A 72089-nucleotide genomic window follows, 5' to 3' on the forward strand; every position below is an offset into this window, starting at 1 on the left:
CTGGGAGACTTGACACTCTCTTCTGGCTTCCACAGGCACCAAGCATGCAGGTGGTACACGGACATATATGCAGGCAAAACACCAATACACATTTTAAAAATATTGTATTCTCTTTTTATTATTATTAATTAGATTTATCATCTATTTTACATCTTGACTGTAGTTTCCTCTCCCTCTTCTCCTCCCATCCCCTCCTGCTACCTCTCCCACATCCATTCCTCCTCTGTTTCTGTTCAGAAAGGGACAGGCCTCCCATGGGTGTCAACAAAGCATGGCACATCTAGTTAAGGTAGGACTAAGCTCCTCCCCTTGCATTAAGGCTGGGCAAGGCAACCCAGTAGGAGGAATAGGTTCCTGGAAGCCAGACAGAGCGTTAGAGAGAGACCCTGCTCCCACAGCTAGGGTCCCACGAGTAGATCAAGCTTCACAACTGTCATACAAGCAGAGGGCCTAGGTCAGTCCCATGTAGGTTCCCTAGGTGTTAATCCAGAGCCTCTGAGCTCCTATGAGCCTGGATTAGTTGTATCTGTGGGTTCCCTTGTGATGACCTTGACCTTCTTGGCTTGTAAATCTTTCCTCCCCTCTCTTCAACAGGATTCCCCAAGCTCTGCCCAGTGCTTGGCTGTGGATCTCTGCATCTGTTTCCATCAGTCACTGGATGAAGGCTCTCTGATGACAATTTGGGGTAGTTACCAATCTGATTACAGGAGAGGGCCAGTTCAGGCACACTCTCCACTATTGCTAGGAGTCTTAGCTGGGGTCATCCTTGTAGATTCATGGGAGTTTCTCTTACACCAGGTTTTCACCTGACCCCAAAATACCCTCCCCACCAAGATATCTCTTTCATTACTCTCTCCCTCCATCCACTCCCGCAACCCAATCCCTCATGTTCCCATCCCTGCATGGCCCCCAATCTACCCTGGGAATCTCTTCTATTTCCCCTTTCTAGGGAACTCCCTAAGTTTCCATCCCCGATTTGGGCCCTCCTGGTTACCTAGCCTCTCTGGGTCTGTGGATTGTAGCATGATTATTTTAAAAATCAAACTATTTTGCTTGCATTCAGCAGTTCCAGCAAGCTGTACTTGTGAAACTACTCTTTGAATAAAGAGTCTCATTTCCTTTTCTTTGACCAACTACCGCCCCAGGTGATTTTTACACAATAGGCTCTCCCCACCCCTCCACCCCACCCCCACCCTCCCACCTCATCTCCACCCCACACAGTCATAGAATAGCAGAATACCAAGTGAGGCTCCAGGATCTCAAAAGTCCTTCGACTGTACTCTCCCATAGGACCCCTCTCTGTGGGATTTCAGAGCAGGAGGTAACAGAATGGCGGGAGCTCAAAGACATCGGTCCTGTTACAAGCCATAATTTTAAGACTGCATAAATGAGGTCACATTCTTAGACTGTGGTTTTCCAAATGAAGGGATGAGTGTAAGATTCCCAAGCACAAAACTTTGTTCTTTGTAGCTGTGGTGGTCCTGGGGACACCGTTTAGAGACACGCGGGTCAGGGGAGGTGTCTGGGAGGCTGAGTACAGGCTCCACCGTGCCTCCTCCTCAACCAAAGGATCAGCCACTTTTACCTGAGTGTGTCAGTCTTCTGGGTGAGCCTTGGTTGGAAAGGGTAGTTCTCCACCTTGATACGTTTTGAGAGCTGTTTTGATTGCTTGCTTAGCATCCCCTACATGCCTGCATTCACATTTCAACAGTTCATTTGAGTAGCTGGATAAGACAATGAAATTTTCATCAAAAACTTTCTTTAAAAAAAAACCCTAAAAATGTTTTCCTTCAGTACAATATTCTTCTTTAACTCTGCACTATTCATTGAACCTCACAAACCTACTGCACCGGGAAGAAAACAAGCAAGCAGAACACTGTAAATCTATAGCCTGGGTCCTTAGGTCAGGAGATGATACTGTACATCTGCCAGCAGCTCGTTGTTCACAGTCCAGCGCCCAGTGTACATTCAGGGGGTCAGAAACACTTATTAAGGCTCTACCTTGTTCCAGACTCTGTTCTAAACTTTAGAGCTAGCGTGAGGGCTGGAGATAGCTCAGCAGTTAACAGTACTAACTGCCTTTGCAGAAGACCTGGTTCAGCTCTAGGTGATTTGACACCCTCTTCTAAGGACACCTGCATACCCGTGGTGCATATAAACTCATGTAGACGCACACATCCACACGTAAATAAAATGTTTTTACTTGTTAGGAAAAAAACACTTGAAATACCTCCCATCAAGTCTTTACCAGTTAAGGTAGGGTCAGGGTGATTAATAAAAAAAAAATAAAACGTTATGTAATGATTAAAAACAAAGATCTATGTCATGCTCCAGTGTTTGATGCTACACTATTGATATCTGACCAGCATAAATTGGATTCAGTGAGTTTTTTTTTTTAACAAAAAAAAAAAGCATGAAGTTGAGGAGGGGTCGGTGGATCGGGCAGGAGATGGGGCTGAATATGATCAGAACACATGTATTCATGTATGAATTAATAAAAATAGTACCATATCAAAGTATATTGTGGACTAGTGTGATAGAGTGTTTTGTGGCATTGATTAACGAGCTAGAGCAATGTTTAGGAAAAGATTTCAAGTAGTCTGGAGAAGAGGCAACCATTAGAGAAATGGCAAAGAGAGACCCGCGAGAAGGAAGCCCCCCCCCCCAAACCTAACTTTCGTAGAAACTGCACAGGCTACTGGGGGAGTTTGTCACGAGTAGTTCTACTTGACCGAAGACTCTCTTTGCCACACTCTCAACCCGCCAGATATGAACTGTCTTCTGGTGCCATCGTGGCATGACTCTTATGGGCACCACAAACAGCTCACCCAGACCTGTTCCCCAGGAGGAACTTCTGATGCGGGGAGCCAAGGCAAAGACCTATGGCTAGGGAGAGCAGAGGCCTCCGTGAAGAGGAACAAAGAGGCTCTGTGGCATCCTCTCAATCTACTTCATCTTCAGGGTCCTAACTGGAGGTTTAAGTTTTAAACAGAGGGCAGAAAGCCAAGCAGTCCCAATCGAGGTAAGGTTCCATCCATCATTATTTGGCTTCAGTGTCTCTTACAAGTGGCCTGATCAGTTGTCAGAACTGAGGGATATATTTTAATAGAAGACACTGTCTTCTTCTGGATGGCACCACCTTTCCTTATCCCAGCCTAAGGTTTCTGGAAAACTCCAATTTCTTGGGAACATCTGTTCCAATAGTCTTATAGCTAAAAGGAGAGGCACAAGAATCTCTTTGAAATGCCTGCATTTCTGCCAGGATCCTTCCAAAGTCATTTTCTAAAATGCTGTTCGTACCTGTAGATTGCTAGTGCCATTAGCCTGCAGCAGCAGCAGAGGGAAACCTCACCTCTGGAGAGGGTGCTGGTTACTGCAGACACTCACCCAATCACACTGGTTGTGACTGGTGACTGTTAATGTGGCCCACCACTCAGTCGTAAATGGAAGAAAATAATCAGAAATCTACATCACCACTTCCGAGACCTAAGAAACATTGCAGGAGAAGAATGGACTAGAGTCACTGGGCCTGGAGGTCCTTCTGCCAAACCCCTGTAGCAGGACAAACTGGAAGACAGAGATCAATGGGGAGGGTGGTTTCATTCAAGTTCGACTGAGCCAACAAGGTAGAAAATATCTGCCTTCCAGAACAGATTCAAGACTGCTGCCTGAGATGATCAAGCCTCACAGGATACTCCAGTCACGACTTGATCATAATTTAAATTTTCTTTAGGTCCCCATAAGATTATCAGTGCCTCAAATCATCAGGAAGTAGCCTGGAAAACTACACCCACATTCCAAAAAAATGGATTATGGATGTTTGCCTTTGTTTAGAATGTTGACTACAAGTTGTTATGGATAACAATCAGGAGGAAAGCTAAACAAAGGAGAGTTGATTCAGAGTTCTTGTTTAAAAATAAAAGGGGAGGAATGCTATGAGACAAGGGTCTGTGTCCTGTCAATTATATTTTAATAAAATGCTGATTGGCCAGTAGCCAGACAGGAAGTAGAGGCAGAGCAACAAGAGTTCTGGGAAGAGGGACGTTTGAGTTTGCAGTCATGACCCTGCCGCAGAGGAATCAAGTTGTGACTCCCTCCCTGAAAAAGGTACCAAGCCACGTGGCTAACACAGACAAGAATTATGGGCTAATATAAGTTATAATTAGTTAATAAGAAGCCTGTGCTAATGGGCCAGTTTATAATTAATGTTTAAAAAAGAAAAAGAAATTATCTGCCTTGCAGAAAAGTGTTTCCTGTTTTCAAAAAGGGACATCACCTCAGGAGGATTAAAGGGATGGTGGGAGGGAGACTCCTGCACTTGGAGAAGTTGAGTCCTTGCTTTGAGAAGTTCTTTTTCTCTTTAATTTTTTAAGATTATAATTGTATTGTTTCTCCCTTCCTTTCCTCCCTCCAGGCCCGCCCATATATCCCTTTTTCAAATTCAAGGCTTTACTTTCCATTGGGTGCTATTATATTCCTAAACATAACTTGCTTAGTCTGTACAATATTATATATTGTATATTTCAAAACAGTCTATATCAGTGTTGCATGTGCATATTTTCAGGACTGACCATTTGGTATTGGATAACCAATTGGCTGGTCTTCCCTGAAGACGACCATTTTTTCCACTCCCAGCATTTTTTAGTGGCTTAGGTTTCTTTCTGTAGGATTGAGGGCTCATGGACTCAACATGCCACCCACTGTGTCATGTCCATCGGTGTCCTTCCTTGCTCAGTTCATATTTGGACAGCTATGTTGATAAGATTTTACGAGTGTAACTTTTGACATTACTAGGAGACACGATCTCAGAGTGGACTCCCTGATCCTCTGGCTCTCACAATCTCTCTAAATATTTCCCCCTTCTAGAATGTTCACTGAGCCATAGTTAGGGGGAGCTGTGTTGTATATGTATTCCCTGGGACTGGGCTCCACAATTCTGCGTTTTGATTCGTTGTGGATTTCTGTAATTGTCTCCATCTGTTGCACAGAGAAGTTTCCTTGATGCGGAGTGAAGACCACCCTTAACCTGTGTGGGTGAGGACAAGCGTTTACAGATTGTTGTTAGGGGTGATGCTGGTTAGTAAAGTAGTGGTTGTAGGTTCTCCTCCGAGAGCCATGACTTCACCGGCACCGAGTAATTGGCTAGGTTCCCAGTACCAGGCATGGCTTCCTTCTTGTTGAGTGGGGTCTTCCAACCAGTTAGAGTTGTTTGTTGCTGCCAAGGTATGTGAGCCGCTACTGTACCCTGAGGGTTACAGTGCCAGCCTGGTTGTTGTCGTGGTTCATGGACATCAATGGGGCAGGACCATTAGTTGTTTCCATCCTTTGGAAGCTGGCAAAGCTTCTTCTGGGACTAGAAAAGCTAGTCTTCGAGGAGGTCAGTCCCAGCTCAAGGGCCTCTGGGCCTGTTTCTGAAATGCATGGTGTCTTCAGCAGTGGGGATTTATCTTCTTCCTCTAGGGAGTAACCAAGGGCAACAGCAGTAGAGTGTGTGTTTTAGGAGTCTCTTCAACAGTCCTTGCCAACAACTCAAAAGAGAGCTCCTCATGTCTGGTTTTGGGGTTTTTGTTAGGTGGTCTTTGGCTCTTGGAGGGAGCATTGTCAGTCAAAATGAGAAAACTTAATTTCAACTATGTATGTATATTTATATACAAAATTACATGTATTACAGGGTTTTTTAAGATAGATAGTTAATAGTATGGTTTCTTATGACTTGCTCAGATCTCTGTATTATTACTTCACTTCTCCCTCCTTCTTTCGTTGGAGTACAGATGTTTACTACGCAAGCAGTTCATTACTCAAGCACCAATTCTGACCTAGCTAGGGCACAGTGACAGGAAAAAAAAGCAAACAAAAAACAATGGACAGCACTAAAGTTCAGAGGAATGCCCTTGGGACAAAACCAAGCCACTAAGGCAGCAAACTGCAGAAGGAAGAACTCAGGAAAGAGGGTTAAAGGTACAGCTTGCTCAAGTTCTGTTGGTAGTGCTCTCCCTGGTAGCTGCCAAAGCGATAAGCAGCAATGGAAAAAATAAAAGCTATTCATTCTTCAAGCGAACCCGGAATCTTGTGTCTCTGTCTACTATTGCCTTCCTTTCTAGGTGCCTGTGGTGCCCAAGGCTGCACTGGCCAGGGAATTTTTCCCTCTACCCCTTCCCTAAAGTCCTCCCCACCCCGTTTTCCATTTCTTGGATCAGATTCGTCCAGCAGTCCTTTGAATGATACACAGGACAGGAATTTTGGTTGAAATTCTCCTTCAAGCCAGACCTTCTCCGTGTCTCTGTGGGGACTGGGAGTAGGTTAGACCCTCACCAGGCTGTCAGGATGAAGACCAAGATCTCTATAGGCTTCACTGCTGAGGTGACAGCTTGCTGCTTGGTGACAAGTGCTGCCAGTTAGCATGTGACTTCTTTTTGTCCATAGACTGGAGAATTAAAAGAGTTCAGAGCAAGCAAAAGTTAACTTCAGAGGCCCTTTGTCAGCGAGCCACTTGGCCAGCAAGGAGACCTGACTGTCTACCAGAAGATCCATCATTTTTGGGGGTGAGTGCCTGAACTGCGGCAGCCGCCCAGAGAGGGACCACCGACATTCTCCAACACCCCCCCACACACACACACACACTTCCTGCTCTTCCTGCAGGGGTTATTCTCCCCGGATACTGCCTCTCTCTTCCTGTCCCTTGCCAGCTTGGACCCAGACACCCCCCCCCCGCTTCATCCTCCCATCTTTGAGGCCACAAAATCCCACAGCTCCGCCTGTTTGGGAGCCGGGGACCTGGAATTGAGTGCACCCAGGCCAGTGGGAGGTCCCCTGTTTCAATAGCCTGCCTGCAGCAAGGTAGGCCCTTTGTCAGCGAGCCACTTGGCCAGCAAGGAGACCTGACTGTCTACCAGAAAATCCATCATTCTTTGGGGTGAGTGAATTGAATTCATTGGGGTGAATTGAACTTCTAAAAGAAGACCCAAAGGGGATTATTCAGAGGAAGAAATGGGCAGGTGCCAATGCAAGAATTCCTCCAACAATTTGAAAAACAACATGAACGCACCAGAACCCAGCGAACTTACAACAGAGGACTTGAACACACCAATCAAGAAGAAGTAGAAAAAATTGACTTTATGAAAGTAATAGAGTCCCTTAAACAAGAGGTGAAAAACTCCCTTAAAGAAATGGACGAGAAGAATAACAAAAAGTTTGAAGAACTGAGTAAATCCGTAAATGATATCCTAGGAAACCAAGAAAAAACAATCAAACAGATAATGGAAACAGTGCAAGACTTGAAAACTGAAATGGAGGCAAGGAAGAAAACACAACCCGAGGGCCAACTGGATATGGAAAATCTATGAAAACAAACAGAGACTACAGAAACAAACATAACCAACAGAATACAAGAGATAGAAGAAAGAATCTCAGATTCTAAAGATACCATAGAGAAAATAAATGCACTGATGAAAGAAAACAGCAAATCCAACAAATTCTCATCACAAAACATTCAGGAAATCTGGGACACAATAAAAAGACCAAATCTAAGAATAATAGGCGTAGAAGAAGGAGAAGAATTACAGCTCAATGGTCCAGAAAATATATTTAATAAAATTATAGAAGAAAACTTCCCAAACCTAAAGCAAGATATTCCTATTAAGGTTCAAGAAGCTTACAGAACACCAAATAGACTGGACCAAAAAAAAAAAAAAATCATCCCCTCGCCATATTATAATCAAAACACAAAACATACAGAATAAATAAAGAATATTAAGAGCTGCAAAGGAAAAAGGTCAAGTAACTTATAAAGGTAAACCTATCAGACAAACACCTGACTTCTCTATGGAAACCATGAAAGCCAAAAGGTCCTGGATAGATGTTTTGCAGAAACTAAGAGACCATGGATGCAAGCCCAGATTACTATACCCAACCACGCTTTCGTTCACTATAAATGGAGAAAACAAAATATTCCAAGATAAAAACAAATTTAAACAATACATAGCCACAAATCCAGCCTTATAGAAAGTAATAGAAGGAAATTCACAAACAAAGGAGTCCAGCATTGCCCAAAATAACTCAGACATCTAGCGACCCTTCACCAGCACATCTCAAAGAAATTCCTTTGAATTTCTACTCTACTCACACAATCTCTACTACCAAATAAAAAATGACAATTGGAGTTAACAACCACTGGTCATTAATATCACTTAATATCAATGGACTCAATTCACCTATAAAAAGGCACAGGCTAAGAGATTGGATACGAAAACAGGATCCAACATTCTGCTGTTTACAAGAAACACACCTCAACCACAAAGACAAATATCTACTCAGAATAAAGGGTTGGGAAAAGGTTTATCAAGCAAATGGACCTAAGAAACAAGCGGGTGTGGCCATACTAATTTCTAACAAAGTTGACTTCAAACTAAAATCAATCAGAAGAGATGGAAAGGGACACTTTACACTCATTACAGGAAAAATCCATCACAATGATATCTCAATCCTGAATATCTATGCCCCAATATAAAAGCACCCACTTATGTAAAAGAAACATTACTAGAACTCAAGGCAGGAATCAAACCAAACACACTGATAGTGGGAGACTTCAACACTCCTCTCTCACCAATGGACAGGTCAATCCGACAGAAACCTAACAGAGAATTAAGAGACTTAATGGAGGTAATGAACCAAATGGACTTAACAGACATCTATAGAACATTCCACTGAAATAGGAAAGAATATACCTTCTTCTCTGTGGCTCATGGAACCTTTTCGAAAATTGACCACATAATCGGTAACAAAGCAAACTTCCACAGTTACAAAAACATATTAATAACCACCTGCATCCTATCGGATCACCATGGATTAAAATTAGAATTCAACAACAATGCTACCGCCAGAAAGCCTACAAACTCATGGAAACTGAACAGTCAACTACTGAACCACACCTGGGTCAAGGAAGAAATAAAGAAAGAAATTAAAGTCTTTCTTGAATTTAATGAAAATAAAGACACAACATACTCAAACCTATGGGACACTATGAAAGCAGTGCTAAGAGGAAAAATTCATAGCACTAAGTGCCCACTTAAAAAAAACGGAGAAAGCACACATTGGAGACTTAACAGCACACCTGAAAGCTCTAGAAAAGAAAGAAGCAGACTCACCTAGGAGGAGTAGAAGACTGGAAATTATCAAACTGAGGGCAGAAATCAACAAAATAGAAACACATAAAACAATCCAAAGAATCAATGAAACAAAAAGCTGGTTCTTGGAGAAAATCAACAAGATTGACAAACCCCTAGCCAAACTAATCAAATGGCAGAGAGAGAACAAACAAATTAATAAGATTAGAAATGAAAAGGGGGACATAACCACAGACACAGATGAAATTCAGAGAATCATTAGATCTTACTACAAAAGCCTGTATGCCACAAAATTGGAAAATGTAAAAAAAATGGACACTTTTTTAGATAAGTACCATATACCAAAGTTAAACCAGGACCAGGTGAACAATCTAAATAGTTCTGCTAGTCGCGAAGAATTAGAAACTGTTATCAGAAACCTCCCTATCAAAAAAAGCCCAGGACCAGATGGTTTCAATGCAGAATTCTACCAGAACTTCCAAGAAGACCTAATACCTATACTCCTTAATGTATTTCATAATATAGAAACAGAACAGTCATTGCCAAATTCCTTTTATGAAGCTACAATTACCCTGATACCTAAACCACACAAAGACTCAACCAAGAAAGAGAATTACAGGCCAATCTTACTCATGAACATTGATGCAAAAATTCTCAATAAAATACTGGCAAACAGAATCCAAGAGCACATTAGAAAAATTATCCACTATGATCAAGTAGGCTTCATCCCAGAGATGCAGGGCTGGTTCAAATTATGAAAATCTATCAATGTAATCCTTCATATAAATAAACTGAAGGATAAAAACCATATGATCATCTCATTAGATGCAGAAAAAGCATTTGACAAAATTCTGCACCCCTTTATGATAAAGGTCTTGGAGAGATTAGGGATACAAGGGTCATTCCTAAATATAATAAAGGCTATTTACAGCAAGCCGACAGCTAACATCAAATTAAATGGAGAGAAACTCAAGGCCATCCCACTAAATTCAGGAACACGATAAGGCTGTCCACTCTCTCCTTATCTCTTCAATAGAGTGCTTGAAGTTCTAGCAATAGCAATAAGACAACACAAAGGGATCAAGGGGATTCAAATTGGAAAGGAAGAAGTTAAACTTTTGTTATTTGCAGATGATATGATAGTGTACATAAGCGACCCGAAAAACTCCACCAAAGAACTCCTACAGCTGATAAACTCCTTTAGTAATGTGGCCGGATACAAGATCAACTCCAAAAAATCAGTTGCCCTCCTATATACAAAGGATAAGGAAGCAGAGAAGGAAATCAGAGAAGCGTCACCTTTCACAATAGCCACAAATAGCATAAAATATCTTGGGGTAACTCTAACCAAGGAAGTGAAAGATCTATTTGACAAGAACTTTAAGTCTTTGAAGAAAGAAATTGAAGAGGATACCAGAAAATGGAAAGATCTCCCTTGCTCTTGAATTGGGAAGATCAACATAGTAAAAATGGCAATACTACCAAAGGCAATCTATAGATTTAATGCAATCCCCTTAAAGAGCCCATCAAAATTCTTCACAGATCTTGAGAGGACAATAATCAACTTTATATGGAAGAACAAGAAACCCAGGATAGCCAAAACAATCTTATACAATAAAGGAACTTCTGGAGGCATTACCATCCCTGACTTCAAGCTCTATTACCGAGCTACAGTATTGAAAACAGCTTGGTACTGGCATAAAAACAGAGAAGTCGACCAATGGAATCGAATAGAAGACCCGATCTTAACCCACAAACCCATGAACACCCGATTTTCGATAAAGGAGCTAAAAGTACACAATGGAAGAAAGAAATCATCTTCAACAAATGGTGCTGGCATAACTGGATGTCAACCTGTAGAAGAATGAAAGTAGATCCATATCTATCACCATACACAAAACTCAAGTCCAAATGGATTAAAGACCTCAATATCAATCTGAACACACTGAACCTGTTAGAGGAGAAAGTGGGAAGTACTCTACAACATTTGGGCACAGGAGACTGCTTCCTACGTATAGCCCCAGCAGCACAGACATTAAGGGCAACATTGAATAAATGGGACCTCCTGAAGCTGAGCAGCTTCTGTAAAGCAAAGGACACTGTCACTAAGACACAAAGGCAGCCTACTGACTGGGAAAAGATCTTCACCAACCCCACAACAGACAAAGGTCTGATCTCTAAAATATATAAGGAACTCAAGAGACTAGACGGTAAAATGCCAATTAACCCAATTAAAAAATGGGGCGCTGAACTGAACAGAGAATTCTCAACAGAAGAAGTTCGAATGGCCAAAAGACACTTAAGGGCATGCTCAACCTCCTTAGCAATCAGGGAAATGCAAATCAAAACAACGTTGAGATACCATCTTATACCTGTCAGATTGGCTAAAATCAAAAACACCAATGATAGCCTTTGCTGGAGAGGTTGTGGAGTAAGTACACTCATCCATTGCTGGTGGGAATGCAAACTTGTGCAACCGCTTTGGAAAGCAGTGTGGCGGTTTCTCAGGAAATTCGGGATCAACCTACCCCAGGACCCAGCAATCCCACTCTTGGGAATTTACCCAAGAGATGCCCAATCATATTACAAAAGCAATTGTTCAACTATGTTTATAGCAGCATTATTTGTAATAGCCAGAACCTGGAAACAACCTAGATGCCCTTCAATGGAAGAATGGATGAAGGAAGTGTGGAATATATACATATTAGAGTACTACTCGGCGGTAAAAAACAATGACATCTTGAATTTTGCATGCAAATGGATGGAAATAGAAAACACCATCTTGAGTGAGGCAACCCAGGCCCAAAAAGATGAACATGGGATGTACTCACTCATAATTGGTTTCTAGCCATAAATAAAGGACATCGAGCCTATAATTTGTGATCCTAGATAAGCTAAATAAGAAGGTTAATCCAAAGAAAAACATATAGTTATCCTCCTGGATATTGGAAGTAGACAAGATTGCCGGACAAAAAATGGTAACTTGGGGGTGGGGTGGGATGGGGGTATGGGGGGATGGGGAGAGAAAAGTGTGAAGTGGAGGATGGGGAGAGCTTGGGGGAACAGGATGGTTGGGATATAGAAAGGGTGGATATGGGAACAAGGAATTATATATCTTAATTAAGGGAGCCATTCTAGGGTTGGCAGAGACTTGACTCTAGAGGGGTTCCCAGGTGTCCAGGAAGATGTCCCCAGTTATTTCCTTTGGCAGCTGAGGAGAGGGAGCCAGAAATGTCCAGATCCTATCGCCATACTCATGAATATCTTGCATATCACCATAGAACCTTCACGTGGCGATGGATGGAGATAGAAACAGAGCCCCACATTGGAGCGTCGGACTGAGCTCCCAAGGTCCTGATGAGGAGCAAAAGGAGAGAGATCATGAGCAAGGAAGTCAGGACCGTGAGGGGTGCATTCACCCATTGAGACAGTGGGACAGAACTAACGGGAGACCACCAAGTCCAGTTGGAATGGGACTGATGGAACAGGCGACCAAACTGGACTCTCTGAATGTGGCTGACGGTGGAGGAGGACTGAGAAACCAAGGACAACGGCGATGGGCTTGGACTCTTCAGCATGGACGGGCTCACTGTGAGCCTTGTCAGTTTGGTTGCTCACCTTCCTGGACTTAGGGGGAGTTGGGAGGACCTTGGACTTAACATAGTGAAGGGAACCCTGATGGCTCTTTGGCCTGGAGAGGGAGGGAGTGGGGGTATGGGTGGAAGGGAGGGGAGGGGGAGGAGAAGGGGAGGAGATGGAAATCTTTAATTAAAAAATGAGAAAAAAAACAAAAACAAAAACAAAAAAAAGTTAACTTCATTACAAGCATTATAGACACCACCCCAATCCCAAGGGAGAGGAAGGACTGCAGAGCTAGAAGACTCTCAGAGACAGGGCTGAGTTTTTATGTTTATTTAGTACCGCCCCCCAGTTTGGTAGCCCTTCCTACTGTCATTCATACTGAACTTAAGGCATTCTAGGGTCACTTTTGGTGTAGCTATTAGGTTCCTTGCTTCTGTCCACAAACATTGCTAGCATCTGTCACCAAATCAAGATGACCTCTAGCCCCCTCCCCCATCTTGAGTGTTGCAATGACTTGAGAAAAAAGAACCTTAAAAAGGAAAGACGAACTTAATACAGAGAAAGGGAAATGGTGAGTCATCTCCTTCCTGCCTTTCTTTCCCTCGGCTCTTATGTGCTCTGGTCTTGCTCTGCTCCCTTGTCTGTGCTCTCGTGCTCTCTCCTCTTCCCTCTCCCCCTCCCTCTTTCCCTCTCTCTCCCCTTCTTCTCTTTCTCTCTCTCCCCCCTCCCTCTCCCTTTTCTCCCCCTCCCTTGCTCTTCTTTCCCCTTTGTTCAATAAGCTTTTGCCACATTGCACAAATACAAAGCTCTCATTGTTAACTACATTAATTTTTGAAAGTTCAAACAGGACAAAGAAGAAGGGAATACCACACATCTCCGCCAGGACAACTAATCATTAAGTGGGAAAGGAAACAGCTGTTACAGATAGATGCAAAGGAAGGTGAGTTTGACATCTTCGTTTGTAGTTTGCCAGCTTCGTTCGTAGTTTGACAGCTTCGTTCGTACTGCGCAACCAAAGAATGGCTGCTTCCTCCACATGTTTTATTTTCACTTTATTTTTTCTATAATATTTGGGTTGTTCTGCTACAAAGTGTCGTGCATCTATTTCCTTCACATTAAAACCTTTCTTCCTAGAAGGGAGTTCCAAGGACTCGGGACCAGAATCTTAAAATGTTCTAGAACCTCAGAAAAGCTGCAAGACTGCAAGGCTCCTCCCAAAAGTTATAAAAAGCAATAAACAACTGATGGCCCAGTGGAACTGCCTGCAGGTTGGGTCAGAGAGCTCCTGGGACACACTGTAAGCGAGTCATCACGCATGCTGCAGTGGGCTTCCCGGTGACACGGCTGTCTTTGAGCCACCCATGTTCTTTCCTGTAAGTAACCCACTTAGGATACGGGTTCACTTAGAGTTGGGAGGGGCTGTGTCTTTGACTGCTCTCCATGCGGTATCTGGCATGAGCAGATGTTTATCACATCTACCCAGGGAAAAGTCCCACGATAAATATCAGTACTATTTCTCTGCGGTTGGTCATACGGCTTAGTTCGGTTTTTCTCCAGTAACATCATCCTGATGGGGTATATGTGAGTGCGCCATGGGACCTTGGGATGTGAGAAAGCTCAGTGTGGTCTCAGATCGTTCTGAGAAACTTTCTAAAGGGAGGGAGTCGTCTTGCTGGACTAGAAGGTTGTCTTCTTGAGTCAGAAAAGCAGCGGCATCTTTTTAAAAGTTGTCTTTGGATGTTTTGCTTTGTGAGTGTGTTTAATACACACGAAGAATTGTGGGGAAGATTTACCGTGCTGCTACTTCTGCTAGAGCCTCTCGCCTTGGTGGAGTGCTGCGGAGGGAGTGATCTGAATGCCAGATTAACTATTTTTTAACTAGTAATACATATTAATGTCCATGTTATTCAGATACAGAATTACATAGTCAACTGAAATAAAATTTTATCAGGGATTTTTTATGGGATTAAGTGAGAGATCTTTTGTTATCTACACATGATGAATTACCTGGACCTAGGGTTCAAGTAGATACAGTTTAAAACAGAGCAGACAACAAGACAGAGACATGTGCTTCCAAAAATGACTGCATTAATTTATATTCTCACTAACAATAGGGTGGGTCGTATTGAAATTGTGACTTATGCTATGGCTTGGTTGAATTTCAGACAGCAGTGGTAATATGATTTGACTTTAGAAAATAAATTAGTATAATCCATCACACCTGAAAATGCATTTTAAAAGATTATATAACTACCCTGACGAATCAGAAAAGACCTTTCAAGGTAGCTTAACTTCTAGCAGTGTTAAAAACAGAAAACTGTTTCTTTTAGAGCACCTCCTTCATCAAATAGAACATATGGAAAGAGCAAATACTGCATATTAGACACCAGGTGTTCATGCACATCTGGTGAAGGTGAGACAGATATGGTATTCAATAAGTCACTCAGATTGTCTCTGCTCTCTGAAGGTTGCTGCTGGGAAATGCTACAAAAATAAACCACAGGGTTTCTGTATATCAGCCACAAGGATTTATTTTAAAATTATATATATATATATATATAGATAGATAGATAGATAGAGAGAGAGAGAGAGAGAGAGAGGGCCAATCATTATCAACTGGCAACAGGGAGGTATCACTAGCCCCCATCACTAGCTGGAGAGCCGCTGGGAGAAGGAGATATTGAGATATTGTTTACTCTAAGGGTGTGGTCCCACGTAGGTCTAAGAATCTCTGAGATGGTCCCACACCCATGAGTTTGTGGGTGGTATTTCACTCAGAGGGTCTCACACACACACAAAATAAAATAAAATTGAAAACAGGACATGAAGTTGGAAGAGGAATCAGGGTGGATCTGAAAGAAGTGTGGTGTTGTAATGTGAGAGTGACTAAGATAAAAATATGTTATGTGCACAATGAAATTCTCAGCAAATTAAGAGATGCATAAATTCTTAATTAGTTGAGAATTATATATTATTATATTATATGAAAATATAATGTATAATCATATGTGTGCTCACTGATTAAGAACACTTGTCCCAGGTTCAATTCCCAGCATCCACATGGTGGCTCATCACCATCTGCAATTCCAATTCTAAGCAATCTGATATTTCTTTAGGCACCATGCATGCAAGTAGTATACAAACATACACGCAGGAAAAATACTTATACACATAAAACTAAAAATTAAATATATATATATATATACTGAATGAATGTATATACACAAATAAACATACATACATATGTGTATATAATATATACCTACACATATAGAATTTATATTTCCAAAACTCTTAAACTAATTTATAACTTCCTCATAAAAACAAAGGAAAAAAACTAAATAAATTTCTTTTCAATCAGACTGAAGCATCAGAGAGCAACCAAGATAGTGGGGACCAGAGACATCTAGATTCTAGAAAAAAATGGACAAGAACATAGTAATTAGGGATTTAAAAGGAAAATGAAGTAACACCTTTAAAGAACCAATACACTTTAAATATGTCAAACACTTGACAATACAGAATTACACTCAGCAAAAATAACACTCATTATAAAAATAAAATAAATTGGTAAGACTATGTCACCAAAAGTTTAAAATTAAATTTTAAAATGTTTTAGGTAGATGTTAAGTAGGAGAAAAATTATCCCTAAATGATAAAACAGAAATATAAGAAAGAATGAAAAATGAGAAGCTGAATGAGTAAGCATTGTGGTGATTTTGTGTGTGTGTGTGTGTGTGTGTGTGTGTGTGTGTGTGTGTGTGTGTGTGTGTAGATCGGAGTGCAGAGCTAAGGGACTTGTTAGCCATAGAAGCCAGGCAGTGGTGGCGCACACCTTTAATCCCAGGACTCAGTAGGCAGAGGCAGACAGATATCTGTGAGTTCAAGGCCACCCTGGGCTACGTGAATCATTCTAAAAGAGAAACAGAGCTCACACCTTTGATCCCAGCACTTGGAATCACATGCCTTTAATCCCAGCACTAGGGAGGTAGAGACAGGAGTGATATGGCTGGGCAGAGAGAGGAATATAAGGCAGGAGGACACAGGAGCTCAGATGCAGTCTGAAGATTCAGTCTAAGATGCAGTCTGAGGTATCATGGAGGCAGCAGCAATCTGAGGATTTTAGTGCTAGGATGGTCCATTCAGTTGGAGCATTGGCAAAGGAAAGAACTCTCTAGTGTTGGCTGCTCTGCTTCTCGGATCTTCATCATTAACCCTTATATCTGACTCTAGGTTTTTATCATTAAGGCCAATTAGAATTCATGCTACAAAGCATTCTACAAAAATAACAATTTATAGTATATAAATAATAATAACTTTAAGATTCAAATACCTGGCAATGCTAACAACAACAAACGTGGGAGATAATTCAATGCAAATGGAGTATAATTTTATAGGCTCCTTCACTTCCTGGGAAGTATTTAAGTGTGAATTTATTTTTGAAACGAAGGACTAGAGAGATGGCTCAGGGGGTAAAGGCATTTGCTTCTGAGCCCGATGCCCTGAGTACTGTTCCTGGAACCAGCATTTAAAGGAAAGAACTGACTCTCCTGCAAATTGTCTTCTGGGAGGCTAAGAGGTGGCTCCGTGGTTAAGAGCACTGGCTGTTCTTCCAGGAGTCTGGGTTCAATCTCCAGCACCCACATGACAGCTCACAGCTGTCTGTAGCTCCAGTTCCAGGGGATCTGACACCCTCACACAGACATTCATGCAGGCAAAACACCAAAACACATAAAGTAACAGTAAATTATTTCTTTAAAAAAAACCAAAAATATCTTCTGTCCTCTACATGCATAGGGGCATGAGAGCTCCCATATGTGCACACGCACCACACAAAACCATACACAGAGACGGGGGTAGAAGAGAGAGAGAGAGAGAGAGAGAGAGCGCGAGGGGGGAGAGGAGAGAGAGAGAGAGAGAGAGAGAGAGAGAGAGAGAGTAAAAAAATGAAGTCTAAGGAGCATGTTGTAATCTCTCAAATAAACTAAAAATTACTTAAGCATTCTGGCAATCTGGCAATCTAAATCATTTGGGAAAATAGAATAATTTTAAACCCTGAGTAACAGAGAAAAGTCAAAAATGGAGAAAGAGGAATATAGGCAGAGAGGACAAATAAATCCAAATAGGGAGACAAAGGGATGCAGGTGAGTTGACAAAGTGTGTAAACTCAGATGAGAAGCTCCTGGTAGGAAAAACGAGTTGTTGTTTTGTGGGACTAATGTGTCCCATAGAAAACTTTTGAAAACATAGATAAAATTTTTAAATTGCTTTGAATACATTTAAAGATGGTAAAAAAAATAATTAAAATTAAAAATTGGCAGACCCTGGAGGAAGCTGGGTCCCTGAAGAAGGAATTCATGCTGGTGGGAACTACATGATTTTTCCCCCTCCCAAATAACCTGTGATCATCAGTCATGGTCCCTTGAATTCATCCACAACTGTAGAAAAGTGTGACCATGAAGGTATTACATAAGAATTGAAGGCAGTTGGAGGGGTAGGAAAGTAGGTTTGGGGTTATCTCAGAAAAAAAAAAAATGAAGAAGGAAGAGCCAGGAGACCTGCAGAGAAGGCGACTGGGCTTATCTCCTGACTGGATGCTCGGTTGTTTGTGCTCAGGGACACACCAGGGCCTCGCGAGGGAATCAGCCTATGTGACAGCTCAGGGATGTCATTTGTGGACTACTGCAAGGAACTATTTTGCAGTTTATAGTCAAAGAAAACTGAGACTCGGCCATAGCCAGACTGGCACCAGTGCCACCCACTTCTCCCGCTTCGTCCCCTTCAAGTACCTGTGGCCAAGGAAAATTCATGTTCAAAATAAGAACAAGCATACTAAACCGTCAGGTGCATAGACTCAAGTCTATACACGTTCAGACAAGGCAGAGGACTTAATGTTTGCTACTAGAGACATTGTTACAGATGAACAGCAATACAGTCTAGCAGGCTTTTTGTGGATGTCTCAAAAGTAAAATATCCAACCACTCCAGTATTTATGAAAACCTGTGCCTGTGTAGAGAACTGTTTCTGCATATCCATAGAAGCCTTCCCATGCTTGAAATAATTCATATGTTCACAAAATGATGAAAAGGTTAAAATGGAGAGTGTGGGGCTGCAGAAATGGCTCAGTTGGTAAAGTGATCACCATACAAGTAGCAGGAGATGAATATGCATCCCAGAACCCATGTAAAAATCCCAGCATGGTAGCACACACCTTAAAGCCAGGTCCTGGGAAGGATGAGACAAGAGGAGCCCTGATTCTTCCTGGCCAGTCAGGCTATCCAAGGAGGCAAGCTCCAGGTTTAATGAGAGACCTTGTCCAAAAAATAAAACAGAGATCGGAGAAACACACCAAACATTGACCTCTGGTGTCCACATGCACAAGCAGATGCACATGAACACACACACACACACACACACACACAGAGAGAGAGAGAGAGAGAGAGAGAGAGAGAGAGAGAGAGAGAGAGAGATTATTTGTAGGATATATTCATAAAACGAAGTCCTGTTCAATAATGAAAAGGAACAGAGAACTGGCAAATGCCACAATGATGACAGATTCTCAAAAGCCGTTCACTAAAGAGTATTTTACAGGCTGAGTGTTTGGGCACACTCTTAATTTTATCGCTTAGGTGGCAAAGGCAGATGGATCTCTATAGGTTTGAGGTCTACATAGCAAGTTCCATGCTAACCAGTACTATATAGTGAGACTGTCTCAAAACACAAACAAAAAGGGACTGGAGAGATGGCTTAACAGTTAAGAGCACTGACTGATCTTCCAGAGAACCCAGGTTTGTATCTCAGAACCCAGAAATTAGATATCTGTAACTCCAATTCCAGAGGATCCAACACATTGCTCTGGGCTTTATAACTACTGCACACACATGGTACCCAAACTACCAGGGACACACACAGACCACACACACACACACACACACACACACACATACACACAACACACGCACACAAGTATATCATGCTAGGTTGAGTGCAGTAGCTACACAGATGAAAACATTTTCTCAGCATTCTTAGAACTGTGTATTTGATGCATGTGTGTTTATTATATGTCAATTACACCCTACTGAAATGTTACAGCTTTTTTAACCAGGGCAGTGTGTAAACAGTAAGTTGGAAATACCACTTTACCAGGCAGCAATAGTTACAGCAGGAAAAGGAGCGTGAATAAAAAAAAAAAAAAAAAAAAAAAAAAAAAAAAAAAGACACTGACCTCCAGATAAAGACAAACAGCCTTCACTACCAGGTGCAGCAAGAGGAAGTGGGTAGCCAAATAGCAGCAATTGCAAAAGAAAATACAGTTTCTCCTCTTGTAGCTATCCACTTAGATTCTCCCCTTGAAAGTATGTGGATGTGGACCCTCCCCTGAAATAAGCCAACGCAGTGAATCTCTCTTTTCACTAAGCCTCTTAAGTGAGGTCCAGCTATGTCTCCAATTATGAATACCTACAAGAAATCATAGAAGACTATTAGGACATTCCTTTAAGCCAATAGAACATCTTTATTAACTGGTCGGCTACTACACTGGGTGTTTGGGATCCCGGTGTAGCCCCAAGACTTTCTCAGGGTGAGCCTTTAGCACAAAAGCATATCCAGGGTTGATAAACTTCAATCAATAAGAACAGCTATTTAAATACCCAAGTCGTATCAAACTATGGTTAGAGACTTTCCCAGAACTATAGACTTCGATAAATTAAGTCTTTGTTTTAGTTTTGCCAGGTGATGCTTGAGTTTGGTGGCCAGAAAGGTACTTCTGTTGTGGGGTGTTCACCAGAGAAGACTGTTCAGACACGGGTTTCGACCAATAGAAAGTATTTACTAGCTGGCTGGCAACTACGTTGGGTGTTCAGGATCACAGTATAACACTGAGCCTTTCTCGGGGTGAGCTTTTAAACACACACACACACACACACACACACACACACACACGAATGTCCTGGGTTAACATTGTTCAGTTAACAAGAACAGTTAGACAGAAGCAGAGCTACAGAAGCTAAAAAGCAAGGTTAGTACATTTTGGCATCTTCCCAAACTATATAGATTTTGATGGATTAGGTCTCTGTTTACATTTTGGCTGGTAGTACTTTCTACATGTTGAGTTTTATAGCCTGAATGGCATTTCCATCATGGAGTCAGTTGGGCTAAGGTCTGGGGCCCTGTTACATTCCCTCCCCACTGGTCTTTGCTGAGTCAAACCATGGATTCATTCTCTTGTAGTTTAAGATGCAGGGCTCACTATTAATTGAATTAGAATGAGGATTAGAGCCCCTGTCAGTGCTAACAACAGAGCAGTTAGCCAGGGCGGTCAAGAGAACAGATTGGTTCCGATTACCTGACTTACGTCTCTGTCTCTTTCTCTTCTTGAGTGTCTTTCGCTAACCATGGCATGTAGTGATATATCATTTGTATTTTAATAAATAAAGCTTGCCTGAAGATCAGAGAGTAAAACAGCTGCCCTGGTCAGCGTTACAGACCAGGCAGTGGTAGCACACACCTTTAACCCCAGTAGCCACACTAGTTTGTCATAGAAACTGGGCAGCCAGCACTAGAGAGAAATAAAAGATAGGAGGAGACAGCTCTCACTCACAATCTCATACTGAGGCCCAATAAAACCTAATTTCAATGGATCCATAGTCTAGGAGAAAGTCTATTTGACAGCAGTGTCCTTGGCTACCACCTAGGCATGGTAGATCCATGGTGCGATGCCAAGTACCTTCATCACCATGGGAGTAGAGAAATTGCCTTGGAGGGTCCTCTTCAGATTAGTTTAGTACCCTTTTGGCTACTCACTTGGTCCCGACAGTATCATTAGACTGGAACAAGGGAAGACTTGTGGTGGATTTGGAGGTCAGCTGGGTCTCTCCCGGGCACTTTATGAAGTACTGGGGGTCCTGTAGGGACTTGAGAGAGAAACGGTTAGAGAGTTCTGCCAACTGTTCTTCTCTGAGCCTGGAAAGCAGTGGGGGAGCTCTTCCAAACATAATGTCACAGGGGGTAAATACCTCCTACATGGAGGAGTGCAGCGGGCCAAAGCAAAGGAAGGAGGCCTACCCATCCTTTATTGGGATGTTTATGAGAGTTTGTTTGAGTTTTGTTAAGGTCTTGTTTATTCTTTTTACCTGAACAGAACTCTGAAGTCTATTTACACAATGAAGTTGTTAATCTATGTCTAATACTTTAGCTATTAACAGAGAGATTTGGGCTATGAAAGCCAAGTCATTGTCAGACCCCATTGCTAGGGGAAGGCCAAATCAGGGGACCAGTTCCTGAAGGAACCATTAAGCTACTGTAGGGGCAGTTTCAGACTTGGTAAGGAATGCTTCTTCCCACACGGAAAGGATATCTATAAAAACTAGCAAGTGCATTTATCCTCCCCCAGAAGGCCATTTTTCCAGTCAGTTTTCCTAGAGTTCACTGAGATACTGGTCTCTCATTCTGAACCCTTCCTGGGTAAGAGCTGTCTGTTTTGGATTTACTGGAGCACAAATCTAGCATCTGACTGAGACATCCCATGCCAGGCTGTCCAGTCTAGGTAGTACCGGGTCAAGGTGTGTCATGAAAATATCAATAGGCGGGCTGGAGAGATGGCTCAGTTGTTAAGAGCATTGCCTGCTCTTCCAAAGGTCCTGAGTTCAATTCCCAGCAACCACATGGTGGCTCACAACCATCTGTAATGAGATCTGGTGCCCTCTTCTGGCCTACAGACATACACACAGACAGGCTATTGTATACATAATAAATAAATAAATATTTTTAAAAAAAGAAAATATCAATAGGCTCCATTGGCCATTTGTCAGGCAGTCAGGTCAGCAGCTAGCAGTGGAGGCTAGCAAATTCTAGGGGAAGCCAAATAGTCTCTAGGAGAGCCGAGAGTTTTCAATGTCCTTTCCTCAGCGGTGAGAAGCGCTCTTCCTATGGATCACATCGTGGACACAGCAGGCAGTAAAAGCACATCTATTGTGGTGGACTTTCCTCTTCCCCATCTGAGAGCCTGGGCCAGATCAATCAGTTCTACTCTTTGGACTGAGATACCTGGCTTGGGCTCAAATCGCTTCAGTTAAAGTATCTATTGCAGCTCCCAAGCGCCAGGTTTCATTTTTCACCTCATGACTGTCATGGATGAGCACCCGGGTCATCAGGCAAAAGGGTGACTGAATTGACAGTGGTGGGTTTTCTCAAACCAAACTCGAGGGTAGTCAGTAGACAGCCAGCATTCTTATGCTCCTCGGAAAAGGACCTCAACCACATCGTGTGGTGCTGTGAGTATAAGATCTTGACCTAGAGATAAATTTCTTTCATTAAACTAGCTGTTGTCTCCATAGATCTTAGACAGGTGAGCTATCCTGTGGCTACAGAGTCCAGTAGTTTGGACAGGTATATCATAGGGCATTCCCATGGCCTCAAAGTTTGGGTTAAAACCTTTTTGTCTTTTGTTTAGTCTCAGTCAAGATTAGGGGCTTAGTTGTCCCCCCTGCTCCTCTTGTGCTTGTGTATGGAGGCTTTCTGAGGCAATGCTATCCAGCTGCACTTAGGAACTCTGAACCTGTCTCTTAGCCTTTGGAGTAGAGAGCTGAAGGATGGCAGCAATCCTACTCTGCAACAACCTCTTTTTGCCTCCTGCAGATGGTAGCCAAGATAGGCAGCCTCTGATGTACAAAGTTGGGCTTTCTTAGTTGGCATTCCATAGCCCAAGGTCTCCAGCTCTGGCAGCATTCCCTCAGTGGCCTTTTTATAATATCCTTTCCCAGAAAATCTCCGACAGAAGGGCCAGAAGTTTGCATTTAGTTCCTGAGGCAACCTGATCCAGGAATATTGCTCACTATAACCTCCCTCTGGGTCTGTCCATTTAAAAGCAAAGATGGGTTGACTCACTTCTGTCAATGGGAGACTGGAAAAAGCATTTTTCAGGTCCAAGACAGTGTACACATGTTTCTCTGGAAGAATCAGACTCATAAGAATCAGAGGTCCCAAGTTTCTTCACAGGCAGGAGAGGTAAATTCCAGAGTGACTGGGATTCTCCAAGTCAGGGAATATGGACTGCAATTTCCCTTCTTGTTTCCAGGGTCATTGGATATTGTTTAATCTGTTTGGGGGTAATTGAATTGGTTAGTTGAACAATCATAGGTGCTTGGTGTTAGGCCAGTCCTGGAAGGTTGGCTTCTACCCATACCCTCTGCTAATCTTTGCTGTCAATCTGAGAGATAGTCCAAGTGTATCTTTTAATTGGAAGCAGAGCTTTCAGCTAGAAGATATTCTTCTGACAGATTGCAAGACCCCAGAATTCATCCGTTAGTCTAACTTTGTCTCAACATCGGAGAAGGTGATGGTGGCTTTCCATTTATGTAAAAGGTCTTGTCTCAACACCCTTTGAGCTACTTCCAGCAACTGCAATTTAAATTTTTTAATTTTTAAAATTTTTTCTAATATCTGGGGCTGATTGGGTGACAAAGGAAGTCTTTTTTAGCAGCTGTCTTTAATTCTTAAAAAGTAAATAGTTTAAAGTCCCTTGGTCATTGCGGCTCAGAAGGGAATATCTATTCTGTCCAGGCTGTGTTGCCTGGAAGCAATCCCCCTTTTTTCCCATCATCTTTTGCCCATCATCTTCTCCGAAGTAGACTGGTGCTGCCAGAAGCAGGCATATCTCATTGTTATTTTTTTTTAAAAAAGAACCTATGTTATTAAAACATCTTAAATGCCATTTTCTGTATATTTCTAAGAAATCTGAAGATGACCTGTCTATCTAAACTATATCTCTGGTTTTACATTGAAAACATACTTAATATAATTATAAGTTCAATTGTAATAGGTGACTAGTTACTAATCTGCATTTTCTTATTATCCTAAATAGTTGAAATAGTAACTTTCAGTATTAGAAGTTTGTCTAATGATTGTTAATTGTTAAATGAGCTTTATAGGTACAATACCTTGAACAAAATTAGAAACATATGTCCAGTATACTCTAACAAATCTTAAATTTGTATCAACATACAAAATCCATATCAATAGAAAATATTTAAAACTAATAATTGCTTTTTGGGGTTAAAAGTAGATTCAATAATCTATGTTTTATAAATAGGCAAATTTGTTTGTTTTCTTGGGGTATTTTTTCAGGATGATTTGTCCTTTTTCTTTAGATGTTTCATTTATCCAATGGTCTTCAGATTCCTTAGCGGAATGCCTTTATTCTCCTGAAAACACAGAAACAAAACTCTTCCCCAACCCTAATTTTGGGGAGGTTCCCTTTTGGCAAGTTAAATCTGATCAAATGAAAAGCATTTGTTAGTTTTGTAGGTTAGTTTAGGTTGAACAACCATGTTGTTTGATGAACTATCATTTTTTTTCTAATTGAGGTCTCTATTGTTCAAATCAATTCTTTATCAGTTTTGATTTATAGTTTTTTTCTGAAATTTTTGTTTTCTTTTCTAAAACTGTTTTATCATCCAGAACAGTATGGTTTTTATTGTTTTGTTTTGTTTACAATAGGTATTAAGTTCTTTAATTGCTCTGGGAAGGAGTTTCCTCTATGACAGAAAACAACTGAACTGAATTTGTCAAGGTATTTCCCAATGGCAAAAGGTTACCTTGACTGACCCTTGTTGATCTACACTCATTAGTCCAATGCCTGCTCTTGTCACACCTTCTGCATAATCCAGAAGGGAGGGGCATTCTGTTTGGATTATGCCTAGAACAAACATTGCTACTTGGAATGCCATGTTTACAATTCCTTTTTAGGTGACCTTGTTTACCAAAATTGAAATATTAGATACTGCTATTTTTCTTCAAACCTCTGGAAATCACCTCTCCTATCCAAGCATTAGCATGATCATTAGATTTAATATTGATTGGATCTTGTATCCATTCCTCCAAGGGTGCTAATTTTGTATTTAACAGCCTAATTACTCTTTTTCATTGTTCATTAGCATTTTCAAAAGCCAGAGAGTCAATTATTATTTGTCTGGTTTCTAAATTTGGTATCATCATTCTATTTACTACTGAAGTCAATCTTTGTAAGACATCAGTGAAGGTTCTTTTGGTCTCTGTATCATTTTAGAAGATGACTCATTTTTCTTTCCTACTTCTTCAACCCTGTCTCAAGCATCCAAAGCTGTTGCATGACTTAAAGCCAGGGTGTGTTTCATCATATAGAGATTGCTTTTCTACATGTCTCCAAGAAGTTGATCTCAGGAGATTTTCATACCTGTAGCCCTACTTTATTGTTCAATGGTCACAGAGTCATCTTTCTACCAGGTCCTCCATTGTAATTGAGGGCCAGGCTCTAAGACTGCTGTAACCAAGTCTCTTCAGCCTCTAGGAAAAATTCTATTACAAATTGATCACAAATTAAACATCTACCTCACGAAAGGTGAATGCATGTCATATGAATCTCATTAAAATCTACTATTTCCACATGATTCCGGTGACTGCTTAAACAGCCTTGGGGACCTCTGTCATTTGGCAGTTCCTGTAAGGTAACTGTAAAAATTAAGGATGATCGTTTGAAAACCTTAGGCTGTTCCTCTCTAACTTATAAAGCAATGTTGAAATTGGTTCTCCTTTAAATTCCTCTGTCTAGATCTGAATACCTTTATGATCTGTTTGAATAAGTTTTTCCAAGGCCTATATCTTGGCACTCATTTCAACCAACATTTTTAGAGATAAGCCAAAAATTATAAAACCAACAATAAAGATTATCAAAATGATAATTAACATGTGTCAATCCCGGTTAAGTTAATTATCCCTCCGTTTAATTATTACAGTTTTAAATCATGCATTTAGTAATCATACAGAGGCCTAACTCTTTCCACCATAATAATGTTTCCAACTTTTCAAAATGGGAAAAGCTCTCTGGGTTTTTTTTTTTGTTTTTGTTTTTAGAATAATAAACACCTTTATTACATGAGCTATGAAGGATGGTTTATTTGCCTTTCCGGGCTTTGATCTTCCTCAGAGAGAACTCCAGCTCCTTGCCTTCTAGCACATAGCCATCTGCTCTGCCACATTAACTAATTCCTCCCTTTAAGAATTCCCAGTTGTCGCCGGGCGGTGGTGGCGCACACCTTTAATCTCAGCACTCGGGAGGCAGAGGCAGGCGGATCTCTGAGTTCGAGGCCAGCCTGGTCTACAAGAGCTAGTTCCAGGACAGGCTCTAGAAACTACAGGGAAACCCTGTCTTGAAAAAGCCAAAAAAAAAAAAAAATAGAATTCCCAGTTGTCTCACTAAATCTGCTGCTGATGGCAATGAAGGCATGAAGCTGATTGCTGCTGCATAGAACAGTAGAAGCCTGAGCAGGTTTCAAGGCAGCTACCCAGTTTGGCAGCAGCCCAAAAGGGGGTTCGGGGAAAGCCCATAACCCACTGGGAGAGAAGAACAGAAAACCTAGCCCCAGGGCAATGACTCCAGCTATGTGTAGCTCTGGCCTTTGTCATTGGCTGCAAACTCACAGGCAAGTGGCTTTTTCGTGAATTTGTGCCCCAAAAGTTGGACACCAGATGAAGCATGAATTGTAATTGGTCTTAATAATAAAAACCCAGTGTCACACGCTAGGGTATTAAAGCTAAAAGATCAGAGAAGCACAGCAGCCAATCACTAGAGTTCTTACCTCTACGAAATCCTCAGACCAAAAACGGTCTATAGAGTACTTTTTTAGATCATTGCCATTGCCAATTGCATTGTTAGAGGTGTAAACATTCGCTTTTTGTTTGTTTTTAAGTGAGTTTAATGGTTTTTTTTCTATGAAACTTTGGCTCTGGGGATTGTAAGGAAACCTTGTGTGGTGGGTAATCTTTCACTGTGAGTAGAAGGCCTTGAATTTGGAACTGGTAAAGGTGGGGCCATTATTAGTTTTTTTAATTTTTTTTTAATTTTTAAGTTTAGGACAGGCTATATGAACCATACCCTGTCAGGTAAGGGCGGAGGCACAGTGGGAGGACCTGGCAGCCAGGTCCAACTTTTATATGTTAAACAGGTACCTCAGCCTCTTGTCCCAGGTTTGAAACAGACATATATTAAGGACAGCAGGTGAAGTTAAAAAATAGCTTTTATTAAAATTTTAAATATTGACCAAAATAGAATCTTGTCAGAGCCATCATCTGGAAACTTTTTAGTTGTGTGCTTCAATGCTTGTGTTGTTGGGGCTTATATGGACAAACCCATATACCGCTGAACATCTTCATAGGCTGTGTCATTATACGTTAAGAAGTTCAACTCCCGGCGTGCTAGGAAGTTACCTGGTCTTTGGGCAGGTGTTATCTTTTAAGAACTACAACTTCCAGAATTCTAGGAAGTTATCTGGTCCCAGGGCAGGCACTATCTTTTAAGAACTATTTTAATTAATGAATCTACCTATTGATAAATTTGAGTCCATTTTTGTATGTCAATTGGCATTATAGGTAGCTACTTTGTTCCTTCTGTTAGCAAGTTTTCTTTTGACTCAGCCTGTCTGTCAACATCTAGTGCGTTGGGGTCCCTGGGTAAGGGTCTTATGCAAATTAGGACACAGGGACACAGCGTGTGAACAACTGCATAACAAGCTTTATTTCGTATGACTTTTTACACAGACTAAAAAGCATTACTTCAGCTCTGGAAACGCTCCCCCCCCCCCCCGTTGCTGACATACATGATCATGAGAAGCTCTTACCTCACCTTGCAAGAAACAATATCTCAATAAATAGCAGTAATAAAAATAAAAAGAAGTGTAAAGAAACAAGGCAAAAAGTATACAGAAGCAGAGAAGCAGAGCACTTCCTTAATCTATATGTGGTAGAGCGTGAAGAACTGAGCTCAAAGCCCACTTCCTTATCCAGGGTACAGATTCTGACAGAACGTTTGAGAAATGGGCAGAGAAAGTTTGCTTTCATCTATGCTTGGTTTGCCAAGCAACCGTTTCCCAACTTTGTCTCATCTGTCCCAGGAGGAGCCTGCACTCTAAGCCAGTTCTGTGTCTCCACACCTGTCTAGCAAGTGTTATGAGGACAGGGGACAGTGCCTTTCTTAGCTGCTTCCTGCTGAACTGAGGCATGGGTTGTCAGGGCCCAGGAAGGCTGAAAGGCTTAGACAAAGGCTTGTGTATCAGAAGTATCTGATCAGCTGCTCCAGGTGAAGGGACAGGGAGCCTTTATATCAGCTGGACTGTTTTATAGTAGCTTTTAGTAAGACCAGAACTCAGTAGTTTATCATTTGTAGGTGTTTCCTGGGTGGCGATTGTCAGTCAGTTGAAAATCTGTTAAGATATAGACTGGGCAGAAGTTAAAGTGCAGGAGCTTCTGAAAATTCAGAAAATCTTACATTTGGAACCTTTTTGTTTGATTTGTTGACAGGTGGCTCCAAGCCTTATAACTTTGATTCCTTGAAATTTGTATAAATTTTAGTTTACCAGAGGAAATAAAAGTTTTATAAGCATTACCAGTCTGTTGAAATCCACATTGTAGGAAAAGGCAGTTAATTGGTGTCTATAAAACAGCTGGAACAGATATACATCTTGGGGGTTGAGCAAAGGCTATGACTTCGGATTAAAAAGCATGCACATAGCCGGGCGGTGGTGGCGCACGCCTTTAATCCCAGCACTCGGGAGGCAGAGGCAGGCGGATCTCTGTGAGTTTGAGACCAGCCTGGTCTACAAGAGCTAGGTCCAGGACAGGCTCTAGAAACTACAGGGAAACCCTGTCTCGAAAAATCAAAAAAAAAAAAAAAAAAAGCATGCACATTTTATGTCCAAACAATCAAAGGAAACTTAAAAATCTTGAGCTTGTGAATAAACAATAAGTAGTCGGTGTTTTTAGAGCTGGATTAATAGCTTGCCAGAACTCCATTTCTTAATGCTAAAACTTTGAGCTTTTAAAGTCTTAGTATAATGTTGGCATAATGGGGGAAATAAATCCAAAACATTTTTATAACAATAAAGCCATTGTGATACCTTTATGAACTGTAACCATACATCTTTTTAGGTCCTCCAGGTCTTGATTTCTTCAGACCCTTATAATTTGTATCTATATGCCTTAATAACTTGCAATTAGTAACTTTCATTTAAACACATAAGTTATTTTCTTGTCACGGTTTAAGCCTTCACATCCTAAGACCTTTACAGCTTACATTTATACATCTTAATATACCTTATATAGAACCTAAAACATTTGCTTAGATCTTTATAACCTAAGGTTTAAACTTTAAACCCCTTTAAAGACTTAATAGCTTTTTAACCGAATCCAATTAAATGAACTTATAAATTTGGAGGTGTGGAATGTTTATATAAACCAAGTTTAATTTTTTGACTGTTCCGTTTATCAGTCTGATACAGGACAAAGAAGTTTTTTAAACATGCTTGAATCTAGGGAAGGGGAGAGGCAGACCCCAGCTCTAGAGACAACTTTTTAATAAAAGCAGAACAGAAAAAAAAAACTTTAATGTTATCTACAGCAAAAGGATATATGAACTTTTGTTAACCTGAATCTAGTGGCCAGAGGACTCAGAGGCATATTCCGAGGTCCAGCCATCAGGTGAAGCCACGTGGTGACTGTACATACAATAGACATGACAGAAACAAAGATATCTAACCCATTTTTGTCTTTGTGTCATATTTAAATGACATTAATGAACACAGCAGGATGTACAAACAGATAAACTGTTTAATAACACAGCTTTCTCAAGAAACAGACAAACAAAAACTTCCAATGGGAGAGATACTTCATCACAAATTATATAAATTTTAAGTTTGCCTTAATGGGCATCCTTTTGAGATAAGAGTTAATAGAATGATTTTTAAGATACAGGGGAAAAAAGGATATTTAGTATGTTTTTAAGGTTTTAGACAGTCCAATGAGAAGAATTTTGATGTTAGTTAGGGAACAATCAAAGGAAACTTAAAAATCTTGAGCTTTTGAATAAACAATAAGTAACCAGTGTTTTTAGAGCTGGATTAATAGCTTGCCAGAACACCATTTCTTAATGCTAAAACTTTGAGCTTTTAAAGTCTTAGTATAATGTTGGCATAATGGGGGAAATAAATTCCGATAGTAGTTTCTGGAAGAAGAGTGTTGGTCAGCGCGAAGTGCTCCATGTCTAGTGGCAGCCTGTTGCCTGTTTTGGAAGGGAGGGTGTTAGGGAAGAAGGAGGGATCCCCTGGGGGACAAAGGCAAAGCCAGCTGTGCCCGCCAGTTTGAAATTTCCTGGTGGATTTTGGGAGAGCACGGTGGTCCCCAGTATCCAGCAAGCAGTGTTGCCTGGAGAATTGTAACAGCTGAGCTGCTGCTGGCCTCTTCCACATGTCTGTACCATCTCGTGCCCGTCTGTGCCGGAGCTCCTGGCAGCACAGGGCAGCAGCGGTGGGATGTTGGGAGGGGACTGACATGAACGGGTTAGGAGCCATCTGCAGCTGGCTGGGTAGACTCCTCCGGGTAGACTGCACAGGTCCCACTCCCAGGCCCTACTCTTGTGAGATGAGCAAGCACACTTAGCCACGCATGACGGCCTGCAGCTGTGTGTGGTGGAAAAAGCTCCTGCCCCTCGTGCAAGCTGTCTACAAGGGGTGGCTGGCGCGTGCGCCCAGTGTGGCTAAAGGCTCCCGTACCCACTCGCCCTGCAGGGTGGCTGGGAGACAGGCTCTGTCCCTGCACTCACATGGCAGCTAAGACAGGCTGTGTTCCGTGCCCCATGCATGCTCCTGTGAAGAGCAGCTGGTGAGAAGCAGAATTCCCCATTATAGAAAAGGGAGAAAACGCTGTCAGAGGTCTTCAATATTCCCGAGGCAATTTAGCCACCGGGGAATTGAAAGTCCTAACAAGCATAAACCTGTCCATAGATTTAAGAGATTGGCAACCACCCTAGTGACATTTAATGGGCCATTAAATTATCAAATTTTATTTTATTTTATTTTATTTATTTGAGAGAGAGAGAGATAAAGGTTTTTTGCCCATGCCTAGTTGGGCTGCCATGGTTTGAAAACGGGGTGAAAAAATGTTTAGTCAATTCCAAACGGGGTGAAAAAATGTTTAGTCAATTCCAAACGGGGTGAAAAAATGTTTAGTCAATTCCAGAGAATTGCCCTGGCCAAGAAGCCTCAATTGTCCTCAAACAGTATTTGGCCCCATGCAAAGGTGAAAACCAGAGGAAGAGCAAGAAAGACTGCTGATCCTCAAGTTGGGACAGCCAGGGTAAAAAGGCTGCTTTTCTCAGGCAGGGGGTGCTCACCAACTCCTGTGCCATCTGTGGGGGTGTTCTTTCCCTCTCAGCCTGTGGGTCACCAGGTCAAGGGGGCAAGAGGCAGTAGCAGTGACAGAAAGCTTTGTAACAGAGACAGCTCTCCAGGAGACAGACTTCAGTGAATCATCTCAACTTTATTCCAGCATATAACGAATATATAGCACTAGGGAGCCTGGGGACAAACCCTAGTTTGCATTAAGTGGCCATCTCCTTTCCTAAGGCTTTGCATGTGACAGTAGGGTCCTATCAAAATGGCTAGAGCACTGGCCTAGATTACCATGTGGGTCAACACGGGAAGAACATTTGCAGGTATCTGTGTCAAGGGTCACTCTTGAGATAAGTCAAGCATCCTGGGCCTCCAGGATAACGCTGGGTAGAGAGCAGGAAGCTTTCACTGAGGAGAAGGAGTCCTCCATGTTGCCAAGCTTACAGAAAGCTGCCAGGCTATGCAGACCGCAACCTCTGATCAGCAGGGCCTTCCAACACTGGTGTCTCCAGGTCTGGTGTCTGGGATCTGAGTGGGACCTCCAGAAATGCTGTGGAGTATTCACCAGAGAAGACTGCTCAGACACGGGTTTAAGCCAATAGAAAGCCTTTACTAGCCGGCCAGCAACTACAGGATCCCAGTGTAATATGGAGCCTTTCTCAGGTGAGTTTTTCAGCATAAAAACCGTGTCCTGAGTTAGCATACTTCAATTAACAAGAACAGTTAGCCAGAAGCAGAACCACAGATGCTCAAATGCCAGGTTAGTACCTTGAGACTTTCCTAGAACTATGGACCTTGATGGATTAGGTCTTTGTTTTTGTTTTGGCTGGTGGTGCTATCTACATGCTGAGTTTTATAGCCTGGATGGCACTTCCATCATGGACTCAGTTGTGCTAAGGTCTGGGGCCCTCTTACATTCCCCACTAGTCTTAGTGAATGAGTCAAACCGTGGATTCAAATAATTGATCCTAAGGGCCATGTCTTAATTAGGGTTTGTAGACCAGGCTGATCTCGAACTCACAGAGATCCGCCTGCCTCTGCCTCCCGAGTGCTGGGATTAAAGGCGTGTGCCACCACGGCCCGGCTCTAAGGGCCATGTCTTAATTAGGGTTTCTATTACTCTGAAGAGACACGATGACCACTGCATCTCTTATAAGGTAAACGCTTAATTGTGGTAGCTTGCTTGCCACCAGAGGTTGAGAGGTTTCGGTCCATTATCATCATGGCGGGGAGCATGGCAGTGTGCGGGTAGACATGGTGCTGGAATAGTAGCTGAGAGCCCTACATTTTTTAGGCAAAAGTTGACTGATGTCGTGCTGAGCAAAGCTGCAGCAAAGGGGACCTGAAAGCCTGCCCCCAAACTGATACACTTCCTCCAACAAGACCACACCAATTCCAACAAGGCCAGTCCTTTTAATAGTACCACTCCCTGTGAGATTATGGGAGTCAATTATGTTCAAATACCACAGGCTATTAATTTTACTGAATTGATATATAATTTGTAAGCTGCAGGACCTCAATCAGAATGAGAATTAAAGTTCCAACCAGTATTGATACCAGAGTAGTTAGTTAGGAGGACAAGAGAATTAGAGACTAGTACCAATTATCTGATTTATGTCTTTGTCTCTCTTTCTTTTTGAGTTTTTTTTCCAACCATGGCGATGTTTTTCTAATTACTCCTGATCAATTAGCATAGAAACAAGGGGTTTCTCCCAAAGCCATACATCATGCCACTTCTCTCACGAGAAATAAGTCTAAGCCTCTCCAATTTTGTGGGACCACTTCTTTTGCGGGACCCTCTTCTGTGAGGGAATCTGTTGTTCTAATTCAGAAACAGAAACTTTTGATACCTCTAGGTCCTGATCAACCTTTCTACTTAGTTTTTTAAGTTTTTATCTCTCATGATAAAGGCTGATGTATGTATGGCTGACACTGGCTCCAATTAGGCCTGAAGGCAGGCCAAGCTCTGTTATAATAGTCCAGGATCCACATTAAAATGTATTTTTCTCCTCCTTCCCCTTTATATAGGTATACCTGGGGCAGAATGTGTACTAAGATGCATATAAGGGGTTTCTCGGTTGGAAAGCATCAGAAGAGGCACATTTAGTCCACCCGTTAGTACATGCCTACCAAGTAATCTCAGAGGCCCAGTAATATTGCTGTTGCCCAGATGGGTTAACCCATAAGGCAGAATAGCAGGCATCAGAATAAGGGTAAGTGCCTAGGGTAAAGGTTTGGATGTTAGACAAGTTTCAGCCCCTCGTAAGTCCACTAACATTAATTTGAACTGTCCTCGGTCACAGTGAGTTTCATCAGTCAATGGGCTGACAGTCTGGTTCGTTTCTATCCCTATGTAGTACAGGGGCTGAGGGGTTAAGCATAACCAGCAATCCTGGCCAACTTCTGGCTGGGAATGATTAACTAAGTGGTGAACCTTGTCAAGAGTGAAAAACAGGAGTCTGGATCCCTCAGCTTCCAGGGTATCAAGAGGTAGTTAAGTAGTTACTGGGTGTATTAAGTACTTTGGAGAGAAGGGTTGGTCGAGACCTTAGCATGGGTTGGAACCTTGAGGGCTGGGTTAAATCTACCCCTAGGCTCCCTTCCTGTGATATAGAGCCTGATTCCCCAGGTTTTTCCTGTTTTGTTTGGCCAGAATTTTTTTAAAAAAAAATTTTCCAGGAAGCCTCTGTTTCACAACCCCAGTTTTTGCAATGGAAATTCCTTGTTCTTGGCAACCAGGAGGGCCAGCTGCAAGGCATGCAGAAAATTGCAAACTTCGTATTTTTATCTCAAAAAAAAATCAATTCTCATATCTTTCCTTTTTCCAGTACAACCGGACATTTAAAGTGGGCATCAGTGAGCAAAGATCAAGATGGAATATGGATTGTTGGTCTGTAGTTATGCTAGCTATAATTTCCCTGTCTTCCTCAGTTCCAAGGTCCAGGCTTGAGGGTGGTGGGGATTGAACCATGATCCTCTTATATTTATATCCACAGGGCAAAACATAAGGCTCAGCAGGAGGCATAAGAGCAAGAAGTGGAAGGGTTCAGGGCCCAGTGGAACATTAGTTTGAATGTTCAGAGACAGTGCATTTGGCAGTGGTAGCCGTAGCTCCTGCCTTATTGACTTGGGTGTGATGACTCCATGGTGTGATGCCAGTTACCTTCAGGGCTGTAGGAGTGGAGAGAGTCACTATGTAGGGTCCTTTCCAAGTTGGTTCCTGCACCACTTTGGCCACCTGTTTGACCCAGACAGTATTGCCAAACTCAAACAAGAGCAAACCGGTTGTAGATTCAGAGGTCAGCTGTTTCTCTCAGCTAGTCTGATGAATAGCCTTTATGGTGGACTGGAGGGTCTGTAGTGACTTGAGAAAGGAATGGTTAGAGAGTTCTACCAACTTCTGGGTTCTGAGCTTGAGAAGCAGTGGGGGAGATCTTCCAAAATAGCCTCATAGGTGGTAAATCACTGCCTATACAGGGGGCAGGGGGCAGGGGGCAGCAGGCCCGAAGTAAAGCAAGGGGGAGGAGGTCCATCTCACCATTCATCAGACTCTAATGGGTTTTAGTAAAGTTCGTTCTAACCCATTCTTTCTACCTACCCAATGCACAATAAAGTTTTCAATCTATGTCTAAGTCTTAAGTATTAATTAAGAGGTCTTAGCTATGAAAGCCAGGCCATTGTTGTACCCCATTGCTAAGGGAAGGGGCACAATTCAGGGAGCCAGTTCCTGGTAAAGCTTTTAAGCTAATATATGAGCAGTTTCAGTCTGGGTGGGGAACGTTCCTACCCATCAGAAATAGTATCTACAAAAACCAGCAAGTACTTGTACTTTTTCCTGGCAGGCTGGATTGAAGTCAGTTTCCCAGAGTTCACTGGGGTGTTGGCCTCTCATACAAACCCCTTTCTGGATAGAGGCTCTCTGTTTTGAATTTACTGGAGCACAAACCTGGCATCTGGTTGAGACATCCCATGCCAGACTCTCCAGTCTAGGTATAACATACCTTGGTCTGAGCAACTCAGAATGTTTTGTGGACCCAGATGAGTATTCTGGTGAAGGTCAGTTACCAGAGTCCTGCCAATTATTTCTAGGAGAATGATCTCTTCCTGGTGTCCTCCATCAACTTGTGAGTTCCAGCTGTCCTCCTTTTTTACGTCCTCCATTTCCTTTCAGTTGTACTATGGAGTCTCAGGCAACACTTGGTCAGGATGTGCCCTCAGACTATCAATAGGTCTCGCTGGTCTTAGGGTCATTAGTCAGATAGTCAGGTTACTTCTTGCTTCGGGGAGTCATCTTTTTGGTGTTCTCAGCAGTGGAAGATAGCAATTCACAGAGGAAGCAAAACATCCTCTAAGAGGGCTAAGATTGTCTCTTTGTTGTTAATGTCCTTTCTCTTGGTAATGAGAAGCCCTCTTTCTCTATAGAACACGCTGTGGACTTGCATGGTAGCAAATGCGTAGAGACTGCCTGTGTGTACAGTGGTGGACTTTCCTTTTCCCCGGCTGAGAGCCTGGGTCAGGGCGATCAGTTCTGCTCTTTGGATGGAGATACGTATGACCTGGTCCCCAGTCCTTTCAGCTGAAGTAACTACTGCAGCTTCTGCATCCCTGGTTTTACCTTTCCTCTTGTGACAGTCGTGGATAAGCCCCTGCCGGTTGTCATCAGGCCAGAGGGCAGCAGAATTGATAGTGGTGGATTTCTCAAATGACTTGAGAATGGTCCAAAAGTAGAGCCTGATTCTGGGTTACGTACAGCCAGCATTCTGGTGTTCCTCAGAGGAGGGTCTCCGGCCAGGGGCTGCAAGTATAAGATCATGAGGTCTAAGTACAATAGTATGAAGTGCTGGAAATATAAGATCCTGACCCAGAGTTAACTGCTTGTTTGTTTTGTTAAACTAGCAGCAGCCACCTCAGCTCTTAGGCAGGTGGGCTCTCCGATGGGGGCCTAATCATTTGAACAGGTATGCCACAGTGTCCATGGCCCCAAAGTTTGGGTTAAAAATCCCTATTGTCTTTTGTTTTGTGGATGAAAAGTTTTGAGACATCTGGAAGTGGTAGGAAGCAGAACTGCTTTTAAAGCCTGGAATAACCTTTGTTTATTCTCAGTCTAGATTAGGGACTCAGTACCCACACACCACACCCATATACACCGTGTGCTGTGTATACAGGCAGGCCTTGCTGTTTCTACAGACTCTGGTATCCAGAGCCAGCAATACCTCACCACACCTAGGAACTCTCGAACCTGTCTCTTGGTCTTCGGAGTTGGGACCTGGAGGATAGCAGCAATCCTACAGTGAGACAGGTTCCTTTTGCCTCCCCTCAGCTGGTAGCCTCTGATGTACAATGCTGGGCTGTATTAGCCAGTATCCTCCAGGAAATTCTTGCAACGGTCCCTCATTGGCCTTCTTATAAGCTATTTTAGTTTTGAGGATTAGGAGATGGTCATCTCCATGTTGTAAGAGCGTGGTCCCAGGAAACTTCTGACTGAAGAGCAAGAAGTCAACATTTAGTGTATCATCACACATGACTGGAGAATTCTTAAATCACTGAGGCAACCTGGTTCTGGAATGTTGCCTGCTGAAACCTCCCTCTGGGTCTGTTCATTTCAAAGCAAAGATGGGTTGACTCACCTATGCCAATGGGAGGCTGAAGAATGCATCTTTCATGTCCAAGACAGTGTGCACCTGTTTCTCTGGAAGAATCAGACTCATGAGAATCAGAGGTCCCAAGTTTCTTCACAGGCAGGAGATGTGTATTCCAGGGTAACTGGCCGGGCACCAGCTTGCCCGTCTCTCCAAGCCAGGGAATATGGATTGCAATTTTCCTTTTTGTTTCCAGGGTCATGGGTATTGTTTGATTGAGATGGGGGAACTGGCTAGTTGAACAATTATAGAAACTTGGTATTGGACGAGTCCCGCACACATGTGGTTCACTGACATACATGCAGGCAAAACCCCCGAGTACATACAGATTTAAAAAAATAAAATAAAAAAGAGACTTGAAATGCCACCCATGCTTGTAAATGCTTCGATATTATTATGACCATAATACCTGCCTGCTTGTTATTTGCTGTGCTGACAGGAAACTGATGTGGGACCAAATAAGAAGCTCCATTGTTTAAAGTGTTCATTACTGTACTTCAGTATAGTTGAGTTTGGCTGTAATTCTCTATATTTTACTTTATATGTTTGAAAATGTCATTTATAAAAGAGGTCCCTAGGCCCCATTAGACAACCAAAGAGGGCCCTGTTTCAGAACAGATAAGACTAAGGACCTTTATGCTCCAAGATATTCCCATCATATTGTACAATCTAAACAAGGCTGTTGCTGAAGCCAGTGTGCCGTAGGTTAACACAAAGAAAGGCTGGAAGAGACAAGTCATGTTGCCCTAGTTATAGTCACTTCAGAGAACAAATATTTTGGCTGTGCACAAACACGCTAGAGACAGGAATTATAGTGTGACTGGGATGCCACATGCCAGACCTAAGTTTGCGTCACTGGTGATAGGAGAGACAACATCTCCAGCCTGCACATGGGTGCTATAGTGACCTAGGAGGACCAGACTCTAGGATCAGAGTCAAGAAGAAAGACCGTGTTTCTGATAGGTGACATCATTCACAAGGACAGGGAGAGGAATTGGCAGGCAGTGACAACAGAGAATTGGCTAACTGGACAGGCTGACCTTGGCGATTCCTATGAGCAGGGTAAATTCAGATCTGTTCATTTCTGGGATGTAAATGTATCCACAGTGGAAGGGTCTCAGCCTAGAAGCAATGTATACAGTGTTTCTTATTGGCTAGCATACCGCAGGTTAAGCACACCTCCACCCTTGCGCTTTTCCAATGGAGACAGCCTGGGGACATTTGGATAGGCAGAGCTCTAGCTGAGGTGTAGGAGCTAGTGAGGTATCTCATAGGAATACATGAGATCACCCAGCTGTAAGCCTCTCAAGAAGAACTGTGGTCTGCAGTTACTTCTTTTACGTGAGGAATCTGCTCTAGAATGTCCATTGACATCATCGAGGAACGTCACAAAGGGGCATCCTGCAGCGTACACTGGCAAAATATGCTTGTGAGATGAAAGGGAGCTCAGAAGGAAGAAAACCCAGTATTTAAGCTCAAGATTGAACAAAGTTTTCCGGATTTACTGTAAAGCACGGTGGTTACTGGAAGGTGTCCATCTAGGTGGGATGAAGGCAAGAGGCCATGGACAATGATGGGGACCCACGGAAGAAGAAGGCATATTCCAAGGCTGACGGGGATGTGGTGTTTCTACTTCTGGCATCTAACGTTCATAAACAGTTACTTCCTTGGCCTTGTTGACAAACTTCATCTTCTGGACACATATGGGATAAATATTTGATATTTATTTTTACATTCACAAATAAACAAAATAAGCAGAAATTTAATTAAACACTGGTTGGAAATCTAGAAGTCGTAAAATTGCAATGCTTTTTTTTCAGGATTGGTAAAATTCTGTCTGTGTATACTACTTTCTAGGTAGAAGACACAGGTCAGAACAGATACTGGTAACTCAAGCATTATGAAATTCATCCAATCGGCCATGATGGCACACGCCTTTAATCCCAGCACTTGGAAGGCAGAAGCAGGCGAATCTCTGAGTTTTGAGGCCATCCTGGTCTAAAAGTAAGTTCCAGGACAGGCAGAGCTATTACACAGAGAAACCCTGTCTTGAAAAAAACCAAACCAAAACAAAACAAAACCAAAAACCTCACCTAAAAGTTAGAAAAACTGGGTAAGTCTTAGGGTAGAGAGGCCTTTGACTGACATGTTGCCTTACTAGACATGCTTTCTTAGAAAGCACAAATTTAAGTAGGTAGAAATTTTTGGAAGTTGCTTTTTTTTGACTCATTCCACAAACATTATGCTTGCCAGTGACACAGTGGGTCCAAGGCTTACAATGCGGAGACAGACCTGACTCCAAGGCTTTATTAATTGGCAGGTTCTGGTTTTCAGGAAGTAGTTTAATTCAATGGGACAGTACAATGAACGACACAGATTAAATCACCTTCCGAATTCATTCATTTCCTCTCCACAACATCCAGACACAGAATTCAATCCTTCGAGAAGTTCCTTCAAGCAGCGTGTTTCCATAATTGGCAAGTCACAGCTGGATCACTAGACAGTGATTTAGGATGAGCTGCACCTGACCGTCACATCCTGCTTCAAACAGCTAGCTAGCTCTAGCGTGACTTTTCTTCTCTAGACTCTGTTTCTGAAGTCATAGTCTGTACCCCCAAGAAGCCACGTTCAGACACCCATCCTTGAGACGTCAATGCAAACAGTCAAATGAATAGTAATAAGCATCAGAGGGAGATGCAGAGATATTGAAAAGAGAGGCAGAGATATCCAGTGACCACACAGATATCTATCGTCAAGGTCCTGAAGGATGCTAAAATTAAATAGAGTGTCGTGGACATACATATTGCAGTCAGGTCAAGGTGTGGCCCTGCCCACCGTTGACACATCGCTGTTGTCGCTGTAAGACGTGTCTTTTTCAGAGAGAAGAGTCCTCTGCTCCTACTGTCCCAGGCTTTTCTTCTCATGGCATAAGAATTTCCAATTTCTTAAGGTCTGTTGTTTTCCTAGTCTGATAGCTAAAGTGTCTCTTTAGAATATAATCATTTCTTCCAAGTCAATTATTATCTTTGGATTTCTGCATGAGTATTACCTTGTTTTGCTCTGTACCAATAAGATGCAAACGGAATCTTTTTAGAACCTATCAGGTTAATTCACCCATTCGAAACCTTTTCAGACAGCCCCCAAAAATATTAATAAGAAACAGAGAGGGGGCAATATGCACATTGCATCTGGTGAATATTGTTTCCGTTCTCCAAGAAATGGGCGTGATCAGAAGGAGCGGGTAGCTGTTACTATCAGTTAGTTCCCTCTGCATCCATGCTTTAACCCCTCAACACCCCCTCCTGCCTCCTCTCTTTCCCTTTCCTCAAGCAATACATAACCTTGCTGAATTTGTCTTTTATACAGAGTAATTCCGACTCCTTCCCACAAAAGAATTCCCACTTCAAGATTCATACTTGATGCTCAACAGAACAAGAATCACGACAGGATCAACTTTGTTTAAAGGTATCTTGTAGATTACTTTTGTAACATAAACATAATCTTAGGGTCCCATCAGTTAGCTTCTCTTTCACCTCTCCCCCCACCCTGCTTGCTGCAAAAAAACCTGCTGGCTAATTAATTTTTCTACTTCTCATTGAGATTATGGTGAGGGAAGGTGGGGTGTTTCCGTAGAAGACAAACAGGGAGAATGCCTCTGGCTTCCATTCCAGGAGTGAGGAGAAGGAGAACCTTCAGACAAAAGTCTGAGTAAGAAACAATCAATAGGGTCGACAAAGGAGTTGTTCATTAAGACAGAAGGAAAAGGAAAGCAGCTCGTGGCAGATGGTCAAGTCTCAAAAACACAAGTCACAGGGAAACAGTAAGTGTAGACTGACTCCCTCCTCACCTCATTGTCTTCTCCTGTGCTCTTTCCTAGGGTACTGACCATGTTCTCAAACATACTGCGTCAGAAAATGCTGCTAACATTCATGTCAGTTTTAATAATTACCTGGATAATTCTTGAAATTTCTCAAAATCCCACAAAGGTAGGAACACAATCTCCCACTTTGACCAGAAGCTGCTACCTATGTGAGCTCTCGCCTCAGATCCTTTCTCTAAGTCTCCCGTTCCCACTCAGCTCTCTTCTCCTCAGATCTATTCACGGGGTGTCAGAGGGTGACGACACTGACTGTCACTACTTCTTCATTTTTTTGTTCATCCTTAGTGCCTTTTAACCTGTCTTGCCCCCCTCTCAGGCACCCGAAATGGCTCTTGGTAAGGCCACCAACTGCCATATCACTAAATAACATCTTGTCACTAAATCTGAGTGGGTATGCTTGGTTTTCCAAGCGCAGCCTGCTACTACCTTTATCCATGTGATGGCTATTTTTAGTAACCAATATGCCTTATAGTTTTTTTTCGATATTAAGTGATAAGTAGGAAAGGCTTACCACTGGAAGTTTATTTAGGAATTCAGCCATGCTGTGTCATGTTTTTCCTTGTAGCATTCCTGTATTTAAATATCAGGTACATGTAATCCCATCACTCAGGAGACAGAAACAGGAGGATTGTGAGTTTGAGGCCAGCCTGAACTGTATAACAAAATCCTTGTCGCAAAAATAAAAAACATTGACAACTGCAATTCCAATCAGATTAAGTTAAAGCACAATGAGGATTTTGTCTTTAATTCATTAAAACATAAATTATATTGATATATTTCCCCTTCTGGATCCATGTTTATACATATTTATATAAACATTATATATAAATGTATGTATATATATAAATGTAAATAGCATTTTGGAAAGAATTTAAAAGCCATGTTCACGGGTAAGAAAAGTCTTCACCTTCCCTATATTGTATTAATCAAGTTATAGAATAAAATGTATCATAAAACCAACTGGACAGCTTTCCTCATTATGTACGTTAGCAATAACTGAACCAGTGGAGAAGCGTCCAGCCATCTGTCCAGTGGAAGAGCAGCAAAGAGTAGTTCCTGACTGCAAGGTGCCTACGCTAGGGAAGAGCGAACTCACCCCCGTCAGCCTCTTATTCCCTGAGCTCTTATTTCCAAATTGACATTTCTGTAAAACTCCTCGTGAGTGAAAATGGCTGGGAGCAGGTCGGTTCTTACAGAGCATTACACGTCTTGTCGTTTCAGCTTCAGGCTGTTCTGAACGCAAGCTTCTCCTTCCATTCCTGGAACACCTCCATGAAGTTCTCGTGTCCTGAAATGCCGGAGAATCAGTCAAGGTTACCAACAGAGATGAAGCTGAGGGAGGAGAGCCCTAAAATGACGACACGGGTCAAGTCACCCACAGAGAAAGAGCTGAGAATCAGGGCGATCCTGGAGAAGCTAGATCAGCAGATCCCTCCCAGACCCTTCACCCACCTCAACACCACCACCAGTGCTACACACAGCACAGCCACCATCCTCAACCCTCGAGACACATACTGCACGGGGGACAAGCTGGATGTGCTGCTGGAAGCTAGGGACTACCTGGGACGCAGGAAGGAGTATGGAGGGGACTTCCTGAGGGCCAGGATATCCTCCCCAGCCCTGAAAGCAGGAGCCTCTGGAAAGGTGACAGACTTCAACAATGGCACCTACCTGGTCAGCTTCACTCTGTTCTGGGAGGGCCAGGTGGCCCTGTCTATCCTGCTCATCCATCCCAGTGAAGGGGTGTCAGCCCTCTGGAGGGCACGGAACCAAGGCTATGATAGAATTGCCTTCAAGGGTAAATTTGTTAATGGCACCTCCCAGGTCTTAGTTAAATGTGGCCTGACCCTAAACTCAAGCACTGAACTCTGCAAATACCTGTACAGTGGCGGTGAAGAAGTCTTCTACTGTATGAAGCCTCAACACATGCCCTGTGAGGCCCTGACCCATGTGTGCACCAATCAGCAAGGTGTTTCTTTTCTTACTGACAAAGAGAAAGATCTTTTCCAGAAGTGAGTATATTCTCAGTACAATGAGAGGTTCCCCCAGGCAGAGCTACCCTGCCCATCTCAATACTGAGCAAGACCTCAGATGCTTCCACCATTCAGGATTCTGGTAAAGACCTATGTTGTCTTTACTGGGCCCCCTATTCATGCCACAGTTTCCCTTCCTATTGATATGCTCAGTAAAAGGGGCTGCCCGATGAAAGGGAACCAAATGAAGTATATTCTCCACAACAGCCAGCGATGACCTGTTCGATCATGTTATTTTACTACAGAGCTGGGTTTAACAAAACATCTTCCATATGAAACTGTTCTGCTGTGGCTCATAGCTGTCCCACCTCCCCCCAAATGATGCATTGATAGCATCGTGATCCTCCACCTCCTTCATCTCATCTCATACAGTTTGCTTCTTGAAATCTTTTGTTCATCCATTTATCTCTGTGTCTTGTGTTACCGTGCCAGTTCAGATTGCTCTGTAGATAACTCATCTCACCTCCCCTAGTGTGACAGCTAGCTGGTGGGACTCTCTTGCCTTTCTCAGTCTCTCTCTCTCTCTCTCCCTTCCTTCCTTTCTTCCTCCCTCCCTTCCTCCCTCCCTCCCTCCCTCCCTCCCTCCCTTCCTCCCTCCCTCTCTTCCTCCTTCCCTCCCTTCCTCCCTCCCTCCCTTCCTCCCTCCCTCTTTTCCTCCTTTGCCTACCATAGCAGACTTTTTCATTTATTCGGCCAAGATAGTCTCCCTTTGTTCACAAACAGACACTTAACTTCCTGACCTCCTTGCTATCCATGGAGGTGGAGCATGCCTCATTGCCCAAAATAAACCATCGTGGTTTCTTCTTAAAGACTTATGAAGGTGACTGTCGCGGTACCCCTCAGAACAGTGACACCACACCCTGACACCCTTTCAGCTGGAATTCTTTTCTGTTTCCATTTAGGCAAAATCTACAGCCTCCCCACACAGCCCCCTCCCCTATTGCAGCCTACTTTGCAGCCTACACACACACACACACACACACACACACACACACACACGTGCATGTGCACATTTCTTTTCCTTTGCTTTGCAATAAAGTAAAATGTTTGTTTCTCAGCTACTCCTTTCCTAGTTTTCAAAGTCAAGTTTAGAATCTTTTCTCCTTAAGCTTTCAAACACAAATGATTGGTGGAAGTAATAGTAAACCCCAAATATGGAAAAATAACATACTGCAGAATCTTGCCTAGGCATCCAAACTGGAGCTCTTGGTGTACAGTCCCCCACACCCCTTCTGAGTAAGTGAGGACACAGCTGGGTTTCTATTCCTTCCCTTTTATTTCTGATTATGCAACTCACCCATCTTTTCCTACCCACTAACTACTCTATGTCTACAGCAGACAACTAATTTCATGCACCAAACTGAACTCTACTTTCTACCAATTGTTGAGATAGGAATTAAGGATGCAGAGAGGTCGAAAAGATGGCCTACCTTCCTTCAGATGACTTTCGCTCATCATAAAACAAGTCTTTGGGGTTAAAAAATGAATGCAAAATGAACTAGCAGAAAACATGACTAAAAATAGAAGCAGGGGCTGTGGTAAGAGGCCTGTGTGGTACCTTAAGGAATCCAGATTCCTCAGTAAATGATGGGAGAGCGATTGACTTTAAATGATAGCACGTGAACATCTGCAGGGAGAAGATGCTGCGTCCGTCATATGGAAAAATTTAGGTGGTCTTAAGCTGACACAAGGAGGCTCGTTGTGATTGAAGGCAAGATTATATGAGCTTGAGGAGATGATGCGGAAGCAAATCTTTAAAAATGCGGATTTTGTGGTTATTTTAAAAATCTAAAGCTTCTAGATATACACCAACTGCGTGAGGCAAATAACTCCAGTGCTCACCAGGAACTCTCAGCAGGGTAGAAAGTCTGCCCAAATCCTAATTCACTAATAATACTTCAGAGACCTTTGAAATAATAGTTTCAGTCATATTATCAGAAGCTCAGAATGGATGCTTGCTTCCCTAACAAGCAGGTGATCCCTGTTGCCTGTGTGCTATAACAGACAACAGGCTAATTTGTCATTTTGTTTTTTGAAGGTCCAACATAGGAGTTGAAATGATGAAGAACCCTAAGTTTATTAGTGTCTCTCGATGCAACAGTAAGTCTCTTCTACTCTGTGGTCACTGCTTCTGTTTCTTTTCTAGTCTTGTTTTTTTGTGGTTTTTTTTTTTTTTTTTTTTTTTGGTTTTTCAAGACAGGGTTTCTTCTGTAGCTTTTGGAGACTGTCCCGGAACTAGCTCTTGTAGCCCAGGTTGGCCTCGAACTCACAGAGATCCGCCTGCCTCTGCCTCCCGAGTGCTGGGATTAAAGGCGTGCGCCACCACCGCCTGGCTTTAGTCTTGTTTTTTGAGATAGGGTCTAATTGTATAGACCAGGCTAACCTCAAACTCACAGAGGTCTGCCTGCCTCTGCCTCCTGCGTGCTAAGGCTAGAGGTGTGCTCCACCACACCCAGCGATAGGTACTTCTTGATGTTTGTCCCTTGCAGGGGAAAGGTTTTTCAGTATTAATTGTAATTTTCTAGATTACAATTCCTAATAAGTATCTATGATACCTAACAGGCTGGGTGTTACAGATCGAAACCGATTCAAATAAATTATTTAATATTCTTTTGATAACTTACATTGCCTATGCCTAGATTCATCCCAGTATTTCAGATATCAATACTAGCCATTCATACTTTCACCTAGGAAGTCATATCCTAGTGCCCTAGCTACTGTGCAGATGTCTTTGGTGGATAATGGTAGCATCAGCATTGTATGTTGAGTTTCTTAGATTTTCAACTGTGAGCCTAGCCTTTAGTGGCTCTCCAGCCCATGTAGATTTAGTTTCTAAATCTCCATTAGCATTGTCTCCAACATTTAGCTGTACCACTTACCAAATTTATATGGTATTTTGATCCTATTAAATGGTCAATGGCAAAGCAAAGCAACATTACATAGGAAAGAATATTTACACTGCCTAATCTCCAAGGCAACTTCCCCCAAAGCCCATTTTAGCTTATCAATAACACCCATCTACTTGGCAACATGTCAGGATTTATTGCCAATATTCATTCATTTGTTCAATAAATACTTATTGAGGGTCTGGTAGATAATGAGGCACTGTGGGAAGATGGAGAAAAATAAAAGCTTAGAAAAACCGTTCAGCCTACTGACTCTGTAAAGAAGCCATATGCAGAGCTTCCTTTCCAGTGAGTATTTGGCTAGCCCCAGAAAGATACCTGCAGTCAGGAAATGAGGGGAAAAATATAAAAATAAATCTTATCAAGACCACAGGGGAGTTGACAGATGTAAGTAATAATCATGCATGGAATTGGTTAAATTTGAGTAACTCAAATTGCCTCTGTAGCTGTTGATTGAGATGGAGGAGGACCACCCTGTCATACACTCTCTAACAGAGCGCTCTTCGCCAGAGTGGCTGAGATTCACTGTGTCAGCCTGCACTTTTCCGCCAATAGCTTTCGATCAGATAAACTCTAGTAATGAGCAAGATTGTCATGAGCAGTTTTAATAGGCCAGTCTGGTAGACATATTGTGGACTATAACCAAGGATAAGGCTAGAAAACAGCAAGAGTCTAAATCACTGTCATCCTTAAACATCCTGTTAGAGAGTTTGGTGGCATTTCTCAGGTAGAGTCTTAAAGCCACAGGCCAAAGAAGGAAGAGAGTGCTTCAAAGAGTGATGCTCATTCACAACAGAAGAACTGAGCGTGACCTAGAGGACGCTTATAGGTGTCACCAAGGGACATGATGTATGAAATAAAAGAAAATGTGCTGCTTCCAGACTGTCTTACGGTTTCTATTACTGGGAAGAGGCACCATGACCACGGCAACTCTTAGCAAGGAAAACATTTAATTGGGTGTGGCTTACAGTTCAGAGGTTTAGTCCATTATTGTCATGATGGGACATGGTGTCATGCAGGCAGACATGGTGCCTGAGAAGGAGCTGCTAGTTCTACATCTTGATCTGCAGGCAGCAGAAGGAGACTGGCACACTGAGCATGGCTTGAGCACATATGAGACCTCAAAGCCTGACCCACAGTGACACACTTCCTCCAACAAAGCCACACCTCCTAATAGTGCCACTCCCTGTGGACCAAGCATTCAAACACATGAGTCTCCGGGGGCCATTCTATCCAAACCACCACACTTAACTGCCCTCAGTCAAGGCACAGCTGACCGCGTATCTTCCTGGCTTAAAAGAAGAGTGTTGTTGTATCTTCTGAAGTTTCTAGAGGCTACCCACAGCCCTTGTAGCCTACCCTCAGTCTCCAGAGCCACAACCATGTCAAATATTCATGATCTCTTGTTTATCCTGCTGCCTCAATCTTCAACTGATGAGCTGGGGTTGGCCTCTCACCCAGATAACAGAACAATCTTTATCACAAGCCCAAATACTCAGTTATATCTAGAAAATTTCTTCTGCCATAGAAAGCAACATAGTCACAAGCTATAAGATTTTTTTTTTTTTTTGGTGGTAGACATACACACAGACAGAATATATACAAAAGAAAGAAAGAAAGAAAGAAAGAAAGAAAGAGAGAGAGAGAGAGAGAGAGAGAGAGAGAGAGAGAAAGAAAGAAAGAAAGAAAAAGGAAGGAAGGAAGGAAGGAAGGAAGGAAGGAAGGAAGGAAGGAAGGAAGAAAGGAAGGAAGAAGAAAGAAAGATTTTTTTTAAAGAAGTTATGCTTTAAAAAAAAAGAAAACAATGTCCCAAGGGTGGCACACACCTTTAATCCTGGCACTCAGGAGGCAAAGGCAGGATTTCTGTAAGCTCGAGGCCAGGGTGAGTTCCAGGACAGCCAGAGCTACACAGAGAAACCCCATCTTGAAAACCAAAGTCAGACAGTGGTGGCGCATGCCTTTAATTCCAGCACTTGGGAGGCAGAGATAAGCAGATCTCAGTGAGTTCGAGGCCAGCCTGATCTACAAAGCAAGTTCCAGAACAACCAGGATTGTTACACAGAGAAACCCTGTCTTGAAAAACAAAAACAAAACAAATAAACAAAAAACAAAACATTAAAAGAAAATAAAAGAAAGAAAACAATGCCCTGGCATACAAGTTTATACATGATATGTTTTATAGAAAAATTACAGGGTTTGTCTGTTTATAGTGGGTTATCATCCAAATAAATTTATAGATTATCTTATCAGTTTATTCTCAAAGCAGAAAATATTTAGTGATGATGGGCCTGAAGGTTCTATACTCAGTGTTCGACTGTTCACTGTGCCATGCTGCCAAGTCTTCTAGAAGCCCAACTGTGTCACAGCAAAGTGGGAACATAATTAAAGGAATTAAAGGAAATTCCATTTGGCAACTAAATTACTAGAATTTGAGGGTTTATTCTAGGAGTATTTTCTAATTCTGCCACCAGCACCATGTTATTACTTTGTCCATAGGTTACAAATAATAGCTGCCCCTGGGACATTGGTTTCAGGACCCACTTTGGATACCTAAATATGTAGATGTTCAAATTCCTTACATAAAATGGCCTATCATTTGCATATAACCTTATAACCTATGCACAACTTCTTACGGACTTTAGAGTACTCTAGAGTATTCCTAATACCTGCTGTAGTGCAAATGCTGAGTAAGTAATCATAACTCAATGCTGCGGAGGGAGCACTGATGAGGTAGAAAAGTAATTACGTGTTCAGTACAGATGAATGTTTTTTCCTGAATACCTTTCATGCATGATTGTTTCGGTCCATGGATACAGCGCCTATGGATACAGCAAGCCAAGCAGGGACCAGCGAGACAGCTTAGCAGGGAAAGACATTTGTCACCAACCCTAGCCACAGGAGTTTGATCCCTAGGACCAACACAGTAGAAGGAAAGAACTGACCCATGCATGTTGTCCACTGACCTCCAGAGGCATAGCACATGATGGCACATATGCACACACACACACACCTAAATAAATGCAAATTTTTCAATGCCACAGAGGGCTAACCATACAGTCCAACCATTTAATAATATTCTGTTTTGAGGACACAGTCAACCAGAAACTACAAGGGTCTTGAAGAAAGTAGTTCATGAGCACAGAATGGAGAGAGATGACAGCCCCTAATATCTACTGCTTCCACCTTGTTTGGTAACAGAAACACTATTCCAGTCCAGCTCATGAGCAACCTTCTAATGGCCACCAAGCTCCACGGCTAAACTTTTCCTTAGAGTGTGACTAGAAGTGATACATGAAAGTTCTAGGCCCTGGGTTTAAACGCAGAGCCACTTTCCCTCCTCTGCTAGCTCTCTCCTTCTTCCTGACTGAATGGCAGCTAAAATAAAGCCCCTTTGGCCTGGGATGATGCTGTATCAGAAAGAATAGAACAGCGAGATAAAAGGACTGTGGTCCCCAACGTTATACATTAGCTCAGGCCTGCTCACTTGGACCTGGTCCATGGAGAGGAAATCATTTCTGTCTGTAAATCATGCTTGCTGACCTTATAGCATTCCTATCTGACACAAGAAGGGGTATTACTGCAGGGAGGCTGAAGGGACAAAACCTAGGCTATGAGAGAAGTATGTACCTGGTACCTGGGTACTAGGATGCTTGACTGCCACACATGATGCCCTAGGAGCCATGCCTAGCACTAGAACACACACACACACATATATATCACATACATATCGTGTGTGTGTGAGTGTGTGTGTGTGTGTGTGTGTAGTATACCAGCATGGAGAGAATGGCAAAAAAGCATGATGTAAATAAACAGCCGTGCTCTGTTATGATAAAACTCCAAGTGCCCTGCCTCCAGGACAGCCAGGAAGCTGTCATGGAAGAGGGACTTGAGAAAGCAGCTCAGATTATTGGTAGTTCATGTGAGGTGCAACTCACCACTTTTAGCAAAGCCCTACTAAGACACCACCGAGCTGGGCATTTCGTCCCAAAGGGAATCCTACTACTCAGTTTGAGTATCAAGCCTTTGTTAATTAATCTTGTTCTTTCCCTGATGAAACAGAGGCAAGGGTAAGATCTGCTAGTGAGGATGCCAGCTGGTGGGCTACTGCAACACTACTCAGGTTAGAGACACTGTCACCAAAGAGCCAATGGGAAAGACAAAGAAAGGAAAAAATATCTCTCTGAGCTCATCAGCAGATTTAGAAGAAAACGAACAGAGAGGAGTTGAGATGACCCAAAACCATTCAAAAGACTGAGCAAGGAGAGCAAAAGAATTTTCAGAGCACAGTATTTTTCACTGCTTGTTTGTAATAATAAATAATTTTGCTACATTTTTTATTATTACAAAAAAATAAGACTAGCCTGGTATGGTGGTACACATCTTTAATCCCAGCACTCAGGAACAAAGGTCTCTGTGTGTGTTCAAAGATAGGCTGGTCATGAGCTGGAGAGATGGCTTAGCGGTTAAGAGCACTGGCTGCTTCCCCGGAGGTCCTGAGTTCAATTCCCAGCAACCACATGGTGGCTCACAACCATCTGTAATGAGATCTGGTGTCCCCTTCTGGCCTGCAGGCATACATGCAGACAGAACACAGTATACATAATAAATAAATAAATATTTGTTTAAAAAAAAAAGCTAGGCTGGTCTACAGAGTGAGCTCCAGGCCAGTCAAGGCTACGTAGTGAGGCCCTGCCTGAACAAGAGAGAGAGAGAAAGAGAGGGAGCGAGGGAGAGAGGGAGAGAGGGAGAGAGGGAGAGAGAGAGAGAGAGTTGGGATGCCTAAACCATAACTAATAATCAAAAATAAAGTAACAAGGAAAAAAGTTTAAGTAGTTAGAAAAAGAAAAAGACAAAGAAAGTGGGAGGGGAACCAAGGGAGGAGACTGGCTGCTTGACTCATGCCGTCAAAACCACTTTCCCCAATATCTGTTACCAGAGAGAGAAGAAAACAGGGGAAAGAAATGTCAGATCGGAACGGAGATTCCCACACCTAGCGGTTACTCTTTCCAAGGAAGATGGGTAACAGCCCAGTGCAAGCAGAGTCTGCTAAACTCCAGTCAGATAAATGACTGCTTGAAAAGGAAACTCATTTACTTCCTGGGAGACTCGACGCTGCGCCAATGGATCGAATACTTTCCCAAAGTTGCGAAAAGTATGTCATTGTTTTTATATTCTTTCAGGAATCAAAGCACCTTACAGTGCTTTGAGTGTGGTCTCCCTCCTCTCTGCCAAGTTTTTTTTTTTTAATCTTATTTTATCTTCCAGGTTTGAATCTTTAAATATGTATATTTTAATCTCCCACTCAAAAACATTGCTCTTTTGACACTTATTCATCATTACCTTCTAGTGAAAGATCTTTTCTGTTTTCTTGTCAGAACTGAAGCCTTTTGACCTTCATGGGACTGGAATATATAAGAAACACATGCTCCTGGATGCGGAAGGGCACACTCTGGTTGAGTGGAAGAAGCACAGCCATCCTTTCATCACGGTCAATCTCTACTCTGTGATCGATGACGGTTATATTCCTCAGGAAATTGACCGCTTACCCGGTGACAAAGATACTGCCATTGCCATTACCCTGGGCCAGCACTTCAGACCCTTCCCCATGGAACTTTTCATTCGGAGAGTCATCAGTATCCGAAACGCTATTGAACGACTCTTCCTCAGAGCCCCGGACACAAAAGTCATCATTAAGACAGAGAATATCAGGGAGATGTACATAGATACAGAGAAATTCGGGGACTTCCACGGTTATCTTCAGTATCTCACCATGACAGGACATCTTCGAAGACCTCATGTGGGTATCATTGATGCCTGGGACATGACCATAGCATATCACAGCAACATTCTCCACCCACCTGAGCAAGTGATTGGGAATCAGATTGCCATGTTTTTAAACTATATTTGCTAAAGCTCCATCCCTTGGAGCCAGTGTCCACTGGCCGTGCCGTGTGATTCATCAGTAAAGAATTATACAGTTTAGGGTCTAAGAAAAAAATCAAATTTAAAAGAATCTGTCTTGGAATAGAGATGCAGCTCAGTTGAAAGAGTGCTTGCTTAGCATGCACGAAGCCCTGGCTTCTTCTGTCGGCACCACGCAAGCAGGGCACTGTGGCATATGCTTGTCATTCCAGCACTCGGGAGGACAGAAGTTCAAGGTTATCCTTAATTACCTAGTCAGATCAAGGGGGAGCCTGAGCTATGTGGAAAGCTTCCTTGACTAAAAACAGGAGTCATAATCTCGAAGAATACAAACTGAAGAACAGTGACTACGGAGATGGGATATTAAGCCAAGAAAACTAGGCATGAAGGACAAGCCCAGAATACACTACGTTTATCTCCATGTTAATAAATAAGAGGGCACCAGATCTCATTTCAGGTGGTTGTGAGCCACCATGTGGTTGCTGGGTACTGAACTCAGGACCTTTGGAAGAACAGGCAGTGCTATTAACCACTTAGCTATCTCTCCAGCTTAATATATCTTTATTCTTTAAATATAGTTTGAGTCATGATTTCTGTTACTCTTGGCTGAACCAAGTAACAGGGCAGGTTAAAGGGAGCAGACATGTCATTGCCATTATGTTCTGAGATTTAAAAAAAATCACCTTCTTTTTCTGCAAAAGAACAGAGAGTAAGTATTTTAGGTTTGGGGGACTATGCCATCTCTCTTACCACTGTGTACTTCTGCCACCAAAGCACAAAACAAGACAAACATGTAAGCAAATACAAATGTTTGTGTTAAAGAAAAATAACCTAGTAATGAACACTAAAAATTGGTTTGGGGGGTGGGATTTTCGAGGCAGGGGTTTTCTCTGTGTAACAGTACTGGTTCTCCTGAAACTCTCTTTATAGGCCAGGTTGGCCTCGAACTCACAGAGATCCTGCTTGCCTCTGCCTTTCCTCAACTATTTTTTAAAAATCAGAAACCATTTTTAGACTACAAGAACTAAAATAAATAAAAAAAACAACACAGGGAGGCCATGTTCAGCCTCTAAGTTCATGCTTTAAGACACCTTATTTGAAACAAAACAACAACAACAATATGGGTAGAACTGAACAAACAAATCCTCAAAGGCTAAAGGGGAAACCAGTTGTCAAACTGAAAAATAGGAGAAATCTTCAGGCCACTGAAAAAAATCAATCAGAAAACCCTAAGAAGTGTTGCTGAATGAAACACACCAATCATTTCTTAGGATGTTGGTGCCGTTTTTCCTGGATGAGACATGAAGAAAGATATGATTCCACACAAATCTACTGAATATACACCTAAGTTTGGGGAGTTGTTTTAAGGGATTCATAGATGGTTTTTCTCTCCAGTGCTGGAAAGCCCGAGGAGACCTTGAACATCCTGGACCACTATCTGTCTTCTACCACCAAGCAAGCACCTGGTGGGTCCATTTTTCAGGCTGGAAATAGGAGACAGGCCTTTGGGATGTGCTCCTCAATTAGAAATCAAGCTATGGAATCCAGCTGAGAAAAACAGATGTCTGCTGGTATTCCTCCCAGATCACAACAAGTTCAAGGCCAGCCCAGTCTATAAAGTGGGTTTCCAAGCTAGCGTGGACAGAGGAGGACAAACAGAAGGTCATAGTCCTAAATTAGTTGGTCATTTTTCTCAGAAAAATAAGAGCCTAAAGAGAAAATTTCAGGTGGTACCTAACAAAAGTTCAACACACAAATTTGATATTTTATCCCTGTCGAAACAGATGATCAGATTGATTTGACTTAAATAGTATGGTATCCTGCATAGAAATTATGCATATCTTCTAGTATATTAAGTCATATGCATTAGTACTTTTTGACCTGTGGTAAATTATCTTTTAAATATTTATGTGGTGGATGAAACATATTATGCTTATAAATATGTGCAAAACTTTAGAAATTAAGGCCAAATCTTTAAGAACCAACTTGCCTGAGTAACTCAGTGGTTAGGAATAAATGCAAAGTGAGGTGCATATGATTTGGGTACACATTATTCCTGTATAGAAGGATTAGACAAATCTATAGTTCCAAAATACAATTCCATGTCAAAGTCTGAATAGATTGTGTTGTGTGTGAAATCATTCTCCTATTTTTCTTAGGGAATTTAGGGACTCCCCCCCCCAAAAAATCAGGGGTATTGTTGAAACAAATAATAGGTTTAAAAATTGTCCCTTTCCAAACATCAAGATTTGTTTTACAGCTATCCAATTGTGACATGGCAGCAATAGAAGGGCGGGACAGCCCTGACATAGAGTCACTTACGCGGTGAATATAAACAGGGTACGGAATGAACAAGGAGGAAGATTGTTTTCTGATTTAGAAGTCCGGGGGTAAGATGCTGGGGAGAGATCTGTCAGTAAGCGCTTGCTATGCAAGCGTTGAGAACCTGAATTCAAATCTTCAGAACACACATCAAAAGCACATCAAAAAGCAGCAGTGCACATCCTGTCACCCCAGTTACTAAAGCAGAGGAGACAGGGAGATTTCTGGAGTTCACTGGCCAGCCAACCCTAACAAATCAATGATCTACAGAGAGGACACTCCTACCTCAAAAACTAAGATGGAGATGAGATTGAGGAAGATACCTGATGTTGACTTCTGGCCTCCACATGCACCCTCACATACATGTATGCACACACCCACACAAACCCACACCACACACCACACACACCACACACACACACACACACCGCATGCATCATAACAAACTCCTAGAAATGAATAAATAAAAGTTCTGGGAAAGCAGAACATAAGAAAGTTTCCTACATTATACTATTCTCCAGAAATAAAATAAATTTCAGGGGGGGATAAAGCTGTAATTATGAAAAACAAAGCGGGGAAGCTTACTCAACTCTGTCTCATCCCATGTGTGGCAAAGAGCTGCCTTTTTAAAAATACGTAATTGTTCAAGAATCTGTTTCACCCCACTGCACATGGCAGCTACACAACTCCAGTCACTGTGACTCTCCACATGACCCTGACAGCATCCAAACCATCTGTCTCACCCTGCCATGCCACAGCAATGCCACATGTTGGTCCTGAAATCTTCAAGGACTGGCAAACACCAGTCGACAAACGCACACAGATCCTTGAACAAGAAGAAACAATTCTCAAGATGGTTAAAGACAAAACAGTCCAGTATCTCAGTGGCCTTAAAGCAGATTCTCTTAGATTTGGTCCCCAAAAGGGAAAATACTGATTGGTTAGACTATATTAAATTTGGAACTGCTTATTAAAAAGAGCAAAACTTAGCTGGAAGTGGAAGCGCACGCCTGTAATCCCAGCACTCAGGAGGCAGAGGCAGGGGGATCTCTGTGAGCTCGAGGCCAGCCTGGTCTACAGAGTGAGCTCCAGGACAGCCAGAGCTACACAGAGAGACCCTGTCTCAAGAAACCAAAAAGGAGGAGGAGGAGGAGAAGGACAGTGAACTGGAAAGGAAAAAAAAGAGATTTGTAGATCACAGAATAGAGGACTTGCTTTCTATTTCCAGACTTTCAACACGAAATTCAGATTGTTAAATTGGTGTGCACAGCTTTAAAACAGTATATGGCCTCCAGAAAAACTACAAGCAACCAGAAGATAAATGACAAGTGGGGCAGGAGGCCCTTGTAACTTATATCCTTAAAAATAAGCCAATATACCTGCCATTTAGAGATCTCTTAAGAAGTAAAAAGAAATATATCCAGAGAGAAAAATTAGCCATACAGTAAATGTGTGTTCGCCCTGTATGTGTGTAATTCAGAAATTAAAATGGCCTTTTTGCACAGAAAAAGAAATACTTATTTTTTTAAAAAAAAGAAATGCACATTAAAGTTGGGCTGAGAGATTTCTCATCTATCAGACTGGCAGAAATCCAGGTCTGAATACACTGTGCTGATGGGCCTGTGGAGAAGCTGACGCTCTCAAGCATTGCTGATAGAAACACAGAACGGCGTGGTGCCTGTGGAGGGGAAGTTTGGGAACGTGAAGAAAAAATTACATATTTATTTGTTTACCTATTGGCCCTGCATTTGGAAAGCTACTAGAAAAAAAAAACACAAAATGACTATGTGCAAGATTATCCATCGGAGAGTGATTAGTGATCGCAAAAAAAAAAAAAATGGGAAAACGAATCAAACGTGCATCTGATGGAGGATCAGTGAAATGAATTATAATGCATCTTTCAGAACAATACAGTGCAGCATAAAAAGAGAATAGGAAACTCTATAAACTGTAGCAATGAAACCTCCAGGATAAGTAGGGGAAAGAATGTTGCAGTATGTACTGCCCAACCTCTTGGGTAATAAAAATGGAAGGACACAATTAAATGTATTTGTTTATACTAAGGACAAGAAACCAATGGAAAATAAGCAGGAAATGGATAAAATGTAGTTTGCAAACACTTGGAGAATTTGTGGCTAGAAATAAGACTCCTTTAGTGCACACTGGTACACAGTTTTCATTCTGAATCACATGACTTACATAGTCAATAAATTCGATCAAGAAAATTTTAAAAAAAAAGAAGACTGGTTTGATATCTGACTCACATGATAGAGAGTGAGAACCAACTTCCTTGAGTTCTGCTCTGACCTCCACCCATGCATCATGGTGCCTCCCCCCTCAACACACACACACAATACGTAAAAATGTAATACATTATTATTTTTAAAAGGAAAAAAATGAATTTTGAAGTATAAATGCAACCACTATTTAACCACAGGCTTACACTCTAAAACATGTTTTCAGGGGCACTTGTGTTACACAAACATCAGAGCGTGCTTAGAGAAACCGAGGTTGCTATAGGTCAGTCCATCAACATGGCCTCTTCCTGCAAGGTGTTTCTTCATGAAACACCTGAGGCCAGTGTCAGTACAACACATGTTTTGCTTTATAAGAAACTGTGTTTTTCATAAGTGCAAGGAAACACTATCAAACGATAGTATATTGCTACACGAGCAAGAACATACTAAGTACTGTCATCACGAGTTATATCTGTGCTTAACTGCTAGGCTTTTGTAGGACGCACAGCAGAGTGTGTTCATAAGGGCATCCATCACCACGGATACAAAGAGTATCTGTGCGCAACAGTGCCAATATCAGCAGCAATAGGAAAGTTCCGGCCCCATTAGGAGCTGGTGGGACCACGTTATGTGCCCTGTAATTATAAATCCAACCCAGATTAGTGTGGTGACATAAAGCACTTTGTCGGTTTTGTCTCTGGGATTAACACATTTAAGAATGACATTTTGACAATACTTCCTCCAGGGAAATATATTTTCAGAATTACTAGAACTTGGAACTAGAGAGATCCTAAGAGCCCTTCTTGCTCTTTCAGAGGACTAGAATTCAGTTCCCAGCACCCATGTTAGGCAGCTCACAACTCCTGTAACTACATATTTAGGTGATCTGGTACCCTTTTCTGGCTTCCACTGTCACTTACATTACACACACACACACACACACACACACACACACACACATTTTTAAAAACAGAACAGAAAATACCAACATTTCATAGTAATCTTTTTATTAGAAGTAATATTGCTAGTTCTACTGAACTGTATTTTGACAGTTCGCATTACATTGCGCTATCATAGACACCTTTAATATTACAGGGCACAGAAAGGCTTTATATCAGCTTTTTATAAGATTCTCCAAATGAGGGTGAGTGGACTGAGGAAGGTTCAAAACCTCTGATAATGTTGACTGTTGAATTTCTTGGTTTTTATTTTTTTGTTTTTTAGGGTCTTTGTACTTAAGGGGTCACATTCTTAGTATTGTGGCATATTGAATGGCTCAACGGACTTTTTACTAAATATGATTAGTCTCTACTTTCTAACAATTATGAGCTGAAATTAATTTTGTTAATGTTTGATATGATCTCAATATATACACAATTTTTGCCCATCCAATAATGAAATATATACACTGTTTTTATATTTTGTTGGATAATGTAAAATATTATCTTCATGGCATTAAGGAAACTAGATTTTTAGTGTAAAAAGATGCAAGTTAAAAGGTTTCTAATTTATTTTTGAAATTAAAATATAATTGTGTTGTTCCCACACACACACCTTTCCTCCCTCCTTTCTACACACCTCTCCCTTGTTCTATCTCAAATCCATGGTCTCGTTTTCTCTGATTGTTGTTGTTGTTTTGTGTGTGTGCATGCTCCTCAACATAAAAACACAACCCGCTCAGTAACTTGCATGTATATGATTTCAGAGTGACCACGTGTGGGTTTATTGTCGGCTCTGCTCAAGTTCCCTGGGAAGATGACAACCCTAAGTTCTCAGGACAGAGTGAGCCTAGAGAGCACAGGTGACCCACATCCTAGCTAGGGAGTGATGCACAGTTCCAACAAGGTTTAAATCCCGTGAGGAAAAAGGGAATGAAGAAAGGAGTTGTAGATGTATAGACATCCCTTTTCACAAGACAAACACTGCGGGACATGGAGAGCTACTCCCCATTCCAACCGTCACTGACTGCACTCTCCCAAATAGCTGGGCCATGTGAGTACACGAAGTCAGCCAAGAAACTCCTTACAGATCTCTGTTGTAGATCAAGTCGACATAACGAATATGTACAGAGTACTCTGCCCAACAACAGAATAATACATAGTCTTGTCATCATCGTGGGGATTTTTTTTTCAAAACAAACCATGTTTTAAGCCATATGATAAGTCTTAACAAATACAGGAAAAACTTAGAAATAATTTCTTTCTTATCTACTTACGATAGAATGAAACTAGAAATCAAGAGGGAAGAAAAAGTACAGAACTATTAAAACAGAGAGATTGAACAGTACATCATTGAACAGTGGGTCATTGCAGAAATCAAGAAAGAATTTCTTGCATTACCTGTTTGTATGGGGGTGGGGCAAGAGGAGCCCGTGTGTACCATGGTACATGTGCAGCATTCAAAACTCAATGCGCTGGTGACGGTTCTCTCCTTCCGCTATGTAGATCTCTGGGATAGAACCTAGATCATCGAGCTTGATGCTATGACCTGCATCCCACATACTTATCAGACATACACACAACAATAATAAATAAAAAATAATAAGTAGTGCAGGGACATAGCACATTTTACAAAGAACTCAAAACAGTAACAGTATACACACCTAGGACTGGGAACTAAGTTCTGTGTTTTATAATGACAGATGATCATTTGAGACCACTTCTTAAAATTTTTATGTATTAACATGGATGGAGAGAGAAAGAGAGAGGAGAGAGAGAGAGAGAGAGAGAGAGAGAGAGAGAGAGGAAGGAAAAGAGAGAGAGAGAGAGAAGAGATAGAGAGAGAGAGAGAGAGAGAGAGAGAGAGAGAGATTGAGATTGGACATGGCCACCATGTATCAGCTCATCTGTGAAGGTCAGAGGACAGTTCTGTGGAGGTATTGCTCTTTCCTTCCCCTTCTGCATGGGTTGGGGCTGTGGGGCTCAAACTTAGGTCATTGGACTTGCAGAGCAAACCCCGAAGCATCTCGCCAGCCCAGGACGTTCTTTCATGCTCTGATTTCTGAGTAAGATGCAGGGACAGAGGTTGACTTTACAGTGTAATGAATGAGATGTTAGCTAAGGACCAGGAAGCTTGAGACTTCCACGCAATTTCCAAACACCCTGATTATGCTAAGGATCCATGCTGAGAGGCAGAGATACCCTGGCAGAGGAGACACTGAAGTAGCTATGAAGAAGGTGAGGCTCTGTTCTGTGATGCATTCATTCCCTGAACTTGCTTAATCAGCAGCTATTACTTGGGAGGCCATGAGATGCACAGAGCTCAACATACAGACATGGTCCCTACTCTCATTTACTGCGTATCTAAACAGAATACAGGTAAGTAGTCAGCTACTGCAATATTGTGTAACACCTGTCACAGAAGGATACCAGGGGACCTAGAAGTCACCTGCCATGCAGTTGGGGATACAGAGAATCTTCCTAGAGGAAGTGATACCTACAGAGTTCTGGGAGGCAAATGCAGAGGCTGAAGAACAGCCCAGGGAGAAGGAATGTTCCAGAATGAATTACATGGCCCAAAGGAGTCCTGTGTCCTTGTGACCTGGCACACACACCCTTCCTTGTGTGCTATCTCATATTCAAATGGCTCATGCAGTGGCTCGTAGACTATTGCTGGCACTTCTACTAGAGTTAACTGTATGTCTCACTTTCACAATTACCAGGAGCCCACAAAGGTTATAAGAAAAAGGTCTACTTTCTTCATTTGCTCAAGGGAAGCCATCACAGTTTAATCTACTCCAGGTCAGACTTACACTGCCTGGGGATATATTGTGTGTGGAAACATTTTTCTTTAAAGTTAGGAAAGATGCAAGATTCTGATAGTTTAACCACAGCTTTATAACTTGAGACGTGACTTTGAGTGAAATGTACAAAGTTCAAACGACTATATCTGTGCTTCCTAATGAATTACCAAAAAAACCATTTATTGTGTGTGTATGTGTGTGTGTGTGTGCGCGCGTGCGCGCGTACACACACACACACACTCGATAAGTAGCTTGTATGGGGCTTCACTCTTTCCACCACGTAGGACTTCGGGATCAAATCTGGGTCGTCATGCTTGGCAGCAAGCTCCTTTACCCATAGAGCCGTCATCTCACCAGCCCTCCTACTACACTTTAAATGACTTTGAGTTTTGACCTTGAATGTTTTATGATAGAGACTCTAGAATGTTTGTAAAGCAAAGGGTAAAGTGTTCCTGGACTTGAAGAGCCGGCTCCGTGATTAAGAGCACTTGCTGCTCTTACAGAAGACCTGAGTTCCATTCTCAGCAGAACTGGGTGAGCCACACTAGTTGACTCACAACCACCTGCCATTCCAGACCCAAAAGATCCAATGCACTCTTCTGGCTTCTTTGGGCGCTGGCACACAGGAGCCAAACACACACACACACACACACACACACACACACAATTTTTAAAAACTGCATCTTATGAGATGACATGTATACAGGAAGCAGTGATCAACCAAAATTATCAAGTACCCAGATTCAGACTACAAAGTCAGGTGGTACAAGAATGTCAGGTGGAACAATGTGAAGTAATTGCACATCATGGATGTGGCAGTGGATGCACATATTAATAATTAAGACGCCCTACACCATTCTTCAAAGCCAGGATGACTAAAGAATCATTGCTTGCTGTTTTTCAAGGAGACAGGAAGAGAGGATGGCTGTTTGCAAATGTTCCAAATATAATTGATGCAATGGCAAATATGGTCTCTAGCCCAAATGGATAAGTGTGTTATAGATGCCTCTACTTAAGGGATGAGCTTCTTAGGCTTATTTTCAAAAATGTGAGACGGCTTAGCAGGTAAAGGAACTCGTGATCCGAGTTTGATCTTCAGGACCCACATGGTGGAGGGAAAGAACTAGATCCCACAGGTGGGTCCTCTGACTTCCAGGGGCACATGGGGCACACCCCTCTTGCCCTTCTCCACATCCCTAAATGAATAAAGGCCATTAAAAATTTACTTCTTGAGTGTTGAGTAACACCTAGACTTCAAAGACAGCTGTCGGGACTTGACCCAGCCTTGAAAATACAATCGTGCCAACGCCGATGTCTTGAGTGTGGGGCCTAACATCAGCCAACTGCCGCGTTTTGGAGAGATGGCTGTATTCATCTCTGCCTCGGCAGTGAAGAGAACACACCAGGGTCAACCTGAGGGTCTGTGGCGGGTGTGCGTAGAGGACCACACGGATCCGAAAGATGGGTTTACTCACATTCACCTCCACTCAGCCTTGCATGGCTATGTGCTCAATAAGTGAGCGCCTAACAGCCACTAGTCAGTAAGGGACACAAAAGGGGCACCATCTGCCAGTTTCCTCCTCTGTATGCCAAGGAAGGAGAAGAAGGCTGATGCTTTTGAAAACTGCTGCATACAGAAAGGGCCGTATATAATACTACACTGCTGAGCACAGCTTACGTGGAGGTTTCTGGTTGTTTGGCTTTTTGTTTTGTTGTTGTTGTTGTTGTCGTTGTTGTTTTTGGTTTGGTTTAGTTGGATAAGTGGGTGGAGAGAGAGAGTTTGTGTGTGTGTTGTTTGTTTATTTGTTTGTTTGGTTGGTTAATTGGTTGGGGAGGGTAGCGTTAAAGAGAAAAAGCAAATAAAAATGCAATATTGAGATAAAGTCCTTAGCCCCCAGCAATTATTCTTTGGAAAGGACACAGATTTCTGAAATTTGCAAACAGACTGAATTAAATACCATCAATGATTCTATGAAAGGAACTTTCACTTACTTACCTTGAGGGAGATTTCTTCTCTCAGGGTGGATTTACTGCCTCCCGAAGCTGTTAAAAGTACATTTTCTTCTATTTTCATTTTAAATTTTAAGTTCAGTTCTCTGGAAGTCATTAGATGCGATCTTTCTATGTTGTCGGTGTTATTCATCTTTTAGATTTGTGTTTCATTATTATAAAATATTCACGTCGCCCGTCACCAAAACATATTAAAAATATAAATCCTCCTCACATGCCCTTCTGGAAACTCCGCCATTACAGTCTTACTCCCTGGAAGCTGGTGGCCACTGCAACAATGCTCTAAATTTAATTGTCTTGCATCTCCATAATCTTTGAACTATTTTCCCTTCATTTATTTTGGGGTGGAGTGGGTGCGGGCACACATGTGACGGTCAGAGGACAATTTGGGGGGCATCTGTTTCCTCCTGCCCACCTTCCAGATTCCAGGTTGGAACTCAGCTCACCAGGCTTGGCAGCAAACTCCTTTCGGCACCGAAACATCTCAACAGCGCGTTATCATGCGCTTCAAAACCTCAACATTTTTTTTTTTTCATCTGTGTCAGGCTTTCTTCCAGAGCTTTTAAACAAAAATGGTGGGAATCTTAGAAGACCAATAGACAGAGACCAGTCCAGGGCCTCTACTACCTCTCCTTCCAGGAAACACTAGAGCAATAGCAGAGACAATCATTGGGATGTTCAGCCTTCTGTCGCCAAGTGTGAGATCTTCACCCTATTATTATGCAATGGCTTGGAGTCTGGGGAGCATCCACTGGGATTTCGGGGTTCTTGTAGCCTAAAACAAAGACTTGGACCAGGATAATGGATAACAGCAGAAATAGAGGCAGTTTATTAAAGAAGAAAAGCACTTCTGAGATTGGACATGGGCCAGAAAGCTAGGTAGACAATCAATGGCCTTAGGTGAAAGAGTTAGGGTGCTCTGTAGGCCATTTATAGGGTGCCTGCCTTGCTCGCATGTGTGTATCGGGGACTTTGCTGCAGGTTGTTCTTTACATGTAGCGGTAAGAGAGTTAGTATTCCTTTCTTTCTGTTACTATGGTTTTTTTCTCCTAAGTAGATCTCTATGTGCAGGGGTGTGTGGGTACCTGTGTGCGTGTGTGTGTGTGTGTGTGTGTGTGTGTGTGTGTGTGTGCGCGCGCGCGCACATGTGCATGAATAACCATGCACAATGCCCAGAAGCCAATGTTGAGTGTCTTCTTAAATCTCTCTCCCTGTTATTTTGTTATTTTTTTTTTTAGTCTCTCACTGAGCTTGGAGCTAACTTGCCAGTTCAGCCACACTGCTGTCTAGCAAGCCGGAGGGATCTGCTTGTCTCTGCCTCCAGTACTGAGGTTGCAGTCATGTACAGCCAGTGCTGGAATGTTCTGAGTTCTGAACATCTGTACTCTGGTCCTCAATGCTAGCCCAGCAAGTGCTTTCCCCACCCAGCCATCTTCCCAGCCGTCAGACTTTAATCTCAGTGCTCTCCCTTCCTTTCCCGCCACATCCTCTCTACTGTACCCAGCCTGGAGCTCACTTGCACTGAGCCATGGAACCCGAATTCTGAGGACACAAACAGCGCAGGGGATCTGATTCCTTTTCCTCATATTCATCCCCAGTGACAGAAATAAATTGGTCTTGGAGAATCTAATCATAATTCTAGTTACTAATCTTGTTTGAGGCAGGTCCCTCTCTGTCTTCTAATTGAAACATTAAAACAGGGAGCAGCCGTCATTGCCAGAGAGAGATTTCCCAGAAGAACCCCACAAATCTTGCTTATTCTTTCCCCGTGTTGTAACAAACATAATTAGTTTTCTTTACAGAGGATATCGTTCATAAGGAACTTAAATTTAAGAATCATAATTGGCAATTTATTTTGGTCATAGCAAGTATAGAGGTTAAAGAGTAGATTTCAGACCCATTAAGGGTATCTAATAAAGGTCCTCAACCACAATAAAGTGACTACTTAGGCCACTGGATCACTGTGTTGATGAGGATTCTATCAGCCGCAGATAACAAATGCTTACGTAAGCCAGTAGGCCTACATTGTAACCCCGCCGGCAGGGTCAGCTATTCAGGGTCCTTGAAGGGGCGCTAACCTGCAAGACATGGGCTGAAGAAGAGAAATGGAGACCAAGCAAGATTCTATTGTCAAGGTCTCCGTTTATTGGGGTGAAAGTTACAGCTTATATACCCTCGAATGGGGTGGAGGTAGGGGTAGGCAGGAACTCTGCCGGGGTAACTGAAGGTCATCAGCCAGCACCTGGTGTAAGCCTAAGCATATGATTCATTAACATTGGAGTAAGGGGTGGGTTCCGTTAACAGATGTGATCCATTAGCATTGGAGTAAGGGGTGGGTTCCGTTAACGGATAGCTCTCAAGATAGTTTGGGATGAGGGGTGGGATCTCCGTAAACATCCTTAGGGCAATGACCTCTGCTATCCCTGTGAGGACGATGGTCCCTGACAAATCTATCCTTAGGAAAATGGTCCCTGACACTACATCAGAATGGGTATTACCACCTGGACTCAGAGAACAGTTATACAAGCTGGGGATGTGGCCCAGTGGTGGAGGGCTTGTCTCATGCATGCAAGGTTCCTAACGCCACAAATACTTTATCTGGTCATTTATACCTATAAAAAATAGCATTAGGGAGCCAGACCCAGGGTGAGCACAAGTTCTAGTTTATCCTTAGCTACATCCCAAGATCAACTTAAAGTCAAAGTGACAGCTGGACTCACCCCTTGCCTGGCATCATCCAAGGTCCCACTTGGTTTACAGTTGTGGGCCTGCTTTGTTCTGCTTCCCTCTTTTGAAAAGCTATCACCACACACCAGGAAAGTGGATTTGTATCTGTCTAGATGGGTGTGTTTGTCATGGTTCTCTAGAGCAGTAGGACTTATAGAATACATACATACATACATACATACTCATGAAAATTTATTAGAATGACTTATAGGTTGTGGTCCAGCTAATCTAATAATGGCTACTTATGTAAGGAAGGTCTAAGAATCCAGCAGTTTTTCAGTCCATGAGGCTGGATATCTTAACTGGTCTTCAGTATATGCTGAAATCTTGAAAAAGTAGACTCTAATGCCATTAAAGGAATGGACTTGCATGTAAGGGTGGGAGGAAGCAGGCAAAAAGAGAGAGCTTCCCTCTTCCATGTCCTTTATATAGGCTTCCAGAAGAAGTAACCCTGATTAGAGGTGGGTCTTTCCAGATAAAGGATCTGGATTGGAAGTGGATCTTCACGCTTCAAATAATCTAATTGAGAAAAAAGAAGCCAGGTGGTGATGGTGCATACCTTTAATCCCAGCACTTGGAAAGCAGAGACAGGTGAATCTCTGTGAGTTCTAGGTCAGCCCAATCTACAAAGAAAGTTTCACGACAGGCTCCAAAGCTAAAGAGAAACCTTGTCTCAAAAAATAAAATAAAATAAAATAAAATAAAATAAAATAAAATAAAGATAAATTTGGGCTGAAGCTCAGCCGTTAGAGGCTAGGTTCACAACCAAAAATTTAAGAGAAAAGAGAAAATCCCACCCAGCCATTTTTGGGTCTTTAGTTAACTTCAGATGTAGTCAAGTTAAAAAGCAAGAATAGCCATCACAATACGGATCCTAGTCTAGCGACATGGAGCAGGGAGCTCTTCGCCTTCTGTTAGAATGTAGGCCTGTCTCTTTAAGACAGTGGTCACTCTGAGACTATACCTCCCCCAGGCAGAGAATCAAAAGGCTGTGGTGTGGTGTGGTGTGGCTCTGCCCCCTGCTCCTGATGTATATGGTCCTACCTGGCGCCTGGCTCCTCCATGCTCTTTAACCACATGTGCTATCCCAAACTAAACCACATAGTGTAAATCTTACTTCCCACTCCTGAAAACTAAAACTTAAAAAAAAAATCCAGGTATTGTCCTTTAGGGAATTTCTCTGAAGGCTTGTTCCCCACACCCAGCCCTGTGCTCCATCCTGCTCATGAAGGCTCCCTCTTAACTTTAAGCAGTCCCTCTTAAAGAAGCTCCTGTCAAGGTTTTAAAGGGAAGCCCCACTTATAATAACTGTACTGTTCTTGTATAATACTCTCACGCCTCGATTCCCTTTCTCCTAATAAAGATAACTCCTGAAGGGTACGTCTGTGTCAGCTCCCTGCCAAAGACAACTGCCACCACTCCATTCTTAAATTCCCACTCTCCATCGCAGGAAGGAGTCTGAGTTGTGTGCCTGGCTCTGAGCCAGTCACTCGTCCACAACCCCTGAAAGGAATGAGAAGGACTGGGCCCTAAGGTTGGGAAGCTGCTCAGGCAGTTTAGTGATTCACTTTACTCTGTAAATATTTGATTCAATTTTAATTATGTTCATATTGAGTGCCTGTGTGTCTGTATATGTATCACATGCATATACAGACACACTAACAGAAGCTAACAGAAGCCAGAGGAGAGAGTTAGATTCCCCAAAACTGGAATTTAGAATGATCCTATGTCTAGGACACGTTCCTTTAAAGAAAAGAAGTCTTATATACTTAGTTTTCCATTATCACCTTTAAAAAAATTATTATGTGTAGTAGTTTGAAAGAAATTTGCCACCCAAGGGGAGTTGCACTATTAGGAGGTGTGGTCTTGTTGGAGTAGGTGTGGTCTTTTCAGAGGAAGGGTGTCGGTGTGGAGGCAGCCTTTGAGGTCTTGCATATACTCAAGCCGTGCAGTAAGTCAGTCTACTTCCTGTTGCCTGCATATCAATGTGTAGCAGCTCCCTCTCCAGCACCGTATCACCTGCAAGCTGCCATGTACTGCAATAATGAAAGTGGACTGAGCCTCTGAACAAACTGTACCAGCTGAGAGACGGGGCAGCAGGAAGTGGAACAGAGCTAAATCCTGTATTCAAGGAGATTAACAGATTAAGAAACTGGAGAAAGGGAGTAGTGGCCTCCGGCAAGACTGATCCTACCCAGCTAAGTTTCCAACTTGTGAGAAGGAATTAAAGAAAAGCTTAGAGCTAGGTGTAGGGTGCACATCTTTAATCTCAGCACTCAGAAGACAGAGGCTGGTGGATCTGAGTTTGAGGTCAGTCTGGTCTAAAGAGCAAGTTGCCAAGCTTAGGTAGCAAAGGTAACAATCAAGAACAGAAAGTTGGTGAAGGTAATGCCACAAAGTCACAATAAATTCATTTAAACGTAAGAGCTAGCCAGTAATAAACCTGAACCATTGGCCGAACAACTATATTAATATCAATCCTCTGAGTGATTATTTTGGAAGTGGCTGTGGGACCAGGTGGGATACAAAAAAAATCTTCTGGCTACCTTTGTTGTCCAACATGAGCCACTTGAGTCTCCACATAAGACCAGAAAAAAAAACATTTTAAAAGGGGGGCTCTGGAATACATAGACAGAGCTAAGGAGGGCTTTCCAGTTGTGTCTTTCATGCAGGACATGGTACAGAGATGCGGCAGCATTGGGCTTGACCACAGCATGGCAGATTCCTATCATGGTACAGAGAGGCATCTCCAAGCAGCACCCCATGGCAGATTTAGCTTTTATCCATACAGACAAAAAAGTTTTTGGGCAGAGCGCTACAAGCTGCTTGGTGGTGGCAGAGACCCGCTGCTTGGTGGTGGCAGAGACCGGCTGCTTCCCAGAGTTGGGGGGGGTGAGCTTGGCTCCCAGAGCTGGAGATGAATGTTCCTCCACCACGCTGAAAAGTTGAACTGGGCAGAGCAACAGCCAAAGTTTTTGCTTTGGTCCTAGTCATGCTCACTTACCAATTTAAAACAATGATCAAAAACTGGTTACAGATTGGATATAAAGACAGATTCAGACAAAAAGAAACCTCTAACAGGCCACAGTGTGTTTCAAAAATATACACAGGCTTAAAAGAGAAAGAAAATGGGTATAGGCAGTTATAAAAAATGGTTTTTAAAAATAAAATAGTCTTTAAAAAGACAGTAAACATATTATTTTTAAAAGCCACATACAGATAAAAATACCCAGAGTCTGAATTAGGTATGTTATTGTGTTTTCTTTACATTTTTTGATTGTTAATGAGCTAACTTCTAAGAGATATTTGATTACGGAGGCTACCAAGTTAAGCCAACATATATATTTTAAAGGTATCTTGACTTCAAAATTTAAGTCTAAGAATATGTTGCTTTGCAACAAAGGTTCTGCTTTTTTTTTCCCACAGAAGATGAGAAGCTATAGATTCCTTCCAGGTTAATATGGTTTGATCCAGAAAGACCCCGAGTGGTCTCCGATGGGAGCAGTGCCCAAGTGATCCAACATCCAAAACAGCTTCAAGGCAACTGGCCTCATAGAATACTACAGCCAAGATTTACCCATGTTTCTAAACTTTCTCAGGATCCCCTTAAGATTACCAGTACCCTAATCAGCAGGAAGTAGTACAAAAAAACTACTCCCCAATTCCCAAAATATTGTTTATAAATGTTTTCATTTAAAGGGGGTTTGTTTTAAATGATCAGTGATAACAGTCAATCTCTAAAGAAAAAAGGGAGATATGATATAGAAATGATGATATTTACGCTGTGCTCATGCTATGCACGCATTTGATCATCTGGTTCTTCTTCTGCCTATCAGACTATATTCTAACATTGCTCATGTGCTGGGCGTTCTTGCCTCCACCATATATACCACCTTCTTTGTGTGACATCATCTATTTCCACTTGGTTACCATCCCCCTCGCTGCCTCCTCTCAAATCTACATCTCAAACCCAGATCTCTCTCCTTAGCTTTACACTGCTGTGTCTCATTTACTGCTAAACATCTCCACATGCCTGTTTCTGACTCCAAAATGACTGGCTTGATGGCTCCTTTTCCCCTCCCCTCTAGTAGCTCCTCCTCTGGTGTTTTTGGTTTTTTGTTGTTTCATTTCTCATTGTCTTTGTTTTCTCTTCTGCAACCACTTATCTGATTGTTCAAATCTGAAACTGGGAAGGCACCCTTAATCCCTTCTTCTCTCTCATACACTCCCTTCACTTCCAGCAATTCCCAAGTCCTATTCTACTTGCTCGATATCCATCATGTGTGCAATGCATGAATGGGCTCTGTCACTTATGCATTAGTTCTCTGACTGCCCTACCCTCTACAAACCTATCCAATTACATCACTCTGTGGCTTTAAATCTTTTAAATGCCTTGTAGCTGGGGCTGTCTCAACAGATGTGTTGAGAATAACTGCAGTAGAGTCCCATAGCACACTGTTAAAATGTTGGCTCCTGTGCACCACCAAAACCAAAGGGTTAAAACTCTGAATAGACACAAGACATTGAATATTTAACTTCACAATGGTGTCCGAGACCACACGTTCTTTTCTGAAAATGGAAGCGTCAATGGTCAAATGAGCTATTAGTTCCCAGTCTGAGCATAATTCCCAGGAGGAATGGCCACATGCCTTCCTGGTTACGCTGTATCTATCTCCAGTATCATGGACAAAACAAAATGTTTTGTTTCAATGTCTGTAACTTGTGCTCCTATTTAGCCCTTCCATTCTCTCTCAGAATCACTCCAATGGGGCTTCTGCTCACACTCCTTCATCAAGAACCTGTCCTGTCAGTCACCAGTCACTTCCCACTAGCTTAACCGAGAGCTGTGACAAAGAGTGGCTTCAGCACTCAGTTCAAGGTGTCACAACCGCTCTGGTTTCTTCCTGCTTTATAGGGTCTCTTGTCACTAGTTTTTTCAACTTTCTTCCTCTTCCTCTGCCTCTCACTGACATCTAAATGTCAGAGTGGCCCTGTGCTGCAGCCCTTGAGTCTTCTCTGACCAGCCACTACCTTAGGGACCCATCTCAAGTTCAAAAGCCATACATGAATGACTCCTAAAACTAACATCTCCCACTCTCCCTTTTCCTGAAATCCAAAGGCAGGTGTCCAGCTGCCTAGTTCACAGCTCACCCTAGAAGGCACTGCAGGTTGGATGATGAATGGTCCCACAAAGCCCCTGTGGTGAAGGCTCAGTCCCAGATGGCATTTTGAAGGGCAGTGGAGACTTTAAAGCCCCAGCCTACCGGGAGGTCTTTGGGCCATCAGCGGCATACCCTAAGAGGTGTGAGACCCCAGGTCTGCTTCTTCCTCTCTTTCTTTGCTTCCTGATGACAAGATGGGCAGTTTTGCTCCGTCCTGCCTTCCCAGCATCACGAAGTGCCTCGCCACAGCTCTTGACAAAGGCTCAAGTCCTTCAAAGTCGATGGCCACCTCTAAAGCTGTGAGTCAGGATGAACCTTTTTAATGAGATAACTGTCTCAGGTTTTTCCTCCTAGTGCGGAAAGCTGACTAATTAAGATGATTAATGTGATGGCTAGAGAGGAGAAATAAGCACAGTGCGGAAGCTTGTATATAGGTGAAAATCATTCTTTGTTTATTATAAAACCACTCAGAGAGGATGTGGAATCTTCCCAACACAGAGAAACCATCAGTGCTTGAGGTGATGCTTATACCAATTGCCCTGACTTAATCATACATTCTATAGCTGTACCAAAGTATCATAGTACACCCTATAAATATGTATGATTATGGCATAAACCAAAAGTTAATTTTTTGAAACATTTTTGAAGAGTGTACAGATGTTATCTGAAAATAGATTTGAAAGGAAACAAATAAAACAAAGAGAGAAAGATCCTTCTCTGAGTTCCAGAACAAGTAAGGCAGCTGTAACAAGGTGACAGCATGGGCCAAGGGAAGAGGAAGTCTTTAATTGTTCTGACAGATGTCTCTCATTAGGTAGTGCTCTGGAGTCTTGGATTAGTGCCCTAAGAGCTACATGGACACTGGTGCACCTACTCTTCCACCATCTGGAAATGCAACAAGAAGGCTTATCTGCTACCCAGAAAGTGAGTCCTCTCAAGGCACCAAATCAGACAGCACCTTGCTTTAGAATTTCTCAGCACCTTGATTTGGAATTTCTCAGCCTCCAGAAATGGAAACGATAGAGGCAGGAGAGGTAGCTCAGCAGGTAAGAGCACCGGCTGCTCTTCCAGAGGAGCCAGGTTTGATTCCCAGCTCCTACATGATGGCTAACAATCTTCAGTGACTCCAGTTCTATAGGATCTGGCATGCTTTTCTGACCTTTGTGGACACCACAAGTGTACACACATGCATGAAAAGCATACATAAACGCAAAATAGAAATAAAACTAAAAGAATTTCAAAAAGAAATATAAGCAGTGCACATGCCATGCAGTCTACACTGTTTTGTGGTAGTACCACAAAAATTAAAATATGTATCCAAGTATTCTTGAAATCCCTAGATTCTATAAATCCCTAGACAAGCCAGGCAGTGGTGGCACATGCCTTTAATCCCAGCATTCAGGAGGCAGGAGCAGGTGGACCTCTGAGTTTGAAGCCATCCTCATCTACAGAGAAAATTCCAGGACAGTCAAGGCTACGTAGAGAAACCCTGTCTCAAAAACAAAACAAAAAGAAGGAGGAGGAGGAGGAGGAGGAGGATGGCGGATGGGCGGAGAAGGAGGAGGAGGAGAGACCATGAGGCGTCTGCAGGAGGGGCCCACTCGCGGAGTGA

The 72089-nt window shown here is 42.4% G+C and overlaps 1 protein-coding gene across 10 annotated transcripts; it reads left to right on the forward strand.

The window, feature by feature from the left end:
• The first annotated feature begins 13379 nt into the window (after positions 1-13379).
• On the forward strand, positions 13380-54394 carry LOC119809776 (NXPE family member 1-like). Of its 10 annotated transcripts, none has more exons than XM_038322882.1 (9): positions 13380-13644; positions 13839-14077; positions 39394-39540; positions 40903-41001; positions 41414-41522; positions 42638-43428; positions 45488-45549; positions 51292-51507; positions 51731-54394. In XM_038322882.1, the coding sequence occupies exons 5-9, from the start codon at positions 41424-41426 to the stop codon at positions 52264-52266; spliced, it is 1704 nt and encodes a 567-aa protein (XP_038178810.1). In that variant the 5' UTR covers positions 13380-13644; positions 13839-14077; positions 39394-39540; positions 40903-41001; positions 41414-41423; the 3' UTR covers positions 52267-54394. The 10 variants fall into 10 exon arrangements, with proteins under 10 accessions (XP_038178810.1, XP_038178812.1, XP_038178813.1 ...); XM_038322884.1 differs by having other exon boundaries at positions 13842-14077; XM_038322885.1 differs by lacking the exons at positions 13380-13644; positions 13839-14077 and adding exons at positions 22798-22975; positions 32410-32560.
• Positions 54395-72089: the final 17695 nt, after the last annotated feature.

This window comes from Arvicola amphibius, chromosome 3 (genome assembly GCF_903992535.2).
Source record: "Arvicola amphibius chromosome 3, mArvAmp1.2, whole genome shotgun sequence".
Taxonomy (NCBI): domain Eukaryota; kingdom Metazoa; phylum Chordata; class Mammalia; order Rodentia; family Cricetidae; genus Arvicola; species Arvicola amphibius.

What these genes read in the sequence shown, in the direction of transcription:
- LOC119809776 (XM_038322882.1), top strand. Translation starts at nt 41,424, where the DNA reads ATGTTCTCAAACATACTGCGTCAGAAAATGCTGCTAACATTCATGTCA. An exon ending in GAGAAAGATCTTTTCCAGAA is followed by an intron (nt 43,429 to 45,487) that starts GTGAGTATATTC and finishes TGTTTTTTGAAG; the next exon opens with GTCCAACATAGGAGTTGAAA. An exon ending in CTTTCCCAAAGTTGCGAAAA is followed by an intron (nt 51,508 to 51,730) that starts GTATGTCATTGT and finishes TTTTCTTGTCAG; the next exon opens with AACTGAAGCCTTTTGACCTT.